Source organism: Solanum dulcamara, chromosome 9, assembly GCF_947179165.1.
Source record: "Solanum dulcamara chromosome 9, daSolDulc1.2, whole genome shotgun sequence".
Taxonomy (NCBI): Eukaryota; Viridiplantae; Streptophyta; class Magnoliopsida; order Solanales; family Solanaceae; genus Solanum; species Solanum dulcamara.
The window spans coordinates 54,957,972-55,030,060 of NC_077245.1; the positions used below are offsets into that span (position 1 = coordinate 54,957,972).

The 72,089-nt window shown below is 36.6% G+C and overlaps 2 protein-coding genes across 7 annotated transcripts; one reads left to right on the plus strand and one right to left on the minus strand.

Moving 5' to 3' along the window:
• Positions 1-397: 397 nt before the first annotated feature.
• LOC129904673 (protein SEMI-ROLLED LEAF 2) lies at positions 398-28,768 on the plus strand. 5 transcript variants are annotated; one of them, XM_055980249.1, is made up of 21 exons: positions 398-524; positions 663-713; positions 925-1,136; positions 1,348-1,422; positions 2,303-2,418; positions 4,179-4,293; positions 9,387-9,515; positions 10,734-10,781; positions 10,881-11,083; positions 11,179-11,375; positions 11,482-11,774; positions 12,814-12,966; positions 13,057-13,404; positions 13,506-13,655; positions 14,203-14,278; positions 14,532-14,659; positions 14,824-15,015; positions 16,031-16,171; positions 16,334-16,462; positions 18,702-18,908; positions 28,169-28,768. In XM_055980249.1, the coding sequence occupies exons 3-21, from the start codon at positions 1,002-1,004 to the stop codon at positions 28,319-28,321; spliced, it is 2,988 nt and encodes a 995-aa protein (XP_055836224.1). In that variant the 5' UTR covers positions 398-524; positions 663-713; positions 925-1,001; the 3' UTR covers positions 28,322-28,768. The 5 variants fall into 5 exon arrangements, with proteins under 5 accessions (XP_055836224.1, XP_055836225.1, XP_055836226.1 ...); XM_055980251.1 differs by lacking the exon at positions 398-524 and having other exon boundaries at positions 557-713; positions 28,169-28,358; positions 28,459-28,768; XM_055980250.1 differs by lacking the exon at positions 663-713.
• A 22,310-nt stretch (positions 28,769-51,078) lies between these two features.
• LOC129903433 (uncharacterized) lies at positions 51,079-60,319 on the minus strand. Of its 2 annotated transcripts, none has more exons than XM_055978990.1 (6): positions 59,995-60,319; positions 59,781-59,913; positions 58,362-58,500; positions 57,678-57,714; positions 52,469-52,745; positions 51,079-52,365 (listed from the first exon to the last, which is right to left on the minus strand). In XM_055978990.1, the coding sequence occupies exons 1-6, from the start codon at positions 60,166-60,168 to the stop codon at positions 52,325-52,327; spliced, it is 801 nt and encodes a 266-aa protein (XP_055834965.1). In that variant the 5' UTR covers positions 60,169-60,319; the 3' UTR covers positions 51,079-52,324. The 2 variants fall into 2 exon arrangements, with proteins under 2 accessions (XP_055834965.1, XP_055834966.1); XM_055978991.1 differs by having other exon boundaries at positions 51,079-52,385.
• Positions 60,320-72,089: the final 11,770 nt, after the last annotated feature.

The following is a 72,089-nucleotide window of genomic DNA, read 5'->3' on the forward strand; positions in this document are numbered from 1 at the left end:
CTTGTACCTCTTTTACGGAATAATAAAAAGCCTAAGGGGCACAATTGACCAAAAAAAAATAAAATCATCATTAATGTCATGTAACATAGTAAATTTCAAGTACAAATATTTAATTTTTTTTAATATTTAAATGATGCCAATAATTATGATCACTACTAAATAAAATTTAAATATGAAATGCTAGCATACATAGTGTATATAATTACACCTCATTATAACAGTCAGACAAATGCAGTCGCAATAAAAAGGTTTGATTGCATATACCGACAAACGACCGTTAATTTGGTCCACGTTGGACCTGCCCGTTACACTTGTTTGTGACAGCCACTATTTACAGAGATTCCTTCTTTAGATACTGTTTTTTTTTTCTTTAGCATTTTCTCCAATCTCTGTTTTGCTGTAATAATTAGTTTTCTTTTTTGCTGTAATAATTAGTAGTATTCACGGATTGAAAAACCTCAAAAGGGGAGGAGAGTTGTAAATTTCAAGCCTCTTCCCCCTCCCCTTTGACTAAATATTCCCAGGTAATAAAATAACATTTTCTGTTTGAAAATTTTACTTTCTTCATTTAATCATAGTAGAGCAATTATTGCTTTGACAAATTCGTTCGAAGAAAAAAGAAAAGAGAAGATATTCAATCTTTGAGGGGTTTTTCATTTCAGCTCATTGGCTTGGATCTAGATCCCAAGAGCTGAATTTTGGATTTTCAATTGGTGGGTATTTTTTTTTGGCTCGATTTCTTGATAATTCTTGATATTTTTGCTATCCGGGGATCTCCTTTCGCATTTTCTTGAAATCATGCCGTTTTTTCTTTGGATGTAGTTTCTTTTACGAAAGGAAAGTATCTAGACGAAGTAGTTAATAAATTCTTATTGGGTATTAGAATTTGTATATATATGGTGAAGATGTATTTTTTGTTTCCAGAGTTGTGGAATGTTGGATGATTGGAGTGAAAGTGGTCTATAGGGATTTGCAGAGGAGGGGCTTGAAATTGTATAAAGATGGGGGTGATGTCAAGGAAAGTAGTGCCTGCATGTGGTAGTCTCTGCTTCTTTTGTCCATCATTGCGCGCAAGGTCAAGACAACCTGTTAAACGCTACAAAAAGCTCCTTGGAGAGATTTTCCCTAAATCACAGGTCAATTTCTTGTTTACAATCGTTCATTTTTTTCTTCTGTTGACATAATATAGGGTTTTCTGTTTTCTTCTGATGCTTATTATATTGGCAATGCGCTAATGTTTTTTGGAGTCAAAACATGATATGGTTTACTTTTCTGACATCTTCAGTATTTCAGTCTTACTTATTTCCTGATTATTATCTTCTATATTTTTTTTCTCATGCATTGTAGGATGCTGAGCCAAATGATAGAAAGATTATAAAACTTTGTGAGTATGCTTCAAGAAACCCATTGCGCATACCAAAGGTAAAATTATTATTTTTTGTTCAGTTATAATTCAGTAGTTCATAAAATTAAACTTTTGTAATTTTGCTGCTCTTGAACTTCCAAAATTCGGAAGAGGACCCACTAAAATTTTGAGGTTGACACAGAATATCCTCTCAAGTTGTATTTTTCTATTAAGAATTTTTTGAAAAACTGATTCATGAAAACTTCAATTTTTCCGTTTAGTGCTCTTCTTGTATTTTAAGCTATGTTGCAAGGAATCTCCAAAAATGTTGCCGCACCCATATTGGATTCTCTAAAAATGCACTATTTTTAGAGGATCCTTCACTCACCTGTCAGCAACGTAGATTTTTAGCATGTTTGTCCTGTGGGAAACATTGTACTTCTCCATTCACAAGGAAAGAGGGGAAATCCATTTTGTTATGCTATTAAACCTTGCATGTTATGTTCAAGGTAGTTACATACTTGAGAGGATGTTATTATCTCAAATAGCAAGTAGTTTCTAGGAATTCAGCCTCCAAAATTTCATACTTTTTTTTTGCAGTAATGTTCTAAAATAAGAGTCCAAAAGTAGGTCATGAAGTCTCTTCCATAGTTTAATTTTACTACAGAGATCTTTTTAGGTTTGCTCCCTCAAATAAGCCATGAGAGGGGTTACTCTGTAAGAAAGGTGAGCTCAGTCTCTCCATAAATTCATTGAAGTGAAAAAATATCCGAACGTCCATTTGTCATTCTGATATATAGATAAATTGTTGCCATGAATTTCTACCTATGAATCAGAATATTCATATTGTAGTATTGGGAGTTATAAAGTTTCATTAATTTCCATGTTTGGAAAGCTTTCTTGGTGTCTGGAGCCTCCTTAATATGTGTATACTAATTACTGATCAATGTGGTTCAGATTACTGAATACCTGGAGCAAAGGTGTTACAAAGATTTGCGAAATGAGCACCTTGGGTCAGTAAAGGTTGTTACCATGATCTACAGGAAGCTGTTATCTTCATGTAAGGAGCAGATGTAAGTTTGAACAATTAATAGAAGTACTTGTGTACCTATAGCTCAAAACTAAAACCAGTTTGAATGTCCTACTGTAGATTTATCTGCATTTACTAGACAAGGAAAAGATAGGAACAAACCAGTTTACAAGGCTCTAATCAGTGCTAAGCTTAGCTGGGAAGATTAAGCCAGATCTTATGCCTTTCTAGGTGCATGGCTACAATTATTTGTGGCAGATGAAGCTGAACATAAACAGGTGATAAAAATGGGAATGGATCTTGCTTATCCAGAAAAGGAAAAAAAGAAAAAAAGAAACAGAAAAAAGGGAACGAATTCTGGAGAACAATACGGAGAAATATGGATCTACTATTTTTTTGTTCTCTAAACTCTATATGTGGAGAAGGATCATCATTAGATTGCTTGGTTAGTCTTTGGCAACTAGAAGAAATAGCATTTTTTGTTGTCCTCAACTTCAAGAGAACTACAAAGGCTCTTCATTTCTCATATGCATACTTTAATAGACAGTGCTGGTTTTGCAACCCCTTGGTGTAGTTCTATAAAGTTCTATTACACAAGAGCTTAGAACTTAAAAATTTAAAACCCCAGCAGTAAATTCCTCTCCCTTTGTGGAGGGGCTGTTGATAGATCCCAACTGGTTATCAAGAGTTATGTGCCTGAAGGAAATCCACATTAGATCTACCCGTTTTGATAAAGTGTTCCTGTCCTTACTTGTTTGAGAGCATTAAAAGAGTTTGGAATTGAAGGGGAGCCTTGGAGCAGCAGTTAAGCTGTCTTCATGTGACCTATAGGTCACATGTATGAGCCGTTGAATTAGCCACTGATGCTTGTGTCAGGGTAGGCTTCCTACATTATATCCTCTTGGGGTCCAGTCCTTCCTTGGACCCCGTGTGAAGGTGGGATGCTTTGTGCACTGGCTCCCCTTTGATAAAAGAGTACAGAATTGTGAAGGACTTTTTGGAGAAAATCAAACAAACGAGTTGTTCCTATTAGCTGTTATGGAAGTCATTTGATATAGTTGACCTTACGAAGAACCTATACAGACCCCCAAATAAAAGAGAAAGACCTAGTCAAATATCTCCTTAAAACTATGAGTGGAAAGAATATGAGCAAGCTGGTCAGTTTAAGATGGTGGAACTGCTTCAAATTTGTCTTATTATTAGGTCACAATTAAAAAGAAAATATTATAAAAAGGGTTCATATAGCTTCTCTCTGTAATCAAAACGTCTTCCTTGGTTCATACCTTACCTTATCAAAAAGAAAAAAAAGATAAAAATAATCCCTCTCTTTCTGCTTGATGTAATTTATTTTAATGAGATTGTTTTAGATCTTTTCCCGCTTTCCTTGGTGACTTGTATTCTTGCCTCCTGTTTCCTTTGTTTTGAGCACTGATGTTACCGGAGATCTAGTTATCATGAAACTAGGCAATGAATTATAGTACTGAAAAACGATTTGCAAGTCTGTAGGTGCCACCTCAAATATGTCTAGACACTATTTAAGTAATAATGCTTAGTTGTTTCCTCAGAAATTTCTGACTTGAAAATAGGCTATAGGGTATCTACGATGTTCTGGTTGACTAAGTAATTTTTGGTGGAAATGTTTCTTCTCAAATAACATCAGTATCTATGCATGTGATATGCAGTTTTGCATTATTGCACTGATACAAGTGAAGTTCTGCATACAATATTTACTGACGTTACTTTTGACTTTTATGCAGTTAGAACAAAATGTAATGGTTTAATTGTTTAAATTTACAACTGCAGGCCACTATATGCTACTAGTCTATTGGGGATTATCCGCACTCTTTTTGAACAAACACAGCATAATGAAATGCAGATTTTAGGTTGCAACACTCTAGTCGACTTCATCAATAGCCAGGTTTGTGTGCCTAAGGAAAATAGATGTTAATATATACAGATATCATTCTCAGGAAAGACTATTTTGAAGTAGTTGTACTCCGCTAATATATTTTGAATGAAGAATGTAGTTTCTGAAGATGGACTTGGGTAGTCATGCAATATAGCTTCCCATGTATCATTTGGTCATGAATCATTATGTCTCTTACTGTCTGTCATAATTTTGGAGCGGCTAGCAAGCACTGATGTCTGTTAGGATTGTGAAGAGTCCTACTTCTACCCTTTAAGGGATGAGTGGTCTCTTTTTTTTTTTTTTTTGAATAAGTAACACTTGTATTGTCAAGCAGCACTTAGGTAGTGCTAAATCCTTTACAACGGATCAAAGTATAGCAATTTGACAAAGAGCTCCTAATCCTTGCATGACCCTAATACTTCTAGGATATTTTCTGCATTTATAAGAGAGTTCTTTGTACACCAAAAACACAAAAGCAAAATACAATCTGTTTTAATATTCTGTACTGTTCTACTCCTATCTTCAAAACACCTAGCATTTCTTTCCTTCCAAATGGTCCACCATATACAGGCTGGGATGGTTCTCCAGTAGCTCCTATTTTTAGCTCCCTTCCCAAGTTCTTCCCAACCAGATAGAGTGTCAATAATCTTGCTAGGCATTGTCTATTGTATACCTCTGAGATTGATGAAAATCTTCCATAGCTGATCTGTAATTCTGCAATGCAAAAACAAGTGTCCCACTGTCTCAGCTGCCTCACCACATAAACAACAGTGTGTAACTAAGATAATGTTCCTCTTTCTTAGATTTTCATGTGTCAAGACAGCTTCTTTTGCTAACAGCCATGAGAAACATGCCACTTTCAAAGGTGCTTTGGTTCTCTAGATTTGTTTCCATGGCCATAAGGAATTCTCTCCCATTGTCAAGTTCAAAAGTTTGTACCCTGAACTTACTTTGTATGCCCCTTTGTTGTGCCCATTCCACCATAGTCTGTCCATCCCATTTTTTTAGACCTTGAAAAGCTTCAATAATTTTGAATAACTCAATCAGTCTAGGAATTTCTCAATCATTCAAGTCTCTTCTGACATTTAAATCCTAGCCTTGGGGTGCCCACATGTCAGCTACTGTTCTGTCCTGATGGATAGCTAAATCAAACGGATCAGAGAACTTCTCTGCAAGACTCCAATTACCTAACCACCTGTCTTACCAAAAGATTGTTTTATTACCATCATATACACTAATGGTAGTGCTGTTAAGTAAAATGGGCCACCAGTTTCTGATCGATCTCCAAACAGTGACACCATAAGGATTGCTTACTTCTTTAGTCATCCACCCATCCAATTCTCCATACTTTATACTGATCACATTTTTCCATAGAGAGTGTGTCTCATGGGCATATCTCCACAACCACTTCATTTTCAAAGCTTTACTTTGTTTCTTCAGGTCTTTAATGCCAAGGCCCCCCTGTTTCTTTCTTGAGATGATTTCTTTCCACTTGACTAAGTGATAACCTTTCCTGGTATTATTTCCTTGCCAAAAAAAGGATCTCTTGATCTTATCTAACCTCTGTACTACCCTTGCTGGGATGGGGAAAAGGGTCAGCATGTAGGTTGGAAGAGCATCTAACACTGCATTGATCAAAGTGAGTCTTACCCCTCCCTAGACAAGTATTGGTTATCCATCTTGTTAATCTCCTCTCACACCTTTCTAGAACATTATCCCAAATTTCCTTGGACCTTGATTTGGCCCCATTGGCCCAATGGCATCCCTAGATATGCAGAGGGTAGGGTTCCAACTTCTCCTCCCAGAACTGAGGCCAAGAGATTAATGTTTGGTACATTGTAAATGGGATAAATGTGACTCTTCTCCCAATTAATGTGCAAGCCTGAGATGCCTTCAAAGAGCACTAGGATTACTCTTAAATATCTTAATTGTTCCTCTTCTGCACCACAAAAAATCAAAGTATCATCTGCGTATTGTAGATGTGTTACCTCCATGCTTTCTCCACTGTTTTTAGCGACTTCAAAACCAGATAACCAACCATTGACCTTTGCGGTCTTAATCATGTTGTGAAGTCCTTCCATGGCTAGGATGAACAAAAAAGGGGACAGAGGGCCCCCTTGTCTTATTCCCCTTTGTGATGAAAAAAAACCTTCCGGTGCTCCATTAATCACTACTGAAAACTTCACAGTTGAGATCCAGAAACTGATCCACTTCTCACCAAAGCCCATTCTCCTGTGGGTGTTGATTAGAAAACCCTAATTGACATGGTCATAAGCCTTTTCTATATCCAATTTGCATAGGATTCTACCTGGTATGACAAGACTAAAAAGGGCAAAGATGAAAAGAATTTTCCCACCCCATGCGAGATAGAAGGTTCATATACTTGTTCTTCTTTCAATTTAGCTATGTATGGTACGTAGCATAGTTGAATAGGACTAGTGTAGGTTACTTTCTTGTTTTCTCATGGAAGGGGAGAGTCTCCCTCATTTATGCTTTATTAGTCATCGGGAGGAGTCCTCTCATAGGTTTACTGCTTTCTAGTTATAGTTAGCCCTTTTTTGTTTCGGGGATGAGTTAGCCGACCTTAATAGGTTAGCTGACTTATGAACCACCATAGGATCGGAGGTAAGGTTTATGTCCCCCTCCTTGTATTTTTACTTTTGTTATTTATGTTAAGGCTTGGGGGTGTTGCTCAACCCCTGACTGTGCACGAGAGGTGGGAGCCTCGTGTAGGGTCTGTTCCCAAAAAAATAAAAATAAAAAAATAAAAAAAATAAGCCTTTTCTATATCCAATTTGCATAGGATTCCAGGCATCTTTTGTGAAATTCTTGGGTCTACTGCTTCATTAGTTATCAATATTGCATCCATAGTTTGCCTGCCTTGAATGAAAGCCATTTGCTGAGGTTCTAGCAGTTTGTCCATTACCCCTTTGATCCTTTCGGTCAACACTTTAGACAAAAACTTATAGAAGCTGCCTATCAAGCTAATTGGTCTAAAGTCTTTTAATTCCTTTGCGCTTTTCTTCTTGGGGATCAATGCAATAAATGTTGCATTGAAGCTCTTTTCAAATATCTCATGTTCATAGAAATTGTGAAAGGCATTCATAATGTCATGTTTCAGAACTTCCCAGCATTTGATGAAGAAGCCCATTGTGTATCCATCCTGTCCAGGGGCTTTATCTATAGCACACTTCTTCAGGCAATTGAGCACCTACTTCTCCTCAAATTTGGCTTGTAATTGTGCTTTTTCTGCTTCTGAGATTGTAGGACAGTTTATCATGTTACCTACTAGTCTCCGTCTTTCTGTTTCTATGTACAACTTTTTATAGAACGGTTTGGTCTCCTCTTTTACTTTGTCTGGCTCCTTCACTGTCTCACCTTGTACTTCTAGTGGTCAATATAATTACTTCTTTTATGTGCATTAGCTGAATTGTGGAAGAACTTAGTGTTGTTGTCACCTTCTTTTAGCCACAAAAACTCGGGATCTTTGCCTCCATGCAGTCTCTTTTAGCCACAAACACTCTGGATCTTTGTCTCCATGCAGTCTCTTCATTCTTGAGTAGCTCTTCATACTCCAAGAAAGTATTTGACTTTAATGCAGCCTCTTCCTCTGTTAGTGCTCTACTATCAATTATAGAGTCTAGAGTTGCCATCTTGTTTAACAAATTGGATCTTTGCAAAACCAGATTTCCTTTTTCTCCCTTACTCCACTCCTTGAGCTTTCCCTCCAGGGCTTTCAATTTGCATGCTAAAATGTAGTCTGGCTTCCCTGCATAAACAAAAGAATTCCACCAGGACCTGATTTTTTCTATAAATCCCTGGGTGTTTAGCCACCAATTTTCAAACTTGGAATAAGATTTGTTTGAGTCCCATGATCCACAGTGTAAAGCTATAAGTACATGGTCTGATGTCAATCTTTGTAGAGCAACCTGCTTCATTTTACTAAATTGTTCACGAACAGAATTCTATCTATCCTTGATGCAACATTGCTTGTATCTCCCCTGAACCAAGTATGTGTTCGTCCTTCAAGTGGCAAATCAATCAACTCCAGGTCTTTTATGATATCTGAGAATTCTACCATGGCAGAAGACCTCTTTTGGCAATTCCTCTTCTCTGCGGGGAACCTACACACATTGAAGTCCCCACATACTACCTAAGGGCCCTCTATTAAGCTCTGACAGCCCCTAATTCATCCGGGAATAGTGGTCTCTTTAATATGGCTTGGGCAATGCTTACCTCTTGAGCTAGCTTTTGTGGTTGAGTTATGCCCAAGGTCCATTTCATTAACATGGTATTAAAGGTAGGCCCACCCAAGTCTTGTTTCACACGATGTGGGCCCCTCATCATATATTATCCACGCTTCAGATGGCCAATCTGGGAATGAGGGGGAAGTGTTAAGTCCCACATCGGTGGGTGGGAGGCAAAATTTATTTCCTTATATGGTCTTGGGCAATCCTTAGTTCCTCACCTTTTCAACTAGCTTTTGGAATTAAGTTAGGCCCAAGGTCCATTTCATTAACGTGATGTCAGAAAGAGTTACATTTCAATTCTCATTCCTGATGTTGCCCCCCATATTAATTGTCCACACACCAAATGTCTAGCCCTGAGCATGAGGGTGTTTGTGTGAAGAGTCTCACATTGTTCCTTTAAGAGATGGGTAGTCTCTTTAATATGGCTTGGGCAATTTTCACTTCTTGAGCTAGCTTTTGGGGTTGAATTAGGCCTACAGTCTATTTTAATAGTGTTGCAAGTACATTGTGATTCCACGAGGAGGATGTAAACTTTTGATGAACGAGTAGAGCAATATTAGTTATTGCACCTACTCCCCCCTAAAAGGTAAAAGAAGTTATGGTATTGCATTTTCTATCCTAGATTTTGAATGGTTTTTGTCATCTATTGGCTTTTATAAGAGGCTTAACTCTAGAATAAACAAGGGGCAGTTTTGGGATTTTATTTTTGGTGGGTTGGGTTTTCCCTTGGGAGTGTCTGAGAGAAGGAAATGGAGTGTGGTTTTGATAAATGGATTTAGAAGAACCTGGAAAATATTTTGGGTTTATGCTAAAAAGTGGATTCAAGTTCTCTTGCTTCTCTTTGTTAAGCAGATGGATGGTACTTACATGTTCAACTTAGAAGGCCTCATACCTAAACTGTGCCAACTAGCTCGAGAAGTTGGAGATGATGATAGAGCCTTGCACTTGCGTTCTGCAGGAATGCAAACTCTGGCTGTCTTGGTAAAAACTCAGTCTCTCTCTCTCTCTGTTGTTTATTATATATTTAATTATACTTGCAAAAATCTCAAGTACCCAGAACTTGGAACCACTTCAGGTGTTTGGGGTGTTTTCTGCTATTCAGAATTACTAGATCTCGCTGACATAGACTAATGATAGTACTCTCTTTAAAGGATTTATCTGCATTTGTTATTTCACTAACGTCGATATCTTACCACTTAATCTCAGAAGTAGCTTATTCTTGCAGCTCTTGAATCAGATACTAGGATGTTATGTACTTTAGTTGTCATCACACAGAACATTCCCACGACTGTGTGATGAATGAACAAGCTAACCACTCTTTATTTTTTCATATAGTGGCTTTGTCTCAATACTGGACATGTCTTGGACCAGTTAGAACCAGGAAGGGCCCATGTATGGTGATAAAAGCTTGTAATGTGAATCCTTAATTAGCACTTCCTGATAAACTAGTCTTATATTGTTGAGGTACATGTGGCACTGTATTTTTGTGTGTTGGAGTTATTTAACTCATTTTAAAGCCTAGTTTTTCATTGTGCCTATCCAAACTCATTAGTTCAATGATAAATATCTACTTATATGTCGTGTTTTGGCAGCTAATTCTGCCAGTTTACATCAGATAATTATCAAGCAACTGTAAAAGTTTCAAGTGTATAAAACTCACCCTTCGGGGACGTCCAATAAAATTGGAAGGTTTCAAGTGTATGCAACAGTAGCTTAACATAGCACAGTAATTGAGAAAAGGTGCCATTTTGTTTCAGTACTTCTAGTGCGGCTTCTATAACTGGGATGAGAAGCTTCTTTCATGACGTCTAAACATTAGTTTCTGAAGGAGCAACTTAGAGTTTACCCATTCCATTTTTAAAATTAATCTACTTGAATGTTGTGCATCCAGAGATGATTCAAAGTTTGTGAAGCGAACAGATAAGGGAAAGTAATTAAATCTAGCATGAGGTTCAGTATTTGCTTGTAAGGTTAAAGTAGTAAACAACTTATATAATAGCTTATGGACCATTTCTCATCATAGCTACACATTATAGTTTTCGTGTTTATCAATTTTCTTGGAAGTTCGGATATATTTTTGATTCCTTGTATTTCTCTAATTTCTCTTTAGGCGACAATGTGGAGTCTATTCTTTTCCTCTTTTGACCTTTCTCCACGTGTGTTTCATTTGCCTTTTTTTTTTCCAATCTTTTCTTTTAGGTGTGGTTTATGGGGGAGCAGTCTCACATCTCCATTGACTTTGATCATGTAAGATAATTTCAATAATACTCAGTTACTCAATTTTCAGATCATGAGATACCCCAACTACCAATTCGTGTTTCTAATGTTGGCATGAAAATAATGCAGATTATTACTGCGACTTTGGAGAATTACATTGACTTCACAGTGAACCTAGAAAATGGACAAGACAGTAAACAGTCTCAACCTTCAGAACAGTGGGTTCAAGGAGTGTTGAATAGTGACGATCACAGCTCATCTTTCCCTGATATGAGCAAGAAGGTTTACTCGCCAAATATCATGAATGCAAATACAAAATTGACATCCTCAATGTAAGATTATAAGCCTAAAAAGGTAAAGTTCTTTTCCTCCAGCTGACAATGTAATGGATTATGCTTACTTCATATTATTGTCTAACTTCAATCAGAGAGACAGCCAAAAGTCCTGCTTATTGGGCCAGAGTTTGCTTACGTAACATGGCCTTACTGACAAAAGAAGCAACTAGTGTACGACGGGTTCTTGAACCTCTTTTTCATAGTTTTGACACTGAAAACTATTGGGCTTCAGAGAAAGGACTCGCCTGCTCAGTGCTCATGCATTTGCAGTGCCTGTTAGAGGAATCAGGTGATTCATGGGCTCCCTGTTCCTCTTCTAAAGCTGAGATTAATATTTGTGATTTGTTTAGTCTGTTGCTCTTTCAATTTTTCCTTAATACAAATTTTGATCCCAGGTGAAAATTCTCATTTGTTGCTATCCATCTTGGTCAAGCATTTGGATCACAAGAACATTGTCAAGCAGCCTGACATACAGATCAGTATAGTTAATGTGGTCACACACTTAGTAGAAAATGCAAAAGAGAAAGCTTCCGCAACTATAGTTGGTGTCATTAATGACCTTATTAAACATTTACGGAAGTGCATGCAGTATTCAACTGAAGCCTCTAGTCCGAAAGATGGATTAATTGCTTCTAATTCCAATCTTCAGTCTGCCCTAGAGAAGTGCATATTACAACTCTCAAAGAAGGTTTGTCTTTGATAATTTGGTTTCAATTGGCTGCACGCATGCATTATACTCTGAAGTTTTCTTTTCTTTTATGTATGTACCTAAATCCAGCACGAAGTTGACAATGAAGTAAATTGTCTTCAACTAAGTTTACTTGGAATCCACTACCCTTTCTGTTCCATATGTTCTCAATGTGTCTTTTTCTGTGTGTTGAGGAAGAAATTCACTTTGCATATTCACAGTTGAAGTTGTGCCCTTTTGCTTTTAGCTTCCAATGCTAATAAAAAATGGTTTGGACCAAAAATACATCCTTATTAGACCTATGAGTTTCACAATTTGAAATTTTTCTTTGTCAAGTGCAAGCTGATCCTGCTTTAATAATTTTGACACTGCGTACTGGACCCAAAAAGAGTGCTAGTTCTAATAACTACAAGTGAATAAAAGATAGGCATTGTGTACCCAGCAGCCCTTTCTTTTCACTTTGTTTGGCCTACTTATTCACTCTACCCCCATAATGAGGCCGTTAATAGAAACAGAAATCTTTTGCATTTCCTAGAATCTATACCAGTAACTAGTTTTAAAGTTTTACTTTGAACTCCGTGTAAGATTTGATGCAACTGGCACTATTCGAAGGTCAATAGATGTTGATGTTTTCATTCAAAACTGTGATGATAATGAGTTAATCAAATTTGATTATAGTTTCTGGGAGTAAGTTCTTTCTCTGAGTTTAATGTCCGTCTGCTCAATTTATTTCCTTAGTTTTTTGCTATAAGCTGCTTGCTATTACAACAACAACATACCCAGTGAAATTTTACTAAGTGGGCTCTGGGGAGGGTAGAGTGTACATAGACGTTGCTATTACCAGGTACAATTGATTGCAAGCATCAACATCCTGTTTGCCTCTGGTAGTGTGCAGGAACCAAGTGCCATTACATGATGAATGTTGTATTCTTATTGTCGCTTCTAAGTATAGATCTTCATTTGCTTATTTACACGAGCATACCCTATGCTTTTATGTTTTAGGTGAAGGTAGTGTTTTTAATATGACTTCTGTCATTAGCAGGTTGCTGACGTGGGCCCTATACTTGATATGATGGGCATGGTGCTAGAGAACATTCCAGCTAGCACCGTTGCAGCTAGATCAACAATTGCAGCTGTGTATCGCACAGCACAAATTGTTTCTTGCATTCCAAATGTGTCATATTACAGGAAGGTAACTAGAATCTGTTGTTGAGCTCCTGATTCATGGTTTTGTAACTTTTATGTAGTCCAAATGGTATAATCTGCTCTCAATCGCCCTCAGGCTTTTCCGGATGCTCTCTTTCTCCACTTGCTCTTGGCAATGGCACACACTGACCATGAAACACGAGCTGGAGCACACCATATATTCTCCACTGTGCTTATGCCACCTGTCAGTCCCTTGTCATCTCTACATAGTAGAAATTCTTCTCAGAGTATTCTAGTCCAATCACCAAGGAAGTTGGCTAAGGTTAGAAGTAAGAGTTTCTCCGTTCACGATGGAAATGGTTCTAGAGATGGAGAAGTGGGGGAAGAAAATGAAGATGTCAGTCGCCATTCACATCAATCTGGTGACCCTCGATCTCAAAGTCAATCCTGTGGCTTCAAGGATGCCCTCCCTGACAGGAAACCAGTATGGAAGAACTAACGTCTCTGCTTTTATTTGCAAGAGATGCTCATGAATTTGTTTTCCTTTTCAGCTTATTATATGTCTAATCGTTTGAAATACTTCAGGAGCTCACTTCACTTCGGTTGAGTAGTCACCAAGTGAGTCTTCTGCTTTCATCTATCTGGGTTCAGGCAACACTGACTGATAACACTCCTTCCAATTTTGATGCGATGGCCCATACGTACAAAATTGTTTTACTTTTCATTCGATCAAAGGTTAGATCCCATCTATTTTGTTGTATATAAATGTCTCTCTGTTCCAGTTTTCAATATTCTAGTGGCAAATCCTTTATCATGGAAATGTTTTCTTTTCTTTTTTCTTTTTTCTTTTTCTTTATAGCATCCCAAGTGTCTAACTATCTAACTCTAATCGGAGATGCATGGGGAAACATTCAAGCATTTTGTTTCTCATGTATGGTGGTGTTTGGATGTGCTGTTGAAAAAAGTAGATTTTTTTTAAATGTCTTCTTTAGTTAAAGTTTTTATTCTCAAGAAAGTTTTTTCCTGGGTACAGAAGTGCCTCGAGGAAATTTTTATAGTGTAAAAAACTCTTTCCATTTACACAAAATTCAAAATACTTCAAGAAACTACAACTATCCAAACACGTTTTGCACAAACTATTTTCTCCAAATAAATCTATGACAAAGCTATTTTAAAGACTACTCCAAACTGTTTTAAGTCTTATATTGCTTGATCTCCATCTTCTATGTTGTTCTGCAACTGTTTTCATCAATCACATGATAGTTGGTCTTGCTAATTGCAGAATTCTAGTCATATGGCGCTTGTTCGGTCTTTCCAGTTAGCCTTCTCTCTAAGGACTATTTCGATGGATAAAGAAGGTGAGTTGGGTTCACTATCAAGTTCCACCATCTTACATACTTCGGGAGTGCAAGCTTACAGTTATTTAGTTGGGGTTCTGAGATAATTTGACATCATTAATTCGAGATAATGAAAACTTCAATCACTTTAGAAGTTTCTGACTGGGTTGTCAATGATTACTACTGTATCTTACAGTGTGGAATTTCTGATTTTACCAGCATTAATGTCTTTGGTGCTAATATTGACTATCATTTTATTTACTGCTTGCTGAAGGAGGTTTACAACCATCTCGAAGGAGGTCTCTATTTACTTTGGCATCATATATGCTCATCTGTTCAGCAAGGGCAGGCAATCTCCCTGAACTAAGTCCTGTGGTTAGCTCATCACTGACAGATGAAATGGTTAATCTCCCAAAGCTCTTTGTGTTTACATTATAGTTTGCTGGATAAGTAGTTGATTTCTTTTAATCTTGCTGTTAGGCCTAATCTGATCAGCGCTTTCCATGTTTTCTAGTATATATAGTTTGTTTAAATTTTAATCATGTCATAAATGTTTGGTTAAATAGGTTGATCCTTATCTTAAGTTGGGAGAAGATGTGAGGCTGCAAACCACATCTGGTTGTGAAACATATGGTTATGGCTCACAGGAAGATGAAATTGCAGCTTTGCAGTCCCTGTCAGCAGTAGAGTTAGACGATGAAAAATTTAAAGAAATCATTATGTTGCACTTCGCATCTAAATGCGGAACATTGTCAGAGGTATTAGCTTCTTAGCTTTCTCAAAATTTTGATCTGTGATGCAGGTTCGCAACCTCATAGGTGGTGGGGAATCTTTTTTTGCTGGCAAGGCAGAGATTTATACACGCTATTGCTATTTTTTTGTGTCATTAACAGCTAATTTGATTTGTTTGGTCAATACAGTTATGATAGAAGAACATTGTTTCAAAATAGAAAGAATGATGTAGACAGCATTAATGTGTCTTTCTCCTTACATTTGTACTTTTGGTAAGGAATCCACCTTGTATAGGTAATTTGATAAGCTTGATGGAAGATTGTGGTTGAGTCATAGACACTACTTGTACATTCTTTTATGAAACTGACTTGATGTTGTAACAATGAAATTTATCGACTTAACAACAAATAACAGAGTAGAAATAAAATTAGGTTGAAGGAATAGCTTCTTGATTAGTTCTAAATTGCTCCTTTGCCGACTGATATGATAACATTGTGTCAATATAAGATGATTTGAAATGTTGCCTGAATTAGATGAAATTAATATTCATCGTCCACATACTTAGGCATGATTCTGAATACTTTATCATCAAAACTGGTTATTATATCATTTTAATGTCCAAAGAGAACTATTGTGGAGCCTCCTTCTCTCAGACACTCTAAACTGCTTCCATGAGTTCTTGCTACTGAACGATGAGAGTATTTGATTGGAGCATAATCTGCTCAAGTTACAAACATGTGTAGCACTGTTTATGCAAACTCATAGGAAAATGGATCTGCTGCAATATATTCTCTTGTTTTTCTCTTCCATAAAAAGTCTCTGGGAATGGAGAGACTCCTGGTATGGAGAGCTTCCTCCTTTAATGGGCACTATGTGGTGTGTATCTGGATTAGTCGGGCTGGTGGGTTCTGGACACCAGATGGTTATACCAAAAAAAATCCCTCTTGTAGATCTTAAACTATTAAATACATGAGTTTCTAAGTACAGGATTTGTTCTCATCTTCTAGAGAAGGGTCTTTAATCTTGGCTACTGTTTTCCAGGATGAGTTATCAAGCATAAGAAAACAACTCCTGGAAAGATTTGAACCAGACGATGCATATCCACTTGGAATTCCTCTGTATATGGAAACGCCCCACCCCTGCTCTCCACTTGCTCAGATTGAGTTCGAGACTTTTGATGAGGTTGTAGAGAAACCATTTTGTGTATTTGAGATATACATTTATTTATGTCTAGTTGGTTACTATTTTTCTTTTTGTGATGTCTTGAACTTTTTCTCCCACCCCAATGACATGACTTTCAGATATTCTTTCTAAGAGACTAATTGTGTTTCTTTACTCTATCAGGTCATGGCACCACCTTCCCTCATAGATGAAGAAGCAATTTCAGATGCTAATGGAAGCCAATCAGGTCGAAAGACGTCTCTGTCTATCAATTCCCTTGACATTCTAAGTGTTAACCAGCTTTTAGAATCGGTGAGTAACTGCTTTGATGAACATGTTTAAGAATATTTGTGGAGCTGTTTATGTTCTAGATTAGTCTATGGATAGGCTTGCTTACATATTATTGACATTTAAACTTTGAAAATCCACTTGGTCTTTGCATCATTGCAAAGAGACTCTACAAAGGTTCATCCTATCTGTTGTCTTCCCATTGGTGAGGCATAGTAACCAAAAGGGACGAAATAGAATGATCTCCGGCGCTCCATTATATCTGTGTTCAGGCATGACAGTGGTGCCAATCAGGATACACGGCTGAGTCTTCGTGTTCCCAGGGCTAGACCTCGCGTTTGCGAGACTCGGCAGCCTAGTGGGCTGCCTTTGCTGGGGACCCCTTGTGTTCTTAAGAAACTAGAAAAAAAAGTCTGCAATGTTCAAATCTCGTTTTTCTTGTCTAAAACTCACCGGAGCCCCTTGGGTCCCACCCAAACCATACTAACAAGTACCAAAAGCAACATATGAACCTACGAGAAGTTTCAAAACATGATGGCATAAATACTCAAAACAAGGGGTTAAGCTGTTATGCCTTAGTTCAAGGGATTACGAATAACCAACAAATCTTTATTAGGTGAGATCTAAATGGTTTTGTTGGTAAATATAATGATGATTTTAGCTTATGATTTACACGGGGTATATTGATGTTGTTTTAGTTTATGATTTAGTGAGCGAACCATAGTCAAATAGATTTATCCTTTTCTAAGACATGATAAAACTAAATGTACGAACTGTAGGGTCATACCCGGAGAAGCAATGACCTCCCAACGAGGGTGGTTGTCTTGATGCACAGCGTAAGAGTATAGTGTGCAAAAAGACGACTTGCAAGGTATCAAGAATTCTGTTGTAGGCACTAAAAGGCGGTGTTTCAAGAAGTGCTACGGAAAGGAGGTAAAAAGGGCCATAGAAGGCAAGAAAGACATCTTGTGGTATAAAATATCAAGTTGCATTAAAAAGCAACAAGTGAAGTGTTAAGTGTGTCTAAAGGCTTAAGACCTCGATCAACTAGAATCCTGGTGGTGGAATCATGAGGTGCAAAGAGTTATTTGAGCTAAAAAAAAGTGCTATATAAAGTTACTAAAAGTAGATGTCAGAGAAGCCTTTGAAGAATATACGAGAGCTAAGAGGGAAGCTAAGAAGGCTATTAGTAATGCTCAAGGGAAAGCCTTAGATAGCTTGTATCAAAATCTAGGGACACGAGAAGGGATACAATGCTCAACTACTGACTCCTTCCGGAATTGCATTATCAGAAGCGAGCCAAGAATAGCCATTTGTGGACACCCACCACTTCCGCTGGTTAGAGAGGCTCTCTATACTTTTATAAAAGATACTCTCAGGGGCTAGAAAGACTCAGTCATAGGAATTTAGATCACCTAAAACATTTTGTATAGTGTACATCCTTTTCTTGATCCCTCATGTTATCGATGTCAATAACAAAGGAAACATTTAAAGGAGGCAACTGATGTCAAGATACGTGAGAGACATGGTGTCACCTTTAAAAGTGTCTATGCTTTACAAGAGCATTGCATAAGAAAGAAGGAACTTTTAAGACTAGGAAAGGATAGAATTCCAAAGCGTGATTGAATTTATTCAAACAAAGCACCACCACATGATCTCCATGATATCTGGAGAGGGTGGCAGTGGGGGACAACAGGAGTTTTTTCTGAAGTCATATTATGAGAAGCTCTTCTTAACCTGGGAGGGATTGCCTTTCCATATATCTCAGTTTGGATCCTTAAGAGAAATAGGAGTTTTTTCCGAAGTCATATTATGAAAAGTTCTTTTTAACCTGGGAGGGATTGCCTTTCCATATACCTCAGAGGTTCCTTTGTTTATAGAAGATGGGGTGTCATTCGCAAAAGAAACATATCTTTTTTTAGGTTTTGTACCTTTTGATATACTTCTTGGATATCAATGTTTTTTCCCAGATATTCAATAAAACTTTATTACTTCATCAAAAAACAAGAAACTAAAATATAAGAAAAGGAGGACCTGAGGATGATGCTGTAGAAAAATAAGTTCCTGTAAACAACTATGACTTAGGTGTATTTCCCTTCTGAGAATCTCTAAGTTAATGGAATTGATTAGCTCATGTGACACGTCATTCCACATGCATAATTATTTAGTATTTCTTTTTGTTTAACATTGTCAAATTCGCTGTGGGACTATGAACTGTAAGATCAGTAACATGTTCCTGTATAACACTCTCTTGCATATGTAGGTTCTGGAAACTGCCCGACAAGTTGCAAGCTACCCAACTTCCTCTACGCCGATACCCTATGACCAAGTAAAAAATCAGTGTGAGGCCCTTGTTACTGGTAAACAACACAAGATGTCAGCCCTCCAGAGTTTCAAGATGCAAAAGGAAACCAAGGCATTCCTATCCTATAATGAAAATGACAGGAATAATCCTTCTTTACAAAAGATGGTGAGAATCACTCTGTTTGTCCTTCTATCAGTTGGTCTATCCAAGCATTTTTTGTTCTTGAATGATATATTTACTTATCATAATGTATTTTTTAATATACTGCATAGCTAAATAGCTGTTAATTGATAAATAGATCTTTAAGTGCTGCCATATCCTGTGATGCGGCTTTGTTTGGTGATTAGTCTTCCCAACAAAAAAGTTACAGTACAAAAAGTCAGAGGATTTGTAGCATTCCATTAATCTTACCTGCCAGCATATAATTTTAGTCACATCAAACTTATAGATAAGTTGAAGATCTCTTCTTTCTCAAATGAGATTGAAGTAGAGAGCTCCATATGTAGAATGAGCAAAGTTCATTCAGATCGTCTGACATATTCAATCTTTTTTTTAGTGGTTTCCCAAAACTTTAGAATGTGAGAATATATATCTAAATAGGTGAAACTTTTCAATGACGTTTGGCTCCAAGTATTCAACTGCATAAAACTTTTCAACGTCTAGTCTACTTATAGATATTGATTTGTAGGGCCTTGACAGAACTGAGAATTTGAGGTGTTCAGATTTGTTATATAAAACTCCCTCTGTCCCATATTATGTGATAAATAGACGAGATAAATTGGTGCTTAACAAGCACAAGGGCTAATACAATTGAGGCCCAAGAACCTCAAGAAGTCCAATAATCCATTCAAGATTAGGAATTATTGCTTTCTGAAAGATTAGGAGCCCGTTTGGATGGGCTTAAAAAAAGTAACTTTTATGTATGAAGTGTTTTTAGAACTTTGAAGTGCTGAAAGTTATTTTTATAAATAAGCAGTTGAGTGTTTGGATAAAAGTGCTTAAATGAGGAAAATGATGTGAATTTTAGGGTTAAAGAATAAAAAGGATAGTTTGGGAATTTAGTTAAAATATAAGGGATATAAAAGTAATTTTCATGGTCAAAGAAAATGACTTTAAGCGCTTAGAAAAAAAAGTTAGGAATCCTAACTTTTCATTTTTGACTGACTTTAAGAACTTTATGCCTTAAAGTTAGCATTAGGCAAACACGTCCAAAAACTAAAAAGGGGCTTTAAGTTGGTTTTGACCAACTTAAAGCCCATCCAAACGGGCTCTAGGTTTCTTGTTTTCTGTTTCTTAGTTGTGAGGTTCTTGTTTGGTAGGATTATATTTGGAGTTCTAGTCAAACTCGGTTTGTTAGTAGTATTGAAGAGTCCCACATCAGATTAAAAAAGGTATGGGTTATCTCCTTTAATGTTCTTGGACAATCCTCCCCTCATGAGCTAGCTTTTGGGATGGTTGAGTGCCCAAGGTCCATTTCTTTAACAAGTAGTATGTCATTCAAACTAGGATTGTGAGATAGTATTCCATTTCTACTAGAATCCTTGTCCTAGTTTAGCTAGGATAGGGTTTCCTTAACCTCATCAATTTTACTCATTGTAAGGCCTATTTAAGGGCTCAATCTATTGAAAATAACATTGGTGATCAGTGTTTTTAAGAGGCTGCTTCAGAAACTTGGTTAAACATTCTTTTCCTCCTTTATTCAAAGCTTCTCACAGTCTTGCGGGACTGAGGAACATGTGAGTATAAGGTTCATCTTTAGATATTCTTCTTACGTGAGTTTTAAGAACACTTGTGCAAGTTTTGTGAAAAAATATCAGCAGGAGTGCTTTTGTTTCTATTTTCTTTGTGCTTGAGAGGTGCAAAACCTTGAAAGTACATCAATTTTGGTATCAGAGCCCAATTTTTGAGTCTTGATTTGCTATCTTGGTCATCATGTTGATGGAGAAGCAAACAGTAGATTTGGGACCCTCTTCAATCGATGATCAACTTCAGATTGAGAAGTTAAGGATCATAGCCCTTGAACGTGAAAATAAAGAAATAAAAGTGCAATTCGATGGTTTGAAAGAATCAATGGAACATCAGAACTGGTTGACTGTTCGATGTTTGAGAGACAGCCACCAAATTTGCTATATCGCCTACAACCTTCATCACTGCCACCCCCAACAGTACAGCATACTGCTGCAACATCTCCCACTTCAAAATCCAAAACTTCAACCACGAGCAAGCATGTTCAGCTAGCTGAAGAGGTTGACGCTGACCATGATATGAGAATACTGAGGCGCAATGCTCAAAATGATAAAATTTCAGATTCAGAATATTAAGATAATCAAGGGAGTAGGGAGGGTGAAACTGATGAAGATCAATATCAATGTGATAGAAGAGACCCCAAACAATAATCGGGAGAGGTATCAATGTAATAATATTAAGCATGAAAGTGTCGATTACGATGGCAAATATCAAGGCGATGAATTCATTGATTGACTTATAATTATTGAGATCGTTTTTTTTTTTTTTTGATGAAGTAACAGTTGTATTTAATAACAAAGCATCGAGGGGATGCAAGAATTACAAAAGTGGAACAGGCTGCTCCTAGGAAGGACAAAAAGGAACCTACCATAGAACAAGGGAGCTGCCAAATTCCAAAAAGAGATCAGAGCTATAAAGGTGTAAGATTAACCCAACAAAACAGTAAAACTAAACATTAGCCGACACCTTCAGCCCTGCTGTTAATGACCAACGAGTAGTGAACCATTTTTGAATAGTGTCTAAAGATGGGTTGAAGCAAAAGGGATTGTTAAAAGAACCAGTAGACATCAGCTCAGAAGTTGAGAACTCGTCTTGGCAGGCCTTCATTCCATTGCTGGCTATTGCTGCTTGGACGTAGGTCTTATCCAGTGAGACAAATCTATGAAAAGCTGGATTATTATTCCCCACAATTCTGAGGATCTTAGCAGCTACTTCTCTCCAGCCCAAGTTGTACTCCGAGATTATGAATTTCCTTTCACCATTCCATTTTTTTTTCTAGACGAATGAATCACCCGTAAGCATTGTAATTTAGGCAGATCCTATGTAATAAATTTTGTTGCTTCCTTCCCCATCTTTTGTATAAGTTCCTTGCTCCCATTGATGCCTGCTATAAATTCTTGCAAAACCACGGCAAATTGTTCTCGTCTATTTTTTTTTTTTTGAAACTGGTAACTTGTATTCCTCAGCATTAAAGGCTATGCTGGCCACCTCCAAAAAGTAGTAACAGAGAAGGGAAGAAGAAAAACAGAAATGCTTACAAAGAACCTATGAAATCCACTAATTGGATTTTCTCTTCTATATTTTGTTCTTTACACAAAAAACCTAAGGAAGTAATTACTTTCCATTTAATCTTCTATATTGAGCATTCCTTTCCTTCAAAAATCCTCTGATTCCTTTCCTTCCAAATATTCCACCAGATACTGTTGAAATTTGCTTTTAGTTACTGCAGTAATTTTTAGAAAAATAAGTAGTTTAGTTTAAATGAATTTGAATTTTGAATTTTAGTTAGGTTGTTTGAGTTGTTGAGATATTTTCGGTTATTGTTAATTTCAAATTATACAGATGTATTTTATGTTGGCTATTTAAAGCCCCTCAATGCTTAGTAAAATTATTGAAAAGCAATTGAGAGTCATTTTAGCCCCTTTTTTGCTGCCCCATCTTTTAAAAAAAACAACAGTGGTATCAAGAGCTTCATTGATCTTACAGGATTTGTGAGTTCTTCCAATGAACTACCATATCATTTTTAACCCATAAGGGCTATCCTTTTAACCCATTACGGCTACCTATTTTAACCCATTAGGGCTATTTTTAACCCGTGCTTTTTCCAACGTACATGCAATTTTAAACCTAAAAAGGATGTCAAGCAGCAGTCTCTCTTTGAATGCCCAAAAAAGTTTCACTGACAAAAATTATCAGATTTGGTCAGTGAAAATAAAATCATATTTTATGGCCTATGTCATATGTGTTGTTATGGAAAAAAAATACTTACAACAACACTTTGTAAATCCTACAATTTTCCAAATAAAAGCACTTTCAAAAGAAGTTCTACACAACACAATGTCGTGTAAAGATGTTTTTGAAGCACAAAATCAAAAGAAGAAAAAGAGAAAGATCAATACCAAAAAAAAATGCAAGTTCAAAAATAACCAAGAAAAATTCAGCATCAACTGCAAGAGCAAAAATTGAGGAGCAGTAGTTTTTTTAATTGCAGTAACTAAAGCAAAGGAGGAATGTTGAAATTTGCTTTTAGTTACTACAGTAATTTTTAGAAAAATAAGTTGTTTAGTTTAAATGAATTTAAATTAGGTTATTTGAGTTGTTGAGCTATTTTAGGTTATTTTTAATTTCAAATTATGCAGATGTACTTTTATGCTGGCTATTTAAAACCTCTCAATGCTTAGTAAAATTATTGAAAAGCAATTGAAAACCATTTCAATCCAAAGAGCGTCCCTTTTTTTTGCTGCCCCTTCTTTTAAAAAAACCAACAGATACAAGCAGGTACTATCGTCCACCACTTCTTTTGACTTTTGTTGTCCCCCCTTCTGATCCAACAACTCAATAAGTCTGATGTGTGTTCTAGCATACACCAGTTTAGGCTAGATAAATTGAAGAATAAAGCCCATACTTGTGTTGTTACTTTGCAATGCAAAAATAAGTGTTTGTTGGTTTCCAGCGCCTCTTTGCATAGTAAGCATCTAGAGGCTATGTTGATGCCCCTTTTCTGTAATGCTTCATGAGTCAAACAGGCTCTCCTAGCTACCAACCAGACAAAACACTTCACTTTAGTGGGAGCCACTCTTCCAAATAGCACTCCACGACCCTGGTATCCTTCCTCCCGTTACCGATAAACCCCACTGTTCTCGTCTATTTTAATCTTGCTGGTAAATCGGTTCCTCCTTTCAGAAAGGAGAAACCATCTATACATACCCTCACTAATATCTGTAATAACAAAATATTTGATCCCTATCATGACTTCCATACTCTTGTCCATACTGTTTAGAGGTTGAGCCTATGAGAGGCATCACCGGAAACTAAGAAATGAAGAAAAGTGTCAAAGGCGTCACCGGAAACTAAGAAATGAAGAAAAGTGTTTTGCAGTGATAAGAAGGACCACCGGAGTAGCTCCAACTAATTCAGAAGTAACTTTAGTACATTACCTCAAAACTAGTGCATAGAAGCTTTATGTATTCAATCACCCCAAGAAAAGGAATTATTTTGAGATTGTTTATTATTAAGAGTATTCTGATAAGGAGGAGGTCAAGCTTGTTGCTATCAAGCCCAGAGGTTATACGGATCACTATGGTGGGAAAACCTCAAAAGGTAGCGAGAACTTGATGGAAAAGCACGGATTCACTCTTGGGAGAGGATAAAATGGGAATAACACCAACAATTCTTGCAAGAGACATACAAAGAGGATTCTTAGTTAAAGTTTCATTCTCTTGGGAAAGGAACTCTTTATTTATGGATGAGTACACTAGAGAATTTGAAGATCTGAGGCTCAAAAGTGTCTTTGAAGGAAAACCACCCCGCATAATTGCTTGATATTTGGTTGGATTAAATTAGCCTATTGTGAATGTAATACAATTGCATCCTTATTGGACCTTTGGAACTGGCAAACTAACCAAGATTGTAGAGACACAACAAAGGCAAGCCAAGGCATTTTCTTCATTAACTACCATTAAAATGCCAAACACTTTAAGCTACGCAAGTGATAGTTCTAGCTCGACAAAGCCACAATAATCTAATAGAAAACTTAGTCTAGAAAGTTGAAGGGAAGCCCATGACTTCAGGAGCTATTCTTAAAAAGAGAATGCCAAAAATGTGGAGGATTTTAGGCATATACAAGCTGATTGTCATACAAAAATGCGTTCTCCATCCTTGAAGGAGCAAACAATGAATAAGATTGTTATGAAGAGCAAATATGCTCATAAATTGGAAGAAGTAGATGAATATGGAGATGAGGGAGAATACCTTATGGTTCGACACGTTCTTCATTTAGATTCTTCCAAGGGAGGTAGCCATGGTTGTAGAACAATATCTCCCATACACATAAAAGAAGAGTTTGTGTATGCTCATTGTTGATTTTGGAAGTTGTCCAATGTAGTTTCTGAAGAAATGGTTACTAAACTGGGATTTGACACAGAGTTACTGTAAAAGTCGTACAAGACGAGATGGTTGAATGAATGAATATGCAAGTTAATAAACAATGACATTTTTCATTCTCTATTGGAAGGAATTAGAAATATATAAATTTTCCCCAATAACCGAATACTTATGTCGGTAAATACAACATAGTTGAGTCCATCCATAAATTGATTTTCTTTCCTATGAGTTATAGTCTCAATAAGAACCCTTCCTTCTACTTTTAGGGCCTATCTATACGAGAATCCAGTATTTCTTGGTTTGGTTGTTTCAAGAGTAGGTTTGATGTGATATAGTGCCTATGGATGCTTTCCACTTGCTGCTTGGAAACAATGTTGTCAAAGGAATGCTTAAGCCCTGAAGTGAGGTTTAAAACACGTTGAGCACTTTGTCTCGCTTAATGTGCACTTCAATGTCGCCATCAAGACTCTAAGACAAACTTTTCCTTCTTTGGCCTACCTCTACCTCTTCTTGTACCTACTATAACCAACCTCTTCCACCTCCTCACTGGGGCATTTGCGCATCTCCTCTTCATGTTCAAACCATATCGATCTCGCTTTCCTCATTTTGTCCACCACGGTGGCCACTACCACCTTATCCCGAATATCCTCATCTTTAATCTTATCGCTTCTTATATGCCCACACATCCACCTTAACATCCTCATTTCCATGATATGTATACTGAACATGGGACTTCTTGACTGGCCAAAACTCTACCCCACACAACAAAGTCGGTCTACCCACCACTCTATAAAACATACCTTTAAGTTTCGGTGGTACCTTTTTATCACACAAGACTCTGGATGCAAGCTTCCACTTTATCCACATTGTACCAATATGATGTGTGATATCATCGTCGATATTCCTACTTTCCTGGATTATAGACCTAAGATAGTTGAAACTATCTCTCTTAGGGATAGCCTGTGTGTCAAGCCTCACTTCCACCCCTGCCTCTTGCAGTGCATCATTGAATTTACACTTCAAATACTCTATTTTGGTCCTGCTTAACATCAACTCTTTAGACTCTAGAGTTTGTCTCCACACGTCCAACCTAGCATTAACTCCGCTGAGCATCTCATCAATCAGTACTATGTCATCCGCAAATAACATACACCAAGGCACCTCATCTTGAATGGACCGTATCAATTCATCCATCATATATCTGACCCATAAATCTTAATTCAATTGAAGCAGACCATGATATGTACTTGCTACTTACCCTTCAAGTTCTCTGTGGTAATAGTAGGAGAAAATGAATTGGAGGAGAAGGATATTCAATTTTCTATGGCTGATGGCTCTGATTCCATGTAGAATCAGAGAGAATATATAGTAATTACGAGTGAATACAATTTGGTTAGTGTCTAATTACAAAATCAAATCAACCAATTAATAGTAAATCTTGTACTATTTTAACACTGACAGTGTGTTGCTTTTATTAAAAAAATAATTGTAATTGTTTTGCAATGGCAAATTGAAAGAACTTTTGGAAAAAATAATTGGGGTTACCAGACAATACTAAATGACGGATTGTTTGACTAAGTTTATTGGGCTAAAGGCCTATCCTTTGCTGAAGAAAGGTACCAAAGTTTGACTTCACCAATAATTTATGTTAAGAATCACTAAGTTGAATTTTGTATTGTGAAATTATGATAGCGGTGTATAGTCAATAATGTTTTTTCAATAGCCAATAACCCTCTTATCTTCTCAATATTTATAGAGATTTTAAGAGCTTTTTCATAACCTTGTTGTATTTGGAGGTAAAGGCACTGACCGATTTAGAGTAGAATATTTCTATAAATTCAACATGATATGGAAACACCATCAGGATGGAATGTTCTCAGTAAATAGGGTGTACAATAGGGGGCCGTCTGAAGTCAGGGAGGTCAACAGGACCCTGGAAGTCTGTATGGAAGAGTGTAGCACCAACTAAGGTGAATTGCTTCACCTAGCTAGTAGGCAGAAGAGCTTGTCTGGCTCATGAAGCAATACAAAAAAAGGGAATCTACATTGCTTCAAGATGCTCATTATGTAGGAGGCTTTAGAGACAAACAACCACCTTTTCCTACATTGTAGAGTTGCACAACAAGTGTGGGTATCAATTCATTAATTTGGCTAAGGTGAACTGGTCTGTGCCAGTGCATACTGCTGATCTTTTAAGTTGTTGGATTAGGAGGGAGGGAGTTTGCAAGAGCCAGAAGATTTAGAGGAAAATAGTTCCTGCCTGTATTTGGTGGAAAACAGTAGTTGCTTGTAATTGGTGGAACATTTGGAAGGAAAGAAATGAAAGGATTTTTGAAGCAAGGAGAGCTCAAACAGAAGATCACTTCTCTATGTTTTTGGTGTAAAGTGGAGCTCATAACTTAGCTATGTATGAAGTATACACCGACTATACATGAAGTATACACTGACTATTCAATCTCGATCAACTCAAAATCACCTCTAAACAATCCCAAAATTTTAGATATGAAACCCTCTCTATATTTTGAGCCTTTTGATATATAATTCGCTTGAAACGATTCATGTTTTTGGTACGTCGAATTTAAAAAAGAAACGAAAAAGAGAAGACGAAGCAGACTGTAGATGAAGAAGATGAAGCAAAAGATGTCCTTAATGGCAAAATCTGAAGGAGGAAGAACGTATTTGGCCAATTTTGGTAATTTGAAAATTGGGCCAATTATTTGGTAAAGCAAAGGGCCGAATGCCCACTCTGCATAATTTGCCAAAATATTTTTATCTCAAGTTTATAATTAGCCTAACACTACCACTCACTACATTAAAGCTATACTTTGAGATCATGAAAATCTACTTGACGTCTCTCTTGGTTGAATCTAAATCCGCTTTGGCTGAAAGTTGGATCATTTTGATCCTACTAATCTAGAATTTTCATTTAGCTGAACTGGAAGTACAAAAACTGGAATAGCCTTGCTCTCGCTGAATCCAGTTTAGCCAATTTGCCTAAAACTAAGGCATTCCGTTGCACATCAGTGGCCATGTAAATGTATGTATTAGCTACATGGGAAATGACAATCAATGCCCTGGTAATGGTTTCTAGTACATCGCTAACTTTGATGAGGAAATTCTACAGGTGACACTGCTCTGATGTGGGGGAAAAAAAAGAGAACGTTCTGTTAAAATAGGGATATCACTTTATTTATTTCTGTTGTGTTATAAATGTTTTCCTCGAGATCCTGCATATGCAGAGCATGATCCTGAAATATTATCGAGGATTGTAAGCTGTTCCTTTTCCTTTTGTGCAGGATATGGTGCTTCACCAGGATCTACAATTAACAACAGTTGAATCAACTAATGCACAAAACTCTCTCTCTTGTTCTCGGGAGTATGGACAACAGTCCTTTAGGCTGCCACCTTCAAGCCCCTACGACAAGTTCTTGAAAGCAGCAGGATGCTGAGTTTGATGTTTTTACTTACACGTAGCTTCTAATACTTGTAAGTATTGTCTCAAGCATGTTCATATCTCGTTGTGCTCATCCAAAGAAGTGTCTTTCTAATGTATTTTAATTTGTATTGAGTTCATATTAATGTGTAGTGTGTAAGCTGGAAGACATAAGCGGAAATAATTTACGAGAAAAGGAAAAGAGAAAGAAATGATTGTTGGTAGTGTCTTTCTACCTTCTTTTTGTATGTATCGTTGCTGAACTGGTATGTCTATAAGTGATGATCACGTGGAAACTGTTTGGATCTTTACGAAAGGGGACATTGATAATTTATGAATTTCTGGAAGAAGTTTTCCAGGGTGTATTTGCAACGAAATTTTGAATGTACCCAAAATAATCTGCAATGACAAACAATAGATTTTATTGGTAAATTTGTATGTATAATTCTACATATTTCCTTGATTCTTCCCCTAAGAGCCCGTATGGATTGACTTATAAGTTTTTTTCAGCTTTTTTGAGTGTTTGGCTAGTCAACTTAGAGTCATTTTGTGCTTAAAATAAGTTCCAATAAATAATTGGATTTGTTTGGATGAACTTATTTTAAGTAGCTTATAAGCCAAAAAAAATAAGTTGGGTTGCACTTATTTTTTTCAACTTATAAGTTGCTTAAAAAAAGTCCATTCAAATAGGCTCTAGGTTGAAGCAATGTCCTTCTGAACTTAGGATGATGGGGACTTCCTTGTGATATATTTGATAACCAAAAACGTTGGGCAACACTTGGTCTTTCAGAAGAATTGCTTTCTTGTTGAAGAAGTACATAGTTGATGTTGGATCACAATTGGTTACGGATGCCTTTACCAACTGCAGAATGCTTTCTCCAATTCTAAATTACTCTACATAGGTTATATGACACCACTAAATAGTTGTAGGGAGTAGGCTGTCCCATCACACATGAACTCTCCTTGCTTGTTTTTTATTGGCTCATGCGAGTCATCAAACTACCATAAAAACTATGGAAAAAACTTAATTATGACATTAGTTATGCCATGTTTGTTTTTGTTTCATAAGTTGTGGACTTAAATTATACACTTTGGGTCAAATTTGTGGTTCCATTAATTTATGAGACAAAGGTGCCTCACACAACCAGAGGCGGACGCACGTGTAAGCTAGGGGAGTCCAATGATCCTGTTAACTTTGGAAAATACTGTGAAAATCATTAAATATTTAAGGAAAAACTAAACAAATTGTCTATTGAGAAAATAACTAAATTAGCATTAATTATTGAAAATAACCATTGAACATGTTTTATTTCAGCCAAAGGTGCATTCTTCCTTCTTTAGCTTCTTTTCTTCCTCCTTTCCTTCTGCTTCTTCAGTTCCATTGCTTGTCTGATTCACCGAAACTGTCAAGAACTCTTACCATAGATTCATGTATATTGATTACCAGTGATGGGGTCATGCTTCGTGCCAGAATCTTCAAACCAAACCTGTATAAAGAAGAAATAAGCAAAAATAGCTCATAGGTTGTGGATTTAGGTCATCCATATTCAATATTAGGTGGTTGTCAAAGTTTATTAAGATGAATAATAAGCTGTGACTTTTGATACCAGAGGTGTTGGAAGATCAACTGGGAAGCCTTCTATCACTGGGCTTTTAGGAGATATTTGATGTACATGTAAATATTAAAAAGAAGTAACACAAACATGGAACTTATTAGGAAACTTTTTCAGATATTTCATGTACATGTTCTATAAACGAGAAAACGCCATAAATGGCCTCTGAATTGTTGGAGTACGTTTAAAATAGTCCCTTAATTATACGTTTATCGAATTCAGTCATTTAACTATTCGAAACATCAACTTTGGTCTCTTACACTTATCGTTTTTAGTCACTTAACTATACACTTATCGATTTTAGTCCTTTAAGTATTCAAAACCTTATCAGGTTTGGTCTATGTCTATATTTTTCTATACAAATAGCTTAGGTTTATATGAGCAGAATTCATGTCTCTGTGAAATTAAATCTTTAACCCATTTTTTCAGTTGTTTCTCTCTCACTACTATTTTTTTCAAATTACTCTTATAAAAATAACCTTAACCCCAACAATTCAAAATAAAATTCACGAGGAAAGAAAATATAAGTTATCATTTTATTCAATGGAGAATAAAAATGAAGCATATTATTGCTGCTAATGACTTGAATATGCTAAAATTTATGTTAAAAAAAAATTATTACCTGTTAGGTGTGGGGAGAAATTTATTTATATTTAATAGAAATGAATTTCTTGCAATGAAAATAAAATTAAAAGTTCTATACTCAAATGTTTCGATTCCAAATTTTGTACCACAACGACTTTATTGGAGGGAATTTATTTTAATTTTTTAGAAGTTGAAATTTATAAAATGGTAGATTTGCAACCTTTTTTAGATTTTTTTTAATTTTAAAATAGATCTATTTTATTGTTCTCATTTTTACGTAGAGAAATTTGAGTAATAAGATCAAATCTCTTATTTTTCTTTCGCATGAAAAACAAAATTAAATCAAGACTTAATATCTTTTTTCCTCATTAATTTTTTTTTGAATAGGTGAGTTTAGGGTTCTTTTCATAAGAGTAATTTGAAGAAGAAAAAGTGGGGAGAGAAAAACAACCGAAAAATGGATTAAATATTTTATTTCACGAAGGCATGAGTTTCGTTAATATAAACCTAAGCTATTTGAATAAAAGAACAGGCAGAGACCAAACCAACCGGTTAGTGTATAGTTAAGAAACCAAACTTGATAATATTTTAGATAGTTAAAGGATTAAATTCGATAAATGTATAGTTAAGAGGTTATTTTAGACCTACTTCAATAGTTTAGAGATCATTTATGACGTTTCCTCTTCTATAATCTAGAACAACAACGTATATAAATGTATATATATTTTTGATACATATACATGATTATATATTATTTGTATAATATTAATATATTATATATATATATATTACATAACTATTTATACAATATCGCTACATTATATATGCATGATTATTTTATAACATTTTTTGGGTCACTTATGTAAGAAGCTCTATATATAACAAAATTGGGGGCATCGGTTGAAGTCGCAGGTTTCCTCGTTCAACTGGATGAGTTGAATCCCAAATGTCACTTTCTATTTGTATTTTTTTTGTTTTAATTTAAATGGCTTAACTATAGTAATGATAACATTCGTTTTTACACCTAGATTATTAAGAAAATAATTAGAGGAACATGGCCCGTGCTTAGCACAGACTCAACATCTTAAATTTTAAAGTTGTGAATACCTTGCAATCATTTGGTGGGCGATAGCAATATAGAGTTAATATAAATAGTGAAGTTGGACACAAAAACATAAAGCTGCAACTATATTGAGTTAACACAAACAATAGAGGTAGAAAAAAGATGGATTCTTAACCAAACGGGGGACATGAAAAGATGATGTCCTAACCACTGGACGAAAGGGACCAAAAAACTTTTTCTTTACTGTAAGACTCTAGAAATTCGAAAAGTCCTAAACCAAGGAACAGAGGATGAAATCTCAAAAAAATTGCAGGAACGGCACCAGGAGCTGACCACGGAAGCCATCACGGGCCGTAGTAAGCACCACGGATCGTGGTGAGTAACCATGGTAGAGATTCAGAGGCTCAGACCTACAGGGAAGGAACCACGATGGAGGACCACAGACCGTGGTGAGCACCACGGGTCGTGAAGCCCTCCGTGGGGACCCCTCCCCAAGACACTCAGAAATTTCCCCAAGGCGAGGTCCACGGACGACCACCACGAATCGTGAAACCTTCCACAGACCGTGGTGTGTCCTTGTTGTGGACACTCTACAAGTCCACCTACAAGACCTGCACCACGTCCACCTTTCACGGCCTTCCGTGGTAAAACTTTAGAGACTACCCTGCAGGCCCTTTTCAAAGTATTTTCCAAGTCCCTTACCATGGGATCCCCACCGCGGGCCGTGGTGAGTACCACGGACCGTGAAGGGTCCCTGTGAAGCCTGTTTCATCCAGATTTTAAAAAGTTCATTTTGATCTTTTCCGGTGTTTTAAATCAAAATGAGGCATGAGTTCTTCCATCTAAAGACCCTAAACCCTTCCAAGACCTCATTCTTCACACTTAGACTTAAGACTCTCAAATCTCCTTTTCTCAAACTCTCCTAAGAACTTCAAGGCAAGTTAGGATTTCTATTCAAGGCACCTTCAAGTCTCCTTTCCTCCTCAAAGCTTTCATAGGGATTCTTGTTTCCCCAAGTATGTGGGTTTCATCCATTGGTTCTTCCACCCATGAAGCCCAAATGTTTCTCAACTTGATATTCCACATTCAAAACAATGAATCCTTATGGACTATTACATAATGACTATAAATGCATAGATTATGATATATTTGAAGTTTATTTACCTATATTGATGTATATTTTCACACCCTATTTTCGAACTGGTCGAAATAATTCGCAACATAAAATGGCTATGCCTCTGATTTTGAAAAATATTTAGAGTCACCACCTAATTTTAAGGAAAAGATTAGGAAAACCATTTTCGAAGAATGTAAATGTAAACTTTGTTTTGATTTGCAAAACCGGTGAGATTCTAGGTAAGGGTTTTAGTTACTCGCGGGTCAGGTACTAGGCATCCTTCAGAGCCTATCCGAAGATAGTCCTTAAATTTAGTTTTAGAAAAAAATAATTAGGGATATTTATTTATTTATTTTCTTTAGAAAAAGATGTTAATAAAATATTCATTAATTTGAGAAAGAAAGAGGAAAATACAAAGCATGCCATATATACGTCTATAATATGAATGAAGCAAATTTAATAGTAATATATTCATTATATAGTAAAAATAAATAATAAATAAACATGCTTGAAATGTATGGAAAATTTATGAATTAAAATATAGATGTATGTTTAAAGTCATGAATAAATAAGCTTACCTAAATTTAGGTAACTAATATGAATGTCGAGTGTTAGAACTGGTTACTTTATTTGTAGACACGATATAAAAAAAATTAGTAAATAAGATAATGGACAAGTGTAGATGTATGGATATGTAATATGTAATAAATATAATTTGGGTGAAACTCCAAATAAAATTAGTGATGCCTAAAAATTATTAAGTTTTTAAAATATTAAACTACCCCAAATATATACAAATGAAATATTTAAAATTTGACAGAAAATAAATATCTACGCGTTTATCTTCTTCGGATCAGCACTAGCTTATTAATCGGAAGATAAAATAAATAAATTTTGTAATTTTTTCTGCTCAGGTTAACTTACATCATTTCCGAAGGGCCTAACTACCCTTACCCCTCCTATGTTCATTTGTTATTATAATCTTAAAACGATCCAAAAGAAGTAAAAACTAATGTCCTAAAGCGTGCCTATCTTCCCAACTTGATATCCAAGAAGCATTGAATTTACTAATTGGATAGGTTCTAGACAAAAAGGAAATATAGGCTCCTAATTAGACCTATCGTCAAACAAAAATAGATAGAACGAGCAATTAGCATATAAAAACTCAAGTAAGCCTCTAGATTAATTAATTAGCATGCTTGAAAACACAAATAAGTTGTGAAGGTCATAATAATTATGTATGTGCATACAATTAGACGTAGGTATCGTTAATATAAAAACATGAATAACATGGAGGCAAAATTTTATTATTTAAACATATGAAGACAATTTTAATTACGAAGGTGACTGTAATAAAAGAAGGCATGCTTGATAATTGTAGTTATTAACTAATAATGTTTATAAAATCCTATTAACATGATATTTAGTTAATAGCATGCTGAAAATTTATTAAAATACTATAGATATAATTTCTAAATATTTTGTTGAAAATTTATTAAAAAGTCATAAGCATAATCTCTTTATAAAATAATATTATGAAAATTTATTTAACATCCTATAAGCATGACTTCTAACAATATATTGAAAAATTATGAAAAATAGTAAGGATGCTTTCTAATATAATTATATGCTGAAATAGTTATTAAAATGTTGTAGGCACGATTTCAATATAAAATAATATGATAATTAATTAAAATCCTATAGGCATGATTTCTACACATAATATCATGATAAACATTTATTAAAATCCTATAGGCATGATTTCTACACATAATATCATGATAAACATTTATTAAAATCCTATGAATATGATTTCTGTGTATATTGATATGCTGAGAGTATTAAATTAAATTATATGAGCATGGTGTCTAAATTGATGAAATATATGTCACCAATATTAGGCATGATTAATTAGGGAGATCAATCTTAACCTATAGGCATGATTTCTACCTAAAGTAATCTTCTGAAAACATTCATTACATCCTAATAACATGCTAAAAATTAAAGATGATTTATAATTATAAAAATATTATTAGTTAAGTCCTATAGACATGATTTTTTATATGATATTAACATAAAAACCCTATGAACATGACGTCAAAATAACTAACAACAACAACCCAATGAAATCTCACAACATGGGTCTGGGAAGGGTAAAGTGTACACAGACCTTACTCCTAGCAAGGTAGGACGGCTGTTTTCGAGAGACCCTAGACTCAATAGAAGCATAAAAAGAGGTCAGATAAGGCTAAGAAGTTCAAAGCGATATGAGAAAACATATAATGAAAGGGACACAGATAAAATAGAGTAATCAAAGTGTAGAAAGTAATAGCTGATAATAGAAGTCAGAGCACAAAAAATTATAGTGCGCTAATGCGCCTACTAATACAGAAGAATAACGAGACTATGTACTAGTCTTCTGTTCTAATATGAGTCCTCCACACCCCCTATCTAAGGTCATGTCCTCAGTAAGCTATAACTGCGTCATGTACTATCTAATCATCTCTCTCCAATATTTCTTCGGCCTACCCCTACCTCTTCTGAAACCATCCATGACCAACCTCTCACACCTCCGCACTGGGACATCTGTGTCTCTCCTCTTCACATGCCCAAACCATCTCAATCGCATTTTCCGCATCTTGTCTTCCACCGATGCCACTCCTACCTTGTCCCGAATAACCTCATTCCTAATCTTGTATCTCCTAGTATGCCCACACATCCATCTCAATATTCTTATCTCGGAAACTTTCATCTTTTGAATGTGAGAGACCTTAACTGGCTAACACTCCGCCCCATATAACATAACCGATCTAAATACCACTTTGTAGAACTTGGCCTTAAGTTGTGGTGGCACCTTCTTGTCACATAGCACACCAGAAGCGAGCCTCTATTGTATCCACCTTGCCTCAATACGATGTGTGACATCATCATCAATCTCCCCGCTACCTTGCATGATAGACCCAAGGTACTTGAAACTACTTTTCTTTTGGATGGCCTGGTCACCAAGCCTAACTTCCGCGCCAACCTCTTGAGGTGTCTCACTAAACTTGCACTCTAAGTACTCTGTCTTGATCCTACTCAACTTAAATCCTTTAGACTCCAAGGTATGTCTCCAATCCTCCAGCTTAGTGTTAACTCCACTACGAGTCTCATCGATCAGGACTATATCATCTGCGAAAAGCATACACCATGGCACCTCACCTTGAATTTATTGCGTCAATCCATCCATCACCAAGGCAAATAAAAATAAACTAAGAGTTGATTCTTGATGCAACCCCATCACAACTGGAAAGTGCTCTGAGTCCCCTTCTACTGTCCTTATCCTAGTTTTGGCATGCTCATACATGTCCTTGATCACCCTAATGTACGCCATAGGTATACCTTTAGCCTTCAAACATCTCCATAGTATCTCTCGTGGAACTTTATTATAAGTCTTTTCTAGGTCGATGAATACCATATGCAAGTCCCTCTTCCTCTCCTTATACTGCTCCACCAGTCTTCTCATAAGATGGATAGCTTTTATAGTTGAATATCCCGGCATAGATCCGAACTGGTTCTCTGAAATAGGCATGCCTCTCTTCACCCTCATCTCCACCACTCTTTCCCACACTTTCATAGTATGGCTTAGAAGTTTGATACCTCTATAGTTGTTGCAGCTCTGGATATCTCCCTTATTTTTATATAGAGGGATCATTACGCTCGACCTCCATTATTCTAGTATCGTTGTCATCTTAAAGATGACATTAAATAACCTAGTCAGCCACTCCAAACCTACCGAACTTGCACTCTTCCAAAATTTCCCAAGAATCTCATCAGGTCCGGTCGCTCTTCCCTAGCGCATCCTACGCACATCACCCTTAACCTCTTTGACTGTAATACTCTTGCAATACCCAAAATCGTAATGCCTCCCTATATGTTCCAAATCTCCCAACACAATCTCCCAGTCCCCTTCTTCATTCAAGAGTTTATGGAAGTATGACTGACATCTCTGTTTAATGAGGCTCTCCTCTACCAATACTTTTCCATGCTCGTCCTTAATGCACTTCACTTGATCCATATCGCATGCCCTTCTCTCCCACTCCCTGGCTAGCCTAACAATTTTCTATCCCCGTCTTTCTCTTCTAGTTCAGCATAAAGGCGTTCAAAAGCTGCCATTTTTGCCATCAAAACCATCGACTTTGCCTCCTTCCTCGCTATCTTATAAAGTTCCCTATTCGTCCACTTCTCCACCTCATCCTTGTTTTCTATCAGCTTCGCATACACCATTTTCTTTAATTCCACCTTCCCTTGCACTTTTCTATTCCACCACCAGTCCCCTCGATGTCGACCACAACTATCTGTCGAGACTCCCAACACTTCCCTTGCTATAACCCTAATATAACTAGCCGTCCTATCCATATACTGTTCGCATCCCCACTACTATTCCAAGCCCCCATATCCTTCAATTTATCTCCCATCTCCAGGACATTAGCCGTGGTCAAACTCTCCCATCTGATCCTAGGTCGGTCATCCGTAACCTTTTTCTTTCTCGTCATCTTGATCCCTAAATCCATCACCAAGAGCTTATGTCGAATCGTAGGATTATCGATCGGAATGACCTTACAGTCTTTGCACAGACCTTTATCATCCTTCCTAAGGAGTAAAAAATCTATTTAAGTCTTAGCCACCGAACTATGGAAGGTTACTAAGTGGTCCTCCTTCTTTGGGAAACTCAAATTGGCTATCACCAACCCAAAAGCTCTTGTGAAATCCAAAAGTGAAACTCCTCATCCATTTCTGTCCCCGAAGCCAAAGCCTCCATACACATCATCATACCCTCTCAAAATAAACCCGATATGCCCATTGAAATCCCCTCCCACAAAAAGCTTTTCAGTAGGCGGTATGCCTCCCACTAACTCGTCCAAATCCTCCCAAAAGAGCCTATTATCCTCCTCACCTAAGTCCGCTTGCGGTGCATATGCACTAATAATGTTCAACATTATCCCTTTAATGACCACCTTAATCGGCATCATCCTATCAGTGACTCTCCTAACCTCCACCACCTGATCCCTTAAATCACTATCTACTAAAATGCCTACTTCATTCTTATACTTGAATTTACTAGAGTACCAAAGCTTATACTCATCTACCTCCTTAGCTTTAGAACCTACCCATTTGGTCTCTTAGACACAAGCTATATTAATCTTCCTCTTCTTTAGAATCTTAACTAGCTCTATGGATTTTCTCGTTAACGTCCCAATATTCCAAGAACCTACTCTCAGCCTAGATGCTCCATTAACCCACTTACCCCTCCTTACCCCGGTGATTGCATCTCTCTCTCTAACATCTCTCTAAGGAAAAAGCTCTCTACTAGTCACACAAGTGAGCATTAAGTAGGTATGGGAGGGGAACCACCTCTCGATGTTGAAATATTTCGTTTGAAAGATAGGATCGTAGATCCTGTCGAGACGAACATAATGCAAGTTACCACATCCCAAAAGTCCAAACACAGCTCCTCCAATCCCCCCAAAACTCAGGCGATCACTGTAGATATTTCTGAGGAAGAGCTGAGAGCAGCACAAAGAATCATCGATTTGCAAAAGGATGGTTTGATTCGAGTAGTAAGAACAAGTGCATATGATTCCTCAGTTATTGGACTACATATAGTCCAAAAATTAGAACAAACTATATCACCAATTGTGCACACTGATTTTTCAAACTTGGAGCTGAAGAACACAGTCACACTGGAAAAACGAATTGATATTCAAACAACTTCTGGCGACATTCGAGACTTCGGACCCACTAGGGTTTGATCTCCAAGTCAAGATGCACAAAATGGTATAAGTTTCACCGGTGTTTCCATCACCAGCGAAAAGGTCGACGTCGGCAGCGAAGCTCCGGCAACTCTTTCTTACCAAAATCAATGCCAACATGCCAAGCTTGATGAGGAGAACCTTCCAGGTAATAAGAATCAACTCGAATTTCTTCCAAAAGATTCGAATATCATTTTGGTTACTGATCGCGATGACGTCGCCGGAGCTCCGGCAAACCAATTGATACAAGACCAATGCCAAATTGTTCAGCTAGACAAGGAGCACCTCCCAGGTATCAACAATCAGCTCGAATATCAACTTGGAACTTTGAATTCTAATTCGAACACTAACCACAATAGGGTCGCCAGAGGTCCGGCGAACCAAATGACACGAGACCAATACCAAAAGGTGTATGACAGTGTGGGGATGACATCTAACTATATGGCATGTCTTGAATCACTATCAATTAGCTCAAATTTAAAAAGTCTTCAAGACGACAATCATGGTAGAGTCGCCGAAGCTCCGGCGAACCAATTGATGGAAGGTCAATGCCAAAATGTTCCCAATGATGCTGTGAAGCTTTCCACACAAATCACTGACTTCGAATCACCTCCAAAAAGTTCAAATCCAAAAAGTCGTCAAGACACAAGTGGAGGAGATACCAACAGTTACAGGGCTTTACCAAATGAGGAGCTAACTTTGGCTCATGATCACTCTCTGAATAGTGGTAATGTCATCCAATCTCAATCTCATCAAACGAATTGCAATGATCAAACACAAAAGTGTTTAGATTACCACAACAGCAGCCTAAGCCAAGGAACTTCAGGATATTCTTCCAATTTGATTACTTTTGAATTGCAATTGTTGAAATCCAGTGGAGCAAATGAGCTTCCTAGTACCACTGCTAATATTAATGTGCAGGGCCCTAAACACATCATTGCCAACTCTGAGTCTAATCCTGCAATGAACCAGCACACCCACAAGCCTACTAGTATTCCTAATAACTTCCCTAAGATATCCTCCAACTTTGATAGAATTGGCCCCAATAACCAAGTCCCTAAACCTGTTAATAACCAGCCCCAACCAATAGAAAACACCACTAAAAATCCTCCAAGGAACCAGTTCCCTAATAGAAAGGAACAGGTCCCTCACCCAGCCCCATATATTGTTATACTAACCTTTGCCTCCAAACTAAGACTTAACCAAGCCAAAAATGATGTCACTCTTAATCTATCTACTCCTATTTATACTACCAGACAAGGTTTACCAGCTGTGATCTATGATAAGGATGACTTCATGGTTAAGTTGGCTGAAAGGTGTAAATATACTCTTGTTGGGAAATTCAGTAGTACTATGCCTAAAGTGGAGCTTATAAGGAGAAGCTTCATCCTCCAAACACAATTTGTAGGAGGTGTTAAAATTACCCACTTCAATGCTAGGCATGTATATATTGACCTGGAAAATGAATTGGACTACACAACTGTGTGGACCAAGCAAAGAATGACTATTGAAGGTCAGATCATGAGAAAATAAACATGGACTCCAACTTTCAGGCCAGAGGAGGAAACTCCAATTGTCCCAGTCTGGATAGCTCTTCCTGAACTCCCATGGCATTGTTATGATAAGGAGTTCCTGACCACCCTTCTTGCTCCTATTAGGAAAGTTCTCTTCATAGATGCAACCTCTATTCAGAAGACTAGGGGAAGCACTGCTAAGGTGAGAGTGCAGGTCAATCTTACACAAGAAAGACCCCATCATGTATGGCTTGGGCATGACAAAAGTGATCCCACAATAGAGAGGTGGTAAGAACTTCTATATAAGAATGTACCTGAGTATTGCATGTATTGCAAGCATTAGGGGCACATGGTGCATGTTTGTAACATCAAGAGAAGAGATGAAGAACAAATGAAAAGGAGAGAATATGAAATTGCAACAAAAAACAACAGCCAAAATGAGGGAGAGAACAAAGAGCACAACCAATCTCAATCTACCAACTTACAGATACACCACAATCCTTTAACATCCAGTACCCCACAACAGCCACAAAACACTAAGGCTAGCAAGGATGACAATGTTTGGCAAACTCAAAGAAGAAAATAGAACAAAGGACATATCAATGGCCAGCTGAACCAAGAAAACAGACCTGTAAGAGCAATAGCCAAAGGTAAGTATATTGCAGTGCAGCAAAGCAAAGTAGGTCCAGGTGAGACTTCTCCTCCTATCTCTACTCCCAATGTTCATGTTGATCTTGTTATGCAAGATCAACCCACTAACCAAGATACAGGAGACACAGACATCCAGAAGAACTCTTTGGTGAAGAGTTCATCAACAATGAAGGCAAGCACTACAACTCAGAGACAAGGTATTGACTTATCTCTCCCACAAACCCTCTCCCTCCATATTATATGCACAAGTACTATCTTAATAGGTACTACTCAAAGGACCAATGTTGCAGAAAATTCAGGTATTGACTTTATTCTCCCAGTCCCCAGGATGCCCCCAATTATTAATGTTATTGATGCTGAAGCTGTTGGAGGTCAGGATGGAAGTGAAAAGGAGACACACTCTAAACTGCAGGAAGGGGTAACCACAGGGGGAAGGGAATTATCTCATATTTTGCATGAGAACCAAAACACTGACCCTAGGAGTGACCTTAGAGCCCCTGCAACCACTGATCATACTGATATAAATGCTACAGCCCAGCTTGCAACCACTGAAGAAAAAGATCTTGTAAAGGATCCTACCATGCCAACTCCCAAAGGTTCTATGGCTAAGGATTTGGGGTCTATTGCCAGCACTAGTGTCCAACATTCTACTGCAAAAAAGAACAAGTTGAGTAAAAAAATGAGGGATGCTATAAAGAATAAATTAGATTTGAAAAAATCATGCTGAGAAATGTCAAATTCCTAAGCTTCTTGACAACATATCTTTATAACATGTGGATCAGAGTTGTCAACAATTTGTGATTGATGATGATCAAGTGGGAATGGATATAACCCCTCTTCAGGCCCATTGTATCCTCACTTCTCCCCCCCCCCCCTCAGCAGGTCTCATTCCTGAAGCAACTACTGCTCACCCCCAACTCAGCTGTACTCTCAACACCAAAAATGAAGTTCCTCCTAAGGTTGATGAGTATGTTGTGTGTGTCTCTGAAGATGAAGATGATAGTGATAATCAGCCTATGAATGAGTATGATGAGAATGATGCTGTGAGTGAACAATTGATCAAAGCTTTCAGCCCATCCAGGGATAATGTCTATGAAGATGAGATCCAACAGGTTACTAACTCTCAAGGATTATCTCCAAGAGGTACATACAGGACAAAGTTCAACTCTAAACCAAGTAACACTATTAACTCTGCCACCAAGGGTAGACCAAAAACTAGATCCTACACCTCCAAAATCTCCCAATGATTAGTACTCTCTGTTAGAATGTGAGGGGTATTAATACCCAGGGAGCCATGGAAAGACTTAAATCTCTCAAGAATATCCATCAGGTTTCTCTTTTTGCAATTTTGGAGCCTTTCTCTAATAGCTCTCAGATTCATCATTTCAGAAATCAGCTCAATATGGATCATGCACTTAGAAATCCAAATGGTAAGATTTGGCTTTTTTGGACCAAGGATGTGGACTGTAAAATTCTGGATAATGGAGAGTAGGTGATCACTTGTGAAATTAACCATGTAATGAATCCAAATCAGTTCATTGTATCTTTTGTATATGCTAAGTGTAAAGACTACCTCAGAAGACCTCTTTGGGATAGTATGCTTCACCAGTCCAATACCTCCCTTCCTTGGTGCACCTTAGGTGATTTCAGTGTGATTACAGATCCTGAAGAGAAACTAGGGGGAGCCATATACAATATGAGAAAGAGTTTAGAGTTTATTAGCATTATAAAAGCTTGTGGCTTGCAAGATTTGGGGTTCTCTGGTCAGAAGTTTACCTAGTCTAATCATAGGGGTATATTCTTCAGAATATGGAAGCGATTAGATAGGGGTATGGTCAATGAAAAATGGCTGGAAGTGATGCCTCAAACTACCATTACTCACCTCTCTATTGTGGGCTCAGACCACTGCCCCTTGTTGTTAGAAATGACTGAGCGCAATCATCATCACATCAAATACTTCAAGTTTCTGAACTGCTGGACTGATCACCCCTCATTTATGGAGATTGTTAGCAACTGCTGGAACAAGCCTATTGAAGGCAATCCCATGTAGTGTTTCCATCAGAAAATGAAGAGATTATCTACTACTCTTAGTAGGTGATCTAAGCTGCAGTTTGGGGACATATATGCCAAGGTGAAAGAGTATGAGGACAAGGCTAGACAAGCTGAAGAGGAACTAATTTCATCCAACTCTGAGGAATATAGAGCCAACCTGCATGCAATCAATGCTGAGTATATTAGATATTTGAAGATGGAGGACTCCATGCTGAAATAAAAAACTCAGTTGCATTGGTTCAAAGATGGAGACATGAACTCTAAGTACTTCCATGCTGTCATCAGAGGAAGGAGGAGGAAGCTTTACATTCATAAAATTCAAGATGAAGAAGGCACATGGCTGCAGGGAGAAGAAGATATAGCCAGGGCTGCCTATGCTCATTTTCAGCACATCTTCACAGGTAAGGAGCATCATATCCAGGAAGATGCCCTTCAGTGCATCCCTAAGCTAGTTAGTGATGAACAGAACAGGAATCTCCAAGCTCTCCCCACCTTAGAAGAACTGAGAAATGTTATATTCTCTATGAATCCTAACTCAGCAGCTGGCCCCGATGGGATGAATGGAAATTTTTTTTAGGAATGCTGGGAGATCATTAAGGAGGACTTGTTCAGAGTGGTCCTTGCTTTCTTTAGTCGTCAAAACCTGCCTAAATACCTGACTCATACGTGTTTGGTTCTTCTCCCAAAAGTTAACCATCCTAACAAGCTTTCTGAATTTAGGCCTATTAGCCTTAGCAACTTCACCAACAAGATCATCTCCAAGCTTCTTTGCCTTAGATTAGCTCCCATTCTTCCTAATCTTATTTCCCTTAACCAATCTGGATTTGTCAAGAATAGGAGCATTTCTGAGAATATCATGCTTGCTCAAGAGATCATTTATCAGATTAAGAAGCTTAATGTGGGTGGCAATGTGGTCATTAAGTTGGACATGTCCAAGGCATATGATAGAGTTTCTTGGTCCTATATCTGTTTGGTCTTGAGGAGAATGGGCTTTGGGGAAGGGTTTATTGATATGGTATGGAGGATTATGTCCTATAACTGGTACTCCATCATTATTAATGGCTCAAGACATGGCTTCTTCCACTCCACTAGAGGCCTTAAACAAGGAGACCCTCTCTCACCTGCCTTGTTCATCCTTGGGGCTGAAGTGCTGTAAAGACTTATGAATAATCTTCACCATCATCCCAGGTATCATGGCTTTTTCATGGCAAAGAGGGTCCCCCAGATTAATCATCTCAGCTTTGCAGATGATGTGATCATTTTCTCTTCTGGGAGGTCTCAAACCTTGTAGCTCATTATGGATACTTTGCACATTTATGAGAGTACTTCAGGTTAGTTGATCAACAGAGATAAAAGCCACTTCATGGTCTCCTCTAATGCCTTCAATTCTACTGTAAGAAGGATCAAGAGGGTCACTAGCTTCAAGCAAAAGACCAGCCCTATCACTTACTTGGGATGCCCTCTCTATATTGGTAGGCAGAAGATCACTTATTACTCTAATTTGATTGCCAAAGTTGTGAATAAAATAACAGGGTAAAAGGCTAAAATCCTCAGTTATGGAGGCAGAGTCACATTGATTAAGCATATTATTCAAGCCCTTCCTATTCATCTTCTCTCAGCTAGTTCCCCTCCTGCAACCACTATCAAACAAATCTAGAGCATCACTGCAAATTTCTTTTGGGGGTGGAAAAATGACAAGAGGAAGTACCATTGGTCCTCCTGGAAGAACCTTAGTTACCCCTATGATGAAGGAGGTGTTGGTGTGAGACAAATATCTGATGTAGCCATGTCCTTCTAATATAAACAGTGGTGGGTATTTAGGACCAAGCATTCTCTGTGAGGGGGAGTTTCTCAAAGCCAAGTATTGTCAAAGGTCCAATCCCATTACCAAAAAATGGCATTCTGGACAATCTCTGATCTGGAAGCATCTAATGAAGAACAAGCATAATGTTGAGCCTCACATACAATGGCAAATTCAGTTTGGTTCTTGCCTTCTTTGGTGGGATAACTGGCTGGGAATTAGCCCTTTAGCTCAATTCAGCACTCACAGCTGCAGGCTCAATAACACCCAAGTCTCAGCCTTTATGAACAATGGATAATAGAATGCTGATTTTCTCATTAAACAGGCTTCTCCACAGTTTGTGTCTACTATTCTTGCTACTCACATCAACCATCAGCCTCTCAAGCAAGACCAACCATGTTGGACACTAAACGATAATGGAGAGTTTAGTTGTTCTTCTGCTTGGGATATCATCAGAGACAAGAGGCCCAAAACCAAGATTAACTCCAATGTCTGGCACCAACACATCCCTTTCAAATGTTCCTTTCTTGTTTGGAGGGCTATTAGAAGGAAGCTTTCCACCAATGACAAGCTTACCAGATTTGGCCACCCTCCTTCTCAGTGCTACTGCTGCTACAGACCTGGCCAAGATACCATAGATCACATCTTTGTTTTATGAGCCTTTGCCAGGAGTACCTAGAGTGTATTTGCTGATTCCTTGGGCATTAACAAGGAGTACACACCTCTTACAAATCTGCTAATGAGGTGGTGGAATGCTAATTATAAGAATGAGGCCCACAGGCTCTTGTTACAGGCTCTCCCTATCTTCATATGTTGTAACCTTTGGAAGAATAGATGTGCTTTCAAGTATGGAGGGAAGCAGTCTAATCTTGCAAGATTCAAATTCTCCGTCTTTAAGGATATTTTCCACTTGCTTCACAGTGTTTTTCCCTATATTATGTGGCCTAACAACTAGAGAGACCTTGTCCCCTTAGTTGAACAATGCTACCATGATATCAATATTACCCCTGTATGCTGGACCAAGCCTCCTGATCATTTGGTGAAGCTAAACATTGATGGTAGTGCTCTCAACAATCCTAGCAACATTGGTGGAGGAGGAATCCTTAGAAATGCATCTTGTGAGCTCATTTTTGCTTTTACAATTCCTCTAGGTGCTGGAACTAACAATCAAGCAGAAATTAAAGCTGCAATCTTTGGTCTCTCTTGGTGCCTTCATCTTGGTTATTCACAAGTAGTGCTGGAGGTTAATTCTCAGCTGCTTATCAGATGGCTGCAACATGAAGCAAAGCCTTCTTGGTCTATCAAGGAACTACTGGACAAACTCAATAGCCTCATCATCCAATTCCAACAGTTCAGCTACAATCATGCTTTCAGAGAAGCCAACTCCACAGATGATAGTCTTTCCAAATACAGCCATAAATGCACAACTCCTGAACTCTACTTCACTAAGCAGGACCTCCCAAGGGAAGCTAGAGTTCACATGGAAATAGACATGCTGGGAATGACAAATTTCAGAAGAAGAAGGCTCAAAAGGATTAAAAAACCCCCTTGACCTCCCCCAAACTGCTGTTCTAATTTGATCTTCAACTTGGATATCTCTATGTATAATTATAGCTACTTTGAAGATCCTATAATTAGGACCATTGTAAAGAAGAGAGTCTCCTCTTCTTACTACTTTCCTAAACTTAATATCTTGCCTCTTGAGGTATGGAATAGACTAGTCCATCTTTCTTCTCTTATCTTGTTTGTATGTGCAGGTAAATACAAACCTGTAACTCTTCATTCAGCTCTTGGGGGCATAGCCATAGGTACTTCCAAGTGCAGCAATAGCATGGTGCAACAGGGTACAAATGGGACCTTGCCTTCTTCCCTTTATGCAGGCCCTCTATAGAACTGCTCTATGGGGTGCAGTATCCTGTGGCTCCTATGGAGCAGTACCCTCAAATTTCCATCCACATCTTCCACCAACAATACCCTCTAGCAACAACCCCACCAACCTACAGCACACAAGGAACAAATACAAGTTAATAGTACTAGTTACAGCAGCTTGTAGATTTGTTTGTTTGTGTTGTGCTTTGATTTTGTTTGTATGTGAAGGTACTCTAACAAGCATCTTACCACATCATCTAGGGAGGCAACAAGGAGTTGGTTACTGCTGTAGGGGCACAGCTATACTGAAATACAGCCATGCACCAGCACAAACCAGCATTGCAGACCACTGCTGAGGGCATAATGGAAATACATCGAGCTTAAGGAAAAGTCTCCAAATATTGCAGGATTATAGAAAATATAGTAGTGGTTAATCCCAAGAAGTTTTAGCTCAAAAGGATAATTGGAGACGTTAGTCGAGCGACCTTGAAAAAGTCTATTGTCTTGAATCTAAAGAGGGAGCAATATGCAATTTGGAAGCTCCAACTTATGGAAAAGGCCTTCAAATGGTGCAGGACTACAACATACTCAGTATTTGCAAAGCCCAAGAAGTTTTACCTCAAATGGATAATTGGAGACGTTAGTCGAGCGACCTTGAAAAAGCTAGCAGGCTCCAAAGCACCCTTTGAGGTCCTTTCCTTTCTGATAGCCTGTGCATGTCCTTGCTTGTTTTTGTTTGTTTGTTGTGTAGTTGCAGGTTGTTGGAGATATACCCCAACATGCATTAACAACAACTACATAAAGGACACCACAGATACAAGCCTCTACATGATTGCTACAAAAGGATTCTGCAGAACTGGAAGCACCTCCTGTTTTTTGTGCTTGTTTGGTAGCTTGTCTTCCTTTGATTGTTCTTGTGTAGGTGCAACAACTACTGGGGAGCCACACACAAGGAAGGGCCTCCTTTCCTGTGTAGCTTGCCCCAACAAGATTCTTAACTTCTCCTACTATGAAAGCAACAAGAAGCTGCACACAAACCTGCACCAGCTTATCCAATTCCCACACCTGTTTGCTTCTTTGCTACTTCCTTATGCATGTTCAATGATTCTCAAATGAGGGGAGACAGCAGCTTGGCATACTTGGACCTCATCACCAAATCATCACTCCAGCTATACCAATCTCCATATCTCAACACCTGTAACTGCTCCTGCAGCAGCACTGTTGTACCCCAGCTGCAACTCCAACTATGAGAATGCTTTGATCCTCAATCCATCAGCAGCCAACATCATACAACCTCTGCTTCACCAATATGTAGCACACACTAAGCAGTTACAAGCCAATAGTACTTGGTACAGCAGATGGCAAGTTTGTTTGTTTGTGTGTTGTTCTGGTTGTGTTTACTTGTGCAAGTGTCTCAAGGAGACAACTCTCACCACAATGAGGGGTCTAGTCCTAAGTATAACATGCAATAAAAAGCAGCTTATTCTTATCTGCAAACAAGGGGAGACTAAAGCATGGCATGCTAAGACCTCACAAACACCATTCATTACTCCTCATTACCTGCAGCAGCTCTATTACAGACAAGCTTCTTGGAGACCACCACCAGTTGACCTCCCTAACAGCAGCCCTATTCAGAGTTGCAGCATCTTCAAATTGCAGCATGCAACAAGTCAATTCAAGTCCTTCCTCAACAACATCTCCAAGGCTACTGGGCGTTACAATTCAATATACTTCCTCTTCTTTCATCCTCCTTAGCTGATATATACTTGATATTGATGTGGATGCACCCCTCCATAGGGACTTACTTGGTATGACAAGACTAAAAAGGGCAAAGATGAAAAGAACCTTCTCATCCCATGCGAGATAGAAGTTTCGTATATTTGTTTTTCTTCAATTTAGCTATGTATGATACGTAGCATAGTTGAATAAGACTAGTGTAGGTTACTTTCTTGTTTTCTCATGGAAGGGAAAAGTCTCCCTCATTTATGCTTTCTTAGTTGATTTGTACCGGAAGGAGTCCTCTCATAGGTTTACTGCTTTCTAGTTATAGTTAGCCCTTTTTTGTACCGGAGATGAGTTAACCGACCTTAGTAGGTTAGCCGACGTATGTACCAACATAGGATCGGAGGTAAGGTTTATGTACCCCTCCTTGTATTTTTCTATTTTGTTATTTATGTTAAGGCTTGGGGGTGATGCTCAACCCCTGACTGTGCACGAGAGGTGGAAGCCTCGTGTAGGGTATGTTCCCATTAAAAAAAAACCCTCCTTACCCTTGTCTCCATCCCCGACCTTGAGCGAGAACATGACCCTAGTCTACAATTACTATCCAAAGCCTCAAAAATACGTATGAACTAATAAATTATTCAAAGGTCTAAAGTCAGCAAAATGTAACTACAATTGTATGAGCAAAGAATAGATATGGAAATCGGAGGTACCAACTCCAGTTGAAATAAACCTAGTTGCCGCTGGAAAATATTGTTCACGTCAGAGTTCTATTTTATGTCAGAGTTACTGTTCACATCGGAGTTACTGTTCACATCGGCTTGCCAAGATGCTGTTCACAACGACCTTTGGGTTATATGGATAATAGATCTTGGATTGAACGAAACTTTAGGCCAAGGGCTATGGCCAGTCATAGTCGTGCAGGGAACTTTTCCAAACTACCTTACACTTATTCTTATGAATCTCCCACTAACACTCGGTTACTCGGACTTCATCAACAAACTCCTTTTCCTCTTAGACAATTTATCGAACAGATGGGGTGCATTAAGTTCTCTTACTCTTCTTCACAGCTAGGCTACGATATTACCCAGCAAAAAGCAGCAACTCAAGGAAATGGGAAATGTAGCCAAAATAAATACTTATCATGTTATTTTTATGACCACGCCCATAGCTTTAAATGTATCTTCAACATAATATATCATCTAGAAAATCATGCCTATAGGATTTAAATAACTAACATGTTGAGAATTTGAACCTTGGACCTCATGGTTCTCAATCCATCTCATAAAAGTTTAGAACCCATATTTTATCTATACACTCATATTTTCATGAATGGTGTTCAACCGACCACCCTTCCATCGTTGTTCATGCCACTAGTGATTAGTCGAACATGATATTATCTCTCAATCTTTAGTGAATGTTTCATCGATGTCAATGTGAAAATAATAGTTCCCCAGCTTTCTTAAATCTTCATTTATGTCTACGTAAAATTAATGGTGTCCCCACTTTTTTAAATCTCGAGTACGTCTCTGCACATAACTAGTGTGGTTGGGTGAGACAAAAATTAATTTTTTTCAAAACTATGTGATAAAGATGTAGACATGTCAATTTTGGATATATTGGCGATCTTTGATAGGTTAATATATTGACTTGAATTTTCACATTGGGTCGAGGTTCATGATATGGTTTGAGGAGATAATCTTATGATTTTCAAAGTATCTATAATGAATTTGGTCTTATAAGCTTATTACCATTTTTATGACTATGCTATGATTATGGTTGATATTGTTGTTGAGAGTTTACTTAGCAAGGAGTAGACTAGGAGCAATCACCTAGATCCCATAACTACGTGCTACCGGATGTCCTAAATGGATAGTCTAAGCTTAAGCTAGTGGATCCACATATGGCTCGTGTAAATGGTCCTTACCTTGGCAAGTGGGACAATCTCTTTTCGGTGTGGCGAAGACACCGGACTCCATGATATAGCTCTCATGATTTATGTCAGTTAACAGTATCTCTCACAAAGTTTTATGACTCACCTATGCTATGTTTACATGATGATTTTTTTACGAGTTTGCATTCACCATGTCTTATGATTCAAATGATGCTTTCAAAGATTTTAACTATGTTTAGCTTGATCACGGCATTAGACGATTTACGTCATGCAATGCATATTCATCATACTTAGTACATTCTATAGTACTGACGCATACTCATTTGCCTATATTGTTTCATAATATAAGTCTTGACACTCCTACCCATTCTCGTGGCTAGTACGGGTTCCAATTGGTGTTGCTTTCTTTGGTGAGTCCTCATGATTTAGGGCGCAACCATCTATACCGTCTCTTATTTTCAGACTTATTTCACTTTCTTGTGTTTTGGGTGAGTTAAGGCTTGTCCTATGCCCCCGTCTATGTTAGTAGAGGCTTGTCAGACTAAACTAGTATGATTTTCCCTTGTTTTCGAATGTTATGTTTGGATTTTTTTTATCAAGATTTTCTACTTTTGAGACTTACTTTCCACATTCACATTTACTCTTGATTATCATGTTGTTCCTTAGTCATACTATGTTATGCTAAAAGGCTTGATTAGAATCAGTCAAAATTCTAATCGTTATATCACGTCTAGGGTTAACCTTGAGTTATTATACATAACATGATATAAAACAAGAAATAGGAAATTGGAGGTTTCGATTTCTTCCTTCTGACAAAAAAAAAAGGCAGAAATCAGGTGGGGAAGCTAAATTGATGATTTCTGAGACTTTTTAAGTTTCTTTTTTGTTTTTTGAGGGAGGGGGTAGGACAGGGGGAGCCAGCTAAGGATACAGTGATATTGAACCAACTTCATAAATTTATTTCTTTTTTACAACTCCAAAAGTAAACTTGTTTTAATTATAAAAAAAAAAAAGTAAGAGAAAGGCAAAATAAGGTGCGGTCAGGTACGGGAAGATAACCTTAGCAGTCAACAAAATGATAATTAAGGATAGGCGTTCAATTCATAAAGGATGGATGCATTAGCAAAATAAAAACAAAGTGGTCTCTGACATAATTGAAATAAAAAGAGTAAGTTGCTTAAGTAGTATCAATCCATTCTCAATCATCCATGATGGAGAAGGAATCTTCTTCCTAGTTTACTACAATCCAAACATCATAGGCTTATACATATAAGAGTATCAAATTTCAGCTCAAATTACAAAGAAAGAGAGAGTGACAGAGAAATGAAGATGACCTGAGTCCTAACCATGGTTGAGAGTCTAGTTGAAGAAGAACCCAAGAGACCCCAAAATATCTCCCTAGGGTAACCAACTTCACATGCATTGGAACTCCATGACCATTTGATGGAGTTCCTGAAAAAGTTAATGAAATATGATAAAGGCTAAAGTGATTTACCAAAGAAAACGAAAAGGCAACAGTATCCCTCCTATATTAATGTAAAAGGGGCTAAAATTACCCAATTCTAGCCCCCACCCTAGATTTTTTACAACATTAAAAAGAACATCAACAGTCAATTCAGATAATCCCTCTTATCCTCAAGAGAGATTGCTGGTTTGTTAGACACATAGTATCAAAAAGAAAATTTAAAAAAGATTTTCAAAAGGTGATTGATCCTAGTCTAAGTTCTAAAATCCTAAGACTAGTTAATAGTTAGCAGTAACAAAAAACTTGGGACATCCTCATGCCCATGATTTCACAAAACTTTTATAACATCTACAAGTTATATGTAAAGCTTAAGTTGGAGGGATCAACCATTTCAAGATCCACATTAATGTGAAGTTGAAAGGACTACAAGTTGGAAAATTCTTGAAATTTACATGAACTTTTTTCTTTTTCAAAACTAAAACTAATTCGGGACTTTATAGTTGAGCCCTTGAGGGGCAAACTTTGCTCAGCCTTTCCACGGCTAAGTTTTTAGAGATAAAAAGAAGATAAAAACATGATGATCAACTAAGCTCTTTGATAGCTTGTGATGATGATATGGTGATGAGATGCATATGCATGCTTTGGTTTTCTTGAAGGACCCTTTCCTTACAAGAGAAGAAATGGATATGTGGAGAATATAATTTACTTCACATATTTCCCCTATGGGGGGACTTAAAAAAACTTTTGGAGAAGCCCTTGTTCCATACGCAGGCTTCCCTCCATTAATTGACAAAGAGAAAGATGCAAGAGAACCATGGTTAGGCCAAAGATCCAATGTTGTATCGATCTCTCTTGACCGTTTGACAATTATATGATCTCTCTTAATGATGAGGAATTGGTGCACGCAGAGACATTGTCACGCCTGTGGCACAGCAAAACAAACTGTCGAAGATATTAGTACCTCTCCTTCCCATGATCAAATATATATTAAAGAAAAGAGTAGGTTAATTAATTAAAATACAAACCTGAATGGAGGGCAGGTGAGGGAGCTAGGGAAATGGGGGTACCATAGTGCTGTGATGGGTAACCTGGGCCAGCAGCAGCTGAATAGGGGAAGAGATGGTGTGGGTAATGAACACCGTAGCCCTGGTTAGCTGTGTAGCAGCCATTGCCACTTCCTTCACCAAAATTCATGTATGGGTAAAACGCAGCAGCTGCACTCGATAACACACCACTAGCAGTAGCTGCACTCCCATACACTGGATATTGACTAGTTGCTCCTCCATACACACTATAGTAACCCTGCACAAATTCAAACAATATGAATTTAATTTTGCTTTCATACCAAAATCCTCCACCTTAATACTTATACTCCCTTTACTTCATATCATTAAATATAAAATTTGACTTGGTAAATTCAAAAAGACCTATCAATTGGATTCTTCTAATTAAGATTTTGCCAACTTAACATGAAACTCATTCTTTTGAACTCTTTTCTCATTGGATTAGTGTGTGTAACATAACCTCTCCCAAGCTATTCTACATTTTATAGAAAGAGACACATTGAAGAGATTGTTTGTATTATGTGAAGCGATTATAGTAAATAATAATTATATTATTATTATAGAACTAGTGGATCTTTATAAAATTATGTGCATTTAAAAATTTATAAGCACAAATATTTACTTACAAAAGAAACATAGAGATATGTGATTTATCAATGTGGTGCTTTAAGATATTCTGATATTTTTTTATGGATTATGCTTTGCTCATTAGGTAAGATTACATAAGAATTAGGGAATTTTGATAGTTTTCACGACTTGTGGATTTTCATGTTTATGAACAAAAAATACAATTTAAGAAATTAAACTTGCATGTCCAAATAAAATTTCAACTTCATATATATTTTATATCACATTTCCAAATGAGCCATAAGATTAAAATAAGATTTTTGTCACATATCAAACAGTGATGGAGAAATTTGCTGAAGGATATGCATATTTTTTTCAATTGTGTCAAGGATGCGCAAAATTAACTATACACTTAACATAACTATTATTTAAATCATATGATTTTTTGAAAAAAGATATTAACCAAATCATTTTTAACGTAAGGTGGCTCCCACCATAATATCAAAAGTATTTTTTGAACTTATGATGTTATAAAAAGATGCCACAATCTTTGTGTTAAAAGTGTTGGATGTCAATGTCATTCTTCTTTTAAGAAAAATCAACATACAAAATAGAAATATCGACGAGCATTTTGGTTTGGCAAATTTGGAAAAAATTCTACTCAATAATAAGCAGTTTACATTCGTTTAAATTTGTTCGCTATATTTAACTTTTTACTATAAAAAGGATTTTTTTTTTTTTTGATAATTCATTAATTTTAACTTTTTATGAAACATGTTTAAAATAACAAAATTAAAAAATATGTTGATATTCCCTCTATTCATTTTTATTTGTCACATTTGAATTTGGCACACCCAATTAAAAAATAACGATTGACATTACTATTTTATTACATTACTCTATTAATTGATGTTTAATATTAGGCCTTAAATTTTCTTTCCTTTTCTTGATATGTTAAAAGTGACAAGTAAAAGTTATGAGATAAGTGTCAAAAACACACCAGAACTATCTCCCTTTTTTGAGTTTCATACCTAAACTATTGAAAGTGTGAGGTTCATACCTAAACTATTGAAAGTACGAGTTTCATACCTTAACTATTGAAAGTGTGAGGTTCATATTTAAACTATTAAAAGTATAAGTTTCATACCTAAATTATCACTTATTAGATTGAGAAACACACATCCCCTCTTTAATTCCACTTTCATCAGGACGTGTGTTCTACACTCTCTTTCATTTAAAAAAATTTGTCACATTGTACTTCACATGGACAAAACATTCCACATTAATAAAAATTAAATAAATTATTAGAATTAATTAAAATTAAAAATTAAAGTATTACTATCTCCCGTCCAAAAAAAATTATAAAATAAAATACAAAATATCTTTCTTACCTCACTCCATCACTTTCTCTCACAATACCCCCCTCCCCCAATTTTTTAGTTTTATTATTGTTTATTAAATTTCTTTTATAAAAGTTTTTAAAAAAAATCTTACTTCATCTCTCCTCCCCTCTTCAAATAATAATTTAGATATTTTTTTTAAAAAATTAAAACAAAAATTCTACCCGTCTCCACCTAATCCTCCACTTTCAATTTTTTTCTTGTTTTGTATTAGATATATACATATGATTTTAGAAAAATATTTTTTTTACTTGCCGCAAGACTTTTCTTAAAATAAATTTTTTATTTTTGTTATATTCGGTACACAAGTAGGAAAAAATACTTTCCTAAAAATATATGTACATATCTAACACAAAACGAGAAAATATAAAAATATATGTATAAATTAAGAGCGGAGGGTTAGATGGGGTGGGTATAATTTTATTTTTTAAAAAAATACAAATACGAATATTTTTTAGGAAGGAGTGGGGGAGAGGGTGAAGTATGAATTTTTTTATAATATTTTATAATAAAAAATTAAAAAAATTAAAGGCCGGAAATTGTTGGGGGGGGGGGGGGAGGTGGTGGAGTGCGTGAGAAAAATATTTTAAATTTTATTTTTTAAAAAAAATAATTTCTTTTTTCAAAAAGTAATTTCTTTATAAAAAAATAATTTCTTTTTTTGTGATAGAAATACTTTAGTCTTTAATTTTTAACTAATATTAATAATTTATTTATTTTTTGTCAAGATGGAATATTTTATTCATGGCAAGGTTTTTTCAAAAAATAGAGAAAGTGTATTACACCCACCACTAAGATGTATTTCTCAAACTAATAAAAGATAGTTTAGATATGTAACTCATAATTCAAATAGTTTAGGTATGAAACTCAAAAAAATAAATAGTTTAGATGTGTTTTTGACATTTATCTCAATTTATTTTTAAAATAATAAATAAATAAAATCGAACAGAAGGAGTACATTCTATGTATCTTTAAAATTTAAAAATATTATTTATATTTTAAAATTTTGTGTCAAAATAAATAAATAAACAAATTAAAAAGAAAGAAAATATTTGCTCAGAAGTCTAACAAAGTTTTATTAACATGCGAGACTGTAAAGGAGGAAATTTCATGCCACAAAGAGAAGTTCAAGATTCCATGCTTACTCCTTTAATAAGTACATAATGGTCAAAAATCAGCTTTTGACTAAAACAACATGCCTTCCTGCTTCGGATATCGTGCATTCCAAATGCTTCAGCACAAACTGCTCTTTGACTAATGCTAAATGGGCAGGAAATGGGTTGAAAGGTAGAAAGTCTGTATTGTCCCTATTTAGATTTGTTGGCTCCAAACATTTCTACTTTTCCTCCAATATTTTTTTCTCTCAAAAAATTACGTATTTATGCGATATATTTTTATTTATAATTATTTTTAAAAACATAACAAATTTCTATATACTAATAATTTAATTTTAAAATATTAACAAAATAATTTACAATTACACAAAAATCAATAACTTATTTTAAATCATTAATTTAAAAAAAAAAAATCATAAACTTTGTGTCAAGTCAAAATAATAGAAATAGAGTAATAATTAATCTTTCTATCTTTTCGGTATAATTGATTATTTAAATCAAGTTTGTAACTATATGTAACTATTTGATTCTGAGATTGTCACGTTTTCCTCTAGTCAAACTAAGGACAAATTTGTGCTAAAATATAATAAAAATTGTATATTTAAATTGAAAATATAATAGGAGAGATATATATGGACTGAGAATATAATGAGGGATATTTAAATTATTTCTAATAGTAGAGGGGTCTATTTGACCTATTTCCATTTTTTAAATTAAGAATTATGTTAATTGACTTAAATAAATACTAATTTAATTTTAAAAATAGTGTAATTTACATAAATATAATAGTGTTAAAAACTAATTACATTATTTATCTATTAATTTCCAGATTACAAATATCCCTTAATTTTTTTGAATTTCAGATACATCACTGGACTTCCGGATACATCAACAAACATCCAGATACATAGGGGAGGGATGTATTTGAGAGAGGATATTTGTCAGAGAGGAGATAGAGTTGTATCAGAGAAGGGTAGGACATCCGAATACATAGAGGAGGGATGTATCCGATAAGGAAATAGGGATGTATCAATGAGAGGAGTGACGTATCCAAGAGGGGATTTTTGATTTTTTTTTAAATGGTAGAGAATTTAGAGATTATGATAAAATAAAATATGTATTTAGATAATTTAACACATTCAAATTGAATTATTCTTAACCTTATGCATCTATGATTGTTTTTAATTTCCTTTTTTAATCCTACAATATATTTTCTATCTTTAGATAATTTAATTCAAGATATATCAAGCTACTCTTTACATTTAATACAAGTAATGAAGCTAGATTTTCATTATTTTTTTCGATTCACAAGAAATTTAAAAGATCGTTAATTTTTTTTCTAAATTTTGGTAGGATAACTCATTACTTGAGAGAATTTCTTAACTTTTTTTATGCATTGGAAGATAAAGTATCATTAATATTGTAGAAAGACAATGAAATTCAAAATTTACATTTTAATTTTTCATATAGGGCATAATTGGCACAAAAAAAGTAGGAAGTATCATAATACCCCCAATACCCACGTGAATTGTCTTAAACGTCCCCGTTCTGTCCACAATCATTCTGCCCTATTTTATTTTATTTTTATTTTATACTCGTCTGGTAAAATTGAAATTTTAAGCATTAATTAAAATAAATTGTTAAAATTTATTAAATATTTTAAAAATATTTTAACTTATTAATTATTATCATTTACGGCGTTTCTTATGTAGTTTTTTAAATATAAAACTTTTATTTCAAAAATCTTAAAACTTTTAGATCTGAAATCACGATTAATTTAGAAATAAGAATCTCAAAATTTCAAATATTCTTATAAATTGAAATAGAGAGTGTAGGTCTTTTTTAGTATATTAAAAATACTTAATATATTTAAATACTTTTTAACTTAAACTTTTGATTTTATATTTAATAACAAGCTTTCATAATTATAAAAATATCATAATATGTTTAAATTAAATTTTGGTATGTGTCTAATCAAATATTTAACCACGTAAAGACGTAACATGCATAGTGTAGTTGAACAGTTAAATAAATGAAAGATAAAGAGTGATAGGGAATAAAAAAGAAACGGAGATAAAGGGTACAAACCGTAGGGTAAGTGTAATCTGGCGAGTAGGGAGAGTACCTGACAGTTTGTCACAAGAAAAACAAACAAAAAAGCATTAGAATGTGAAACTTGATATGGAAGTTTTCTTAGGCATAGTACCAAGTATATTTAGACATCTTCCATTAGATTTTACTGTGCCAGATAAAAACTCTAACTTACAAAATGATACATTAAAAATTTATGTGTCATGTTAACATTAAGTTGTCCACAAGACACGATAGAAATGAGTTTAGATGTTAAAATGTGCATTCTCATAATTAAAATATTAAATTGTCAATTGAGGCCGAATTAAAGTATTTATCTGATATTATGTCTTTTCTTAGTGAAGAGTAGTGAGTTTGTAGAAGAAGCATGTTGGGTGATGGTATATAAATATGAATGAATGCATGAGCCATTTCTTCTTGTCCCAGGGATGAGCTGTGTATATATGACAGTGTCGACACATTACCAATGAGTGAGTGAGAGGGAGAGGGGACATTATTATTATTATTATTATGATAGAGAGAAAAGAAATAGGGTGGTATGAGCATGCGTGGATAATGTAATGAGGTTTTGTTGGAATGAGTTGGCAAATGCACGTGAAGACTCACTACTAGAGTACTTGCTAATGGTAAAAAATAAAATAAGTTGTAAAACCAAAAATAAAAGCATCTTTGGTGTCATACCCATAAACATTGTAAGGTATCCCTTGTTGGATGGCATAATGAGGGAAGGTTGCTGCTGAAGGAAAAGTTGTTCCTAACCCACCTGCTGCTTGAAACCCTCCATGAAAACCACTCATCACCCTAAAGTTCCTGCCTCCTCCTGTTCATTCAATAATTGTGTCTTTTATTTCATTTAATTAATATAAATATCCATCAAACATTCAAAATAGAGGAATGTTGCTAATTGTAAAATCTTGAAACACAAGATTTACTAATATTAACTGGAAAAAAAAATTGAAGGTAAAAATGAAAACCAGGAATGGCAAAAAGCAAAAGATGTACGTTTATTACACACAAGAATGAGCTGTCATGCTTTCCTAAAACATATCCTCACACATGCTACTGGTGGTGCTAAAGCAAAGAGCATCATAAAGTGGACTCGCACACAGAAATGCCTTTATTACCATCATGTTTTTGACTAAAAAAATATCTTCCAACTAACAAAAATAGCTATTAAAAAAAAAAACAATACCATTACTTCTAATGATTGCTCCAATATTTTAAAGAAAATATTTTGGAAGCGGGAGAGGGGGGGATTGAATGTGTGAGACATATACTAGCATGTAAGAAAAGAAGTAGTATAAACACTTTTCATTATAAAAAAAAATAAAAAAGATGACATATAACTTTGTTTTCTTCAGATTTCATATATATTAGTTATGAATTTTTATTTCTAAACATTATATCATGCACATTTTCTTACATAACTATTTTAAATTTATTTTTCTACATTAATAATAATGAGTTTATTATACTAAGTCTAAAAATGATATGATAAATGAAATCAAATTCAATTATACCTTAGTATGTTATGTATTACATTATTACTTATCATAACTTTAAATCATTCCAATTTTCAATCAAGGGCTGGTATAATAGTTTTAAAAGAAAATAAGGCAATTTAACTTTACATAAAATATAAAATTGACATTATAAAAATTGTCATTTAAAATAATCATATTAATCTCATTATATCCAATATATTTTTGCTCAAACCAGAGCAATTGTCCCGTATTTTAAATGTAGGAGAAAGTTGTTTTATTTTGCATATAGCTCAAGAGCAAAATTGGACTATTAGTAGTTTTTTGATTAATTTTGTTAGTTGGAGGACATTTTAAGCAGAAAACATAACGATCAAGAAAACTTTGAGTCAAAACGTAACGAATAATAGAACAGACCATATTGAATAATTCAAAAATATATTTGATCCTTTTGTCATTCTTAATATAGTAGTAGTAACTTTGTTTTCCACAATGACAAGAATATTCATGCGGCGACCAGTCAAACATATATGCAAGATTTGAATATCCAAAGAGAGTGTGGTGAAATTAATTAGGTAAATATGGAAGAAAAAGTAGATGTGATAAATAAAATGTATACCATGTTTAGGGGTAGTAGGCTTAGATCTTTGAACTCCCATGGAAGCAAGATTGCAGTTGGCCCTTCTTCCATCAATGACAGGAGCAGCATCAACACAAGCCCTCATGGCTGCTTCAGCCTCACGAAATGTTACCTATTAATTAAGATAAGATGATAGATTAAAGATATATAGAAAAAGGAATATTGATTAAGAAATTAAAGAGGCGATGCATACAAATCCATAGCCTTTGGATCTTCCAGTAGCCTTATCAGTGATGACGACAGCCTCTAAGATATCACCAAACTGTTCAAAGTATTTCTTCATGGTTTCCTTCTGAGTCTCCCATGCCAAACCCCCAACAAACACCTTAGTGTATGTGGTGTCCCCGAATTGACCTGATGGAGTCATCTTCTTTGCTAAAATCCAACTGGATATGGATCTAGCTAGTAGATATTACAAGGGAAGGATCTTAATTAGGTCAGAGATGGGAAGGAGGGAGAGAGAAGAGAGAGAAAGCAAAAGGAAGAAAGATGGTAGTAGAAAAAAAGGGGAAAAAGGGAGTTACATAATACGACATGAAATTATAAACTGCTTGACACACTGGCATCCTCAGCTATCTTCACGCGCTTTACTTCCCCGCCAACCCTTTTCAATCTCTCCATACCTTCTCAAGGGTAAATGTTGCCTAAAATATTTTTAAACTATTGAATTTTGATATAAAAATATTCTTCGTTAATCTTTCAGCTTTAAAATATTTTTAACATTAATTTTTTGACTCTGAAATATTCTTATTTTTTTACGTCCAGAATAAAAATATAATTTAAAATCTCATTTATTATGTGGCATGATTTTATTGATGTGTTTTATAATCAACCTAAACTAATTAAATTCCAATTCAAACCCGAATCCATTTAATAACCCGATACCCGCCCCATCCATCATTTTATTATTTATTATTCAAGTCAGCGTAAATGTAGCTTAGTTGAATAAGACTAGTGTAGGTTTCTTTCTTGTATTGACATGGAAGGGGAGAGTCTCCCTCATTTACGTTTTTCTTAGTCGTATTGTATCGAGAGGAGTCCTCTCATAGGTTTATCGCTTTTCATCTAATAATGGGGATGAGGTGGCCGATATTAGTAGGTCGGCCGACTCATGAACCATCTTAAGTTCGGAGGTAAGATTTATCTCCTCCTCCGTGTATTTTCATTTTATTTTATTTATGTTAAGGCTTTGGGGTGCTGCTCAACCCCTGACTGTGCACGAGAGGTGGGAGCCTCGTGTAGGGTCTCTTCCCAATAAAAAAAATAAAAATTCAAGTCAGCGTAATCCATCTTCGAAATCCTATAAAATTAAAATACAAATTCACAATAACACCGAGAACATATATATATAAAAAAAATTGATATCTCCATTAGAGTTCATCCGAGCTTCTATGGTGTTCAACATATTTTAAATCAATTTTTCTTCTTCTTAATATTCAACTACGTTTCAAATACAAATACAGATCAGATTCAAGCTCAAAATGGTACACTTACTAAAATAAAATTCGTGAATAAGATGAGAAAACAAAGTTGAAGGAAATTATTGAAACTCCATTTATGAAGCCGAAGAATTTCGTATTTCGTTTTCAAAATTGGAGAACCGAAGTTTGTAGATCACCTACCCATTATTAAAATCGTTTTAAATTTATTTTACTTAATTTTAGATTTACTTATTAATTTGGGGATATATTTAAAGAAAAGTTAAAATCACCATTAGAGAATTTGAAAACGCTTGAAGAACACCCAAATTTATGAGAATCAAGGTTTTTTTACTAATGAAATTTTTAGGCGGGGCGGGTATAGGCTTATTAGGTGGATCCGAGTTTGGGTTGATAGCTAATTAATATATGTTAATTGTAAAATACACCAATAAAATTGTGTCACGTAATAAATGAGAAATTTAATTCTATTGTTAAATGTGGTTGTCAAAAATAAGGGTATTTCAGGGCCAATAAGTTGACATCAAGGGCATTTTAGACCTAAAAAGTTAACGAAAGATATTTTTGTACCAAATTAAATAGTTCAAAGGTATTTTAAATCTTTTCCCGTAATTTACATATACGTCACTCTCCCACTCTCTTTCTTTATTTATCTTAACTATGGCGTGAATACTTTAAAATATAATAATTTTAAAATTTAAAATAATTAATTCGACTAAACTGTCCTACTTTTTCGATTAAACTGTCCCATTTCTCTATTTTTAACCACACCTTTTTTTTTTGGATATCAATTTTTTATTTCCAAATTTATTTTTCAATAACACTTATAAATGGCCTTAATTGGTGGAACCAGTCCTTTTTTTTTTTGGAAGAATATAAATTCAACGTTTTCTCTTGTTTGGTATTGATTGTTTTATTTTTAATGTGCGGATAATATAGGGGCAGTTAACCTTTTTTAAAAATAATTAAATTTGAATTTTGAATGTTTTCATTTCAAAATTAACATATTTACTTAAAGGAAAACTGTTTTAAATCATTTTAAAAATAAAATTAATGAATTTTAATTATTTTAAAAAATCTATTTTTTGTGGTACTGACATGTGACACTTTTGCCTCTCCAATTAAAAAAGAACTAGTATACATACCAGAGCGCAAATTTCTTTAAAAGTACTAATTTATTTTATTAAAATTAAATAATAAGAAAGTTGGAAAAATAATAATATAAATTATCAACTTATTTATTTAGAACATTAAATTTTAAATCATTTTAACTTGATCAAAAATTAAATACTTCAATATATTTTTATATTTTTTCCTATTAATTTTTTTATTTTGTTTAAAGTAAGAAAATATTATTTCCTTGTTTAGCAAGTTTATAATTATAACTTTGAAATGTTAAACATCATAAGATTAAATTCCCCCACAAACTCATTTATCAATTTGAGCATGACTCATTTATCAATTTGAGCATGCATATGAAAACTTAGATTGAAGAATGTTAGTTTTATTCTTGAATCTTATTTTGACCATCGATTAAGAGATATCTTTTTTATTTTATCTCTGCTCTTGTAATGTTTCAATGTTAAGTAAGACAATTTGTTTTTACTTATTTCTTTTTCTATTTCACCATGCATGTGAGACTTGATTTTAATGAATCTGATTTTTATGTAGCTTTTGGGTATAGAATATTAATCTTTTTGCATGTTGGAATCAATTAAATAGTAATTTATTATTTAATCCTATTATATGTAATTAATTTTAATTATTTAAAAATTTTATTTCTTGTGGTGCTGACACATAGACGTTTTCACCTCTTCAAAAATTAAGTTAATTTTTTTTGTTATTCCTATCTTGATTTTACATCTATATTTTTGTTTTAAATATATTTTGTGTTTTTAATTACTATTACAAATGTTATATGAACTTGTGGTGAACACTTATCATGATGCATGCATGATTTACTCATATTATGCGATGATGATATTTGACTCTCCAGATATGAGGTCAGCTCGTCTCTTTACTTTTGTCACGACTTTGACCCGTCGTGACTGGCATCCACACTAATCCTCTGGTGGGAGAATTATTTTCAACAGCCCAACAACACTAATCGCGAGGTATACTAAAAGTTTAAAGTCTGCAGAAGGAGGTTTAAATAAATAAATAAATAATGAGTTCCCATAAACTCAGAACGAACTAGTTATCAACCAAAATATGCGGAAGTAAACACATTCTAGGAACTGAAAGTCGTCCGTACCAAAACTCTAACCAAATATCGTCATAAGAAAGGGGAACACCCCCAAAATGAAGTCATAATACTAAAACAATATTTGAAATCTTAGTCCTGGAAAAAGGACTAAAACAAAGAAGAGTCCACGACAGCTTGAAGTAAATAGCTCACCCTTGAACTCGAACACGTCTCACTCTTCTAAATGAGGTCTCTCTGCAGCCGGCTGAATATGACTTGTACTCAACAAAGGTAGAGCAAATGTAGTATCAGTACACAAAAACAACAATGTACTGGTATGATCACACGGTTAGCCAGTAAGCGGATCATAGACAAATAAATTCAACATAACAAGCATACACATATACCGAATATGTCAACCAATCTCATCTTCAACCATATTAAGCAAGATCACAATTTAATATCTTCAACATGCTATAACTTCACACAAGGGTCCTCTCACGGGACCTAAACAATCAACTTCATGTGGAACGTGATACCCGATCCAAATATGTGTCGGAACATGACACCCGATAACGTGACACCTGATTCAATTTATGTATCAAAATGTGACACCCGATTCAAACATACGACAATCACAAATACATTTAGTATTTACAACATTACATTCATCAAGAACACATTCATTATAAAACAGGCCAACAAGTGATCATTTTACACATAATCTAGCATATTTCCCTATTCATATATACATAGGCATGTCATGAAGCAATTTAACAAGTATATGAAACACATAAGGGAAACAAGACCATCACCTACCTCAAATTCAAGCTTCAACAACCTTACAGTGCAAGAGCTTTCCCTTTTTGGGTTCGTTTCTGGTCTAAAAATAGTAAATACATCAGAACAATGGCCTAACTATCATGAAAAATAACATAATTCTCATCCTAGGCCAAATCCATGATTCTAACCCCACCCTAGGGCTATTTTCCACTATTAAGTTTTAGTTCAAACCCTCCCCTAATATTTACCAACCATAGTTTCTAGGTTTTAGGAATCAAATGATGAATTTAGGAAGTAAAATCTTTACACTAAGCATGGAAATCCATGGGAAATCAATGAAAATCGCCCTAGGTTGCCTTCTGAAGTCTTAGGAACTGTTTTTGTAGAAATAGATTGCTCTAGGGTTTTTTTCGACTTAAATCTTGCGACTGTCCCGCTTTATGGGACCATCCCACTCTGGTGTCCCTACTCTAGCAGGATATGCGGAAATAATGAGCTCGAAACTTGAGCTCTAAGCCCCCATTTCATAACACACCCCCTTCCAAAGATGTATTAGATTATATCCTTCACGCCAAGTCCAATTTTGGAAGTTTTACTCGCCCGAATAAGATTTTGCGAAGCCGTAAATGTTCTGTTTGTCTTGTCTATTAGCTTACCCAATCAAATTAGAGATTCGATCCCCTACAATTCACAAGGTCACCCTAGACCTCACTTGACTCAGAATTCGTCCAAATCTGGCCTAAGATAATTTTTTTTGAAGTTACTACCCGAAGTTTTTTGGCCCAGCCCAAAATCCTTCTCCATTGGCCTATTTCTAACGCCGGGGACAAGTTGTTACAATAGATACCAATTTACTCATCACTTGTTCCCGAGTGACTAACTAGGGAAAACAAGGCTAAAGTAGAGATAGAATAGTACCTGTTTCATCGAACAATTGAGGATACTTGCCTCTCATGTCCTTTTCAGTCTACCAAGTAGCTTCCTCCACTGAGCGATGTTTTTATTGCACCTTGACCATATTGATCTCTTTATTCCACAACTTTTGGACATCACGATCAAGAATTGCAACTGGCTCTTCCTTATACTGAAGTTCCTTGTCTATAACACCGAGTCCCATTAAATGATATAGTCCTCATTCCCATAGTACTTTTTAAGCTGCCACAATTAGACCTAGTTCCTAGTCGTAAAATGGCAATCAAAATCCTGAAGGGCTCCTGTCACGCCCCGGGAGGGTACCCTAGGCGCGACCGGCACTCAAAAGACATTTCTGGCCTTCAAGAGAACCACTTGATTCAGTCACACTATCATTCATTCACATTCACTCAGAGGAAGACTCAATCATAGACACACTATTCATAATATAAGGGCTGAGGGCCAATCACTATCAACTCTACAAAACAAATATAATAAGACTTCTCAAAAATAGCAGTCCAACCTTCCCACACTCTAGTCTATGAAGCCTCTATCAAAGTCTAGGAGGTGACAATGACAAGCCTATGGCTACCAATAATCAAAATAAAGGAAACAACAACAAAACTATACAAGAAAGCTCAACATCCTCCAGAAACTAGGAGGACTCACCAACTAGCTGGGAGTGTATGTGGATCTTCAATGGAGCACTGGTTGATGATCTCTAGTACCTGTCTCTACATCATGAAACGATGCAGGCCAAATGGCGTCAGTATATAGAATGTACGAGTATGTAAAATGGCTGGATGAAACAAACATCAAGAAAACATCAATATCAACTCAAGATCTCAACTCATATATATATACATAACAACTCACTCAAGTGTCCTAAGTCTAACAAGAAATGGTTTAGACAGGACCAATCACAAGCCACTCGACTCAGCTGACTCGGAGTACTATCAAGACCTAAATGGGAGTTTCTCTTAGCCGATAACCATCACCTATGAGCCAGTGATAGTACAACAATTAGATGTTATTGCCGCATCCGTCCATACCTTGCCAGGGCATGAACGCCTCCCTAATCATGGATACCATCGATTAGTCAAGTCCTATCATTTTAGGACAATAAAATGGGAAACATCTGACTTTAACAATTTGATCCCACGGGAAGCATCCGACTTTAACGGTTCTATCCCTACCTACGTTGGCGGCGTAGTTTCTGGGGTTTGAGTATGGACTATACTATTACCTGCTTCGGTGCTCGATACTCCTCCCATGACTCCATGCTCATAAGACTCCCTCCAATCATCTCAAACAAGCCCTCACGGCTAGTTTCATATGGGACATTGCCAACTCATCAACTCTATTCTTATTTCTACTCGATTAAGTCATAATGGCAAGTCCCATTTAGGACCTCGTCCACTCGTCAATTCTATCCTCCAATCAACTCAATCAAGCCTCATTTAGATAAGCATTCATAACCTCTCCTTAGGACTCATCACAACTCTAAGGCTTTAACCAAACAATTCAAGTAGAATAGCATAGTCAAGAAAATTGACTTATGCAACATAATCACATGGTTAAAGAGATCAACAAAACATAATAACAAGTCATCTCCATCAACTCATACTAACATGAAGGTTTTAGGAACTTCTTATCTCAACAACATCAACACCAATAAAGTCACATTAATAGGAGACAAAACTCATTCAAACATAAACCCTACCAAGAAACTCCATTCTCATGGACCTCTAACCTTAAAGCAAGAGTAGGGCATATGGGTGGACTCAACCCATGTTTTGGATAGCCTTACATACCTTAGAATAGATTCTTGAAGAAACCTTGTTGTTGGGTCTTCAATGGCAACTTGAATCTTGAAGCTCTTGGAACAAATCTTTGTTAGAAATGGAGAGGAAGAAGAAGAAGATGAAGAGAGAATTTTCTAGGGCTTTTAGAGAGAGAGTGTGGCTGAAAATTATGTTCCCAAATGCTCAAGGATGATACATATATAATTTGGGAAAAATTCCCAAATTGCCCCTTCTCAAAAGTTCTGAAAAATAGGCTAAAACGCTCCTGGCTCGATAGTGGCGCGTCGCGCCATTGCAGTGCCAGGATGATTACGCCTAAAACCTATACATCTATTACTGGCGCGCCGCGCCAAAGACCAAACTACTGAGGCATGTTCTTGGCGCGATAGTGGCGCATCGCGCCCTTCCAGCGCCAAGGCCATATTTTCTGGGTTTTGGAAATTTAGCCTGAAAACCCTGCACACCTCGTAGTGGTGCACCGCACAAGGGACCAAACTACTGAGGCATGTTCCTGGCGCGATAGATGCGGCGCCAAGCCCAGATCCCCAGCAGTTGCAGCCTAGGCCTAAAATTTCTATCGCGCTAGTTCGTCTTAGGATCGTTGTATCTTTTGACTCCGAACTCCAAAATTTACATTCTTGGTGGCGTTGGAAGGAAGACTCGATGACCTTTAATCTAATAGGTCGTGGGCCACCCAGATTGTCGTCCTTCAAAAGATAGGGTCGTTAGAAGTCAACCCCTTATGCGAACTCCTCCTCAAACTTAGCCACGACGAATCTTTTGGATTTGATTTGGTCCTAGGGGTCCTTCATGACCCAACATCACCTCTAATGCTGCTCAATTTCTCAAAGACTCATCTTAACTCATGCAAACGCTCTACAATACTCGAGTTCGACCCTACCCGAAACAATAAGGGTCTGAATCTTAGGGAAAATTTTGAGGGGTGTTACATTATCTCCCCCTTGGGATCATTTGTCCTCGAATGACGAGTAACCCAGAATGGACTCAGGGTACAAATCACAATCAAAATTTCAGCCATTCAACCAATCAAATTCTCAAACAATTACCAATCAAACTAAAAATACACAAACGAATTCAAGTCAAGGAAATGGACATTACCTTCAACATTCTCATCGGTAGGCATGAATAGATGTTGATATTTAGATCTCATGGCTTCCTCCGCTTCCCATGTGGCTTCCTCAACAAATTGGTTTCTCCATAGGACTTTAACTGAGGCGATCTCTTTATTCCTCAACTTGTGAATTTGGCGATCAAGAATTTGGACCGGAACCTCTTCATCGGATAAGCTGTCCTTAACTCCAATACTATCAATGGGGACTACCAACGAGGGATCGCCTAAGCACTTCTCTAACATCAAAATGTGGAATATCGGATGAATAGAGGCTAGCTCTAAAGGTAACTCCAACTCATAAGCAACACTCCCAATCCGCCTCAAAATCTGGTAAGGACTAATATATCGAGGACTAAGTTTCCCCTTCTTTCCAAACCTCATGACGCCCTTCATGGATGACACTTTCAAGTATACCCAATCAAACTCCAAGTCTCTTCTCCTCACATCGATGTAAGATTTTTGGCGGCTTTGGGCTGTCTTTAGCCTATCTTGAATAACTCTCACCTTCTCCATGGCTTGGTGAACAAAATCAGGCCCAACCAACTCGACTTCACCTACTTCAAACCACCCAATTGGCGATCTACACCTCCTCCTATACAAAGCTTCATAAGGAGCCATTTGAATACTTGCATGATAGCTATTATTATATGCAAACTCTATAAGAGGTAAGTGATCGTCCCAATTTCCTTTGAAGTCAAGCACACAAGCTCTCAACATATCCTCCAACGTCTAAATGGTGCGCTCCGCTTGGCCATCCGTCTGGGGATGAAAGGCCGTACTAAGGTTCACCTTTGAACCCAGTCCCTTCTGAAAAGATCTCTAGAATTAGGAAGTGAATTGAGCTCCTCTGTCCGAGATGATGGACAAGGGGACTCCATACAATCTAACGATCTCTTAAATGTATAACTTCGCATAATCTTCTGCAGTGTCAGTAGTCTTAATTGCCAAGAAGTGAGCTGATTTCGTCAGTTTATCCATAATCACCCAAATGGAATCGTGTTGCTTTCGGGACCTCGGCAAGCCTGTAATAAAGTCTATGTTGACCATCTCCCACTTTCATTCCGGAATTTCTATATTTTGAGCTAAACCATATGGCCTTTTATGCTTAACCTTCACCTATTGGCAATTCAGGCACTTGGAAACAAATTCCGTAATGTCTCTCTTCATCCCACTCCACCAATAGATTTCTTTCAAGTTATGGTACATTTTTGTAAAGCCGGGATGAATAAAGTATCTGGAACTATGCACTTCAGCCATAATCCTTCCTCGAATACCATCGACATCTGGCACACAAAATCTATTCTGGTACCTCAACACACCATCTCCCCCTTTGGTGAAAAGCATCACCCTTTGTTTGTGAACAACTTCCTTCAATCGAAGAAGAATGAGATCTTGATCTTGTTTCTCCTTTACCTCTGCCATGAGTGAGGACGTAGACCTATCCCGAATGTTTATTCCGCCTTCATGGTTCTCTTCTAGTAACTCCTAATCGGGCTAATCTGTGTACCTCCTTCGCCAATTCTCTCTTTCCTTCCTCCACGTGGGCAGTACTACCCATAGACAACCTGCTAAGAGTATCAGCAACGATATTAGCTTTACCTGGATAGTAGAGGATGCTCATATCATAGTCCTTGAGTAGCTCGAAACATCTACTTTGCCTCAGGTTGAGTTCCTTCTAGCTAAAGACGTATTACAGGCTCTTGTGATTGGTGAACACATCAACATGCACTCCATACAAGTAGTGGCGCCAAATTTTAAGGGCGAACACCACAGCTGCCAGCTCAAGGTCATGAGTTGGGTTGTTCTTCTCATGAACCTTAAGCTGTCTTGAAGCATAGGCTATCACCTTTCCCCTCTGCATCAACATACAGCCCAAACCAACTCTAGGTGCATCACAATAGATCACAAAACCCTTTGTTCCGTTAGGCAAAGTTAGAACAGGAGCAGTGGTTAGCTTGGTCTTCAATTTCTGGAAACTCTCTTCACAAGCATCGGACTATTGGAACTTAGCCTTCTTTTGGGTCAGCTTAGTCAATAGTGATGATATAGATTAGAACCTCTCCACAACCTTCTGATAATAGCCAGCCAGACCCAAGAAGCTTCTTATCTCCGTCGGGGATGTGGGTCTGGGCCAATTCTTCACAGCTTCAATCTTCTGAGCGTCAACCTGAATACCATCTCCAGATATAATGTGGCCTTGAAAATCCACTGATGCAAGCCAAAATTCACATTTAGAGAACTTTGCATATAATACCTGGTCTTTCAAGGTTTGCAAGATGACTCTAAGATGATGGGCATGCTTCTCCTCATTCTTGGAGTAGACCAAAATATCATCTATGAATACAATCACAAACATATCAAGATATGGTTTAAACACTCAGTTTATGAGATCTATAAAAGCTGCGGGGGCATTTTTCAACCCAAAGGACATCACCAAGAACTCAAAATGGCCATAACGGGTCTGAAAATCTGTCTTTGGGATATCACACTCCCTCACCTTCAACTGATGGTAGCCCAATATTAGGTCTATCTTTGAGAAACAAGTGGCACCCTGAAGTTGATCAAATAAGTCATCTATTCTGGGGAGAGGGTATTTGTTTTTTACGGTGACCTTATTCAGCTGCCTGTAGTCAATACACATTCTAAGGGACCCATCTTTCTTTCGCACAAATAGGACCGGAGCACCCTATGGTGAAACACTCGGCCTAATGAATCCCTTATCTAACAAGTCTTTCAATTGTTCTTTCAACTCCTTCAACTCGGCCGGAGCCATTCTATATGGAGAGATTAAGCTAGGCTGGGTATTAGGAAGAACATCGATCCCAAAGTCAATCTCCCTATCCGGAGGGATTCCAGGCAGATCTTCAGGAAAAATGTCAGGAAACTCGTTGACAACTGGAACTGACTCAAAGGGTGGAGACTCAATATTGTCGTCTTTCACTCGGATAAGGTGATAGATACACCCTTTTGAGATTAGCTTCCTGGCCCTAAGGTAAGAAATAAACTTACCCCTATGCATAACAGGACTACCCTTCCACTCTATGACATCTTCATTCAGGAAGTTGAACTTAACAATCTGAGTCCTACAATCAATAGAGGCATGACAGACATAAAGCCAGTCCATGCTAAGGATCATATCGAAATCAACCATGTCCAACTCAACTAAGGTATCCCTGTGATGAATTGACACAGTGCAATCTCTATAGACTCTCTTAGCTAAGACAGAATCACCGATAGGAGTAGCTACACTGAAAGGGCTCAAGAAGATATTCAGGAATTTTATTGAATTTACTAGCCACGTAAGGAGTCACAAAAGATAGCATGGCTCCCAAATCCATCAAAACATAACAGTCAAGAGAAGAGACTCGTATCATAATCGTTACAATATTTGGAGAGTTCTCCTGATCTTGCCAACTACCCATGGCATATAGGCAGTTTGTACCTCCACTCATACCTGAAGTAGTGCCCTTCTGATTACCTCTAGCTGGTGGTGCAGTGGTAGAATACTGAACTCTATTTCCCCCTATTGAACACTCCCTCTAGAAATGGTCCATTTAGCCGCATTTATAACAACCAACCCTTCCCGCTCTGCATTCTCCCAAGTGGAGCCTACCACACTTGTCGCATGATGGCTTCCCTCTCGAGCCTTGACTTACGCTGGCTTGGGATTGAGAACCCTGGAGTCTGAAATTCTGGTGACTCTGCCCCTGCCGATCATACCTGTTCTGCGGCATAGGTGCACTGGTTGTAGATGAGGCATAGTTGGAAGGCCTCTTCTAGAAGAAGGACCTATTGCCCTTGATTTGCTTCTGTTCATTCTCCTGCCCTGCTGATTTTACCTTCTTGCTCAGATGCTCCTCTCTATCTTTCCTCTTCTCTTTCTCCACCTGTTGAGCATACACCATCAATCTGGAAATATCTATGTCTGAGATCAATAATGCTTCTTTGCATTTCCTCTTCACATGCCTCCCTAATCTGGAGAAGAACTTCCTCATCTTTGACCTCACATCTGGGATCATTTTTGGAGCATAC

Coding starts and splice junctions, on each gene's coding strand:
- LOC129903433 (XM_055978990.1), bottom strand. CDS start 60,168: ATGACTCCATCAGGTCAATTCGGGGACACCACATACACTAAGGTGTTT. Junction 57,715..58,361: donor ATACCTTACAATGTTTATGG/GTATGACACCAA, acceptor ACAAACTGTCAG/GTACTCTCCCTACTCGCCAG. Junction 52,746..57,677: donor CAGATTACACTTACCCTACG/GTTTGTACCCTT, acceptor GAATTTGTGCAG/GGTTACTATAGTGTGTATGG.
- LOC129904673 (XM_055980249.1), top strand. CDS start 1,002: ATGGGGGTGATGTCAAGGAAAGTAGTGCCTGCATGTGGTAGTCTCTGC. Junction 9,516..10,733: donor TGCAAACTCTGGCTGTCTTG/GTAAAAACTCAG, acceptor CTTTTCTTTTAG/GTGTGGTTTATGGGGGAGCA. Junction 11,084..11,178: donor ACAAAATTGACATCCTCAAT/GTAAGATTATAA, acceptor AACTTCAATCAG/AGAGACAGCCAAAAGTCCTG.